This window comes from Phaseolus vulgaris, chromosome 2 (genome assembly GCF_000499845.2).
Source record: "Phaseolus vulgaris cultivar G19833 chromosome 2, P. vulgaris v2.0, whole genome shotgun sequence".
Taxonomy (NCBI): Eukaryota; Viridiplantae; Streptophyta; class Magnoliopsida; order Fabales; family Fabaceae; genus Phaseolus; species Phaseolus vulgaris.
The window spans coordinates 15233206-15305038 of NC_023758.2; the positions used below are offsets into that span (position 1 = coordinate 15233206).

A 71833-nucleotide genomic window follows, 5' to 3' on the forward strand; every position below is an offset into this window, starting at 1 on the left:
ATAATGATTACTGTGAAATACATTGTTGTTAATGCACCTTCTGCGTACAACCTGCTTTTAGGGTGACCTTCCTTGAATAGGTTAGGCGCGATGGCATCTACCATCCACATGAAGATGAAGCTGCCCACACCCAAAGAAAAGATGATCACGATGAAGGTTGACCAGAAGATGACATGAAAATGTTACGAGAGCAGCCTGAAAAATCGCGGGGGAACCTATGCAATCACTACCCAATCGGGAGAACCAGGATAGATGGAGAAAGTCGACCTCTGCAACGAAAGGCGACCTGAACCTGTTGTGGAAGTTCGGGAGTTGGAGATAAATGGGAAAATGTTCAAGCTTGGCGCTTCACTTTGCAAGGAGTTGGAGAATGAAATCATCGAGGTCATTTCAAAGAGTATGGGTGCTTTCGCCTGATCATCCGTCGACATGCCAAGGATCGATCCAGATTTTTTGTGCAATTGCCTCACCATGAACAAGAAGGTTAAACCTGTAGGTTAGAGACGAAGGAAGTTCAACGAGGAAAAACGCCTCGCCATGAGGGAGGAAACTCAAAAACTCCTCGTTGTGGGCCACATAAGGGAAATCCAATATCTTGAATGGTTAGGAAATCTCGCCATGGTGAAGAAGACAAATGGAAAGTGGAGGATGTTCGTCGACTTCACCGATCTAAACAAGGCATGCCCCAATGATTCTTACTCTCTGCCAAGCATCGACTCCCTGATAGATAGTGCCCTCAGGCTGTGGTCTATTAAGATTTTTGGATGTTTTTTCAGTACAACCAAATTCACATGCATCTAAGGGATGAGAGTAAGATGACCTTCAAGGTCGAAGCCACCAATTATTGTTATAAGGTCATGCCCTTTGGATTGAAGAATGCGAGAGCGACTTACCAGAGACTTATGGTTCGGATCCGGTCTCCAATGCTCGGTCGTAATGTTCAAGCGTATGTAGATGACATGATTGTCACCTCAATAAAGGCAAATCAACATGTGACCGACTTTGAGGAGTTGTTCGCCAATATAGCAAGGTACAATTTGAAACTCAATCCTAATAAATGTGTTTTCGGTGTACCGACAGGGAAGTTCTTTGGTTTCATGTGAACCGAAAGAGGAATAAAAGCAAACCCTAATAAGTGCGCAACAATCATGGAAATGAGAAGCTCGACCAACGTTAAAGAAGTGCAACGTCTAACTGGGCGCATGATTGCCCTATCAAGGTTCTTGTCAACCAGTGGCGATAAGGGGTATCTTTATTTTCAATGCCTCAAGAAGAACGACCATTTATCTGGACCGATGAGTGTTAAAAGGCTTTTGTCAAGTTAAAGAAGTATTTGGCTAATCCATCTGTTCTGGGTAGGCCTACTATGAGAATTTCTATTCGCTTGTATTTCTCAGTGACTGACTGGGCCATTAGCTTGGTCATCTTGCAGGAGATGGAAAAGGTACAGAAACCGATTTATTTCGTAAGCAAAGTGTTACAGGGGCAGAGGTTAGGCATCAAGCTATCAACAAGGTGGCTTTGGTAGTGGTATTTACAGCTCGACGACTCCGCCCATTCGGAAGGTCATTCATAAGCCTGATATTGTAGGAGGACCAATCAAGGGACAAGTCTACGCATACTTCATGACAGAGCTCTCCCCCAAAGGTTTCGAATCTGATCCAAAAAAATTTCAATGTGTCATTTTCGTTGATGGAGCCTCGAACTTACAAGGAAGTGGGGTTGGTGTTATTTTGGAGGGGCCAAATGGTGTCTTAATCGAGCAAGCTCTTAGGTTTTCATTTAAGGCAAGTAACAACCAGGTCGAATATGAAACCCTGATGCAGGTGGGCGTGGAGTGATCTAATGCTGTGGAGGGTGAAAGAAAGAAGTCGGTGTGAGGGAGATGCAGTAGAAGTTTCGCTCCACCGGGTTAGAAGATGTAGTACTCCCATTTTCATGTAGGAAACTCACAGAATGGTGCAGTATCCTTGGTGAACCCGAGGGAGTAGGGTGGATGAAGAACAAAGAAGATGGTTTGTGTAGATGAAGCAGAAATTGAATACGCTGTAGTTTATACATCTAATAGATGTTGCTGCACGGTGCATAGAAGCTCTTGATACCAAGGTTAGTAAAACAAAGATGGCTTGGATTCTGTCCAACTCTGACCCAGTATGTGAGAAGCAATCAAGATTTATGTCACTGCAGCAACTCGTAATCGGGTGATGTGGTCTATAAAAGGAGTGGGCCTTTGGACAGGTTGTGTATGGTGCAAGGTGATGAATTTGTGCTGAATTATGATCTGCAACTTTAACCCAAAGTTGTGTGACCCTTAAGTCAATTCTATTGGGAGGCTGATATTGCTCTGGTGGGAGGTACGCGCTAGTCTCGTAACAATAAGCGGAGTCTCTAGTAGACTTAGGCAGGTTATCATGGGGTTGCAACAGAGGTCATGCAATCAAGGAGCAGCACCTACAAGGTGTTGTACTGTGGCAATAAAAGAAGTGTTATAGGGGAGGATGGAGCGCGGAACAAGGCATCTAGCAAGGAACGAGTGTCAAACCTCTGTATTGAGCATGGTGGTTGGATGTTGAGGAGTTCGGTGTGTAGATGTTGTCATGTGCAACACTCTGCTGTTTGGTATGCTGGAATTGGATGTGGGGATGTGGGGATGTGCTTATTTCACTTCATTCAGTTTTGAAGCCACTGTTTTTGTGCTTTTCTGATCGCTAGTGGTTTTGATTGATCTAAGGCATGTGCTGGTTTCTAGTAGTCTGCAGGTTGTTTTACTGCATTCTGTGAGTCTAGCAGGTGCTCTATGGTGACCAAGAACCAAAAGCTTCTTTTGCATGGAGTTCTTGACTATTGTATACGGGTTGGGACACCCCTGAAGTGTCCCATTTTAATTTTATTTATTCTTTGCTGATAAAAAAAAACAAGAATGTTGTTGGTAAAGGAGTTGGAAGCTCACCACCTGTCAGCAAAGAGTGACTCACTGTTGGTAACAGGACAGGTCACCGATGAGTATCAGGCTAAAGATCCACAACTAGCCTCATATCTTAGGTATGTGAATATTCTAAAAGATGCTTTCTATACTTTTGACCTTGTTCATGTCCACAAAGAACAAAATTCTCGGGCGGACTTGCTGTCTAAATTGGCCAGTTCGGGAAAAAGGGGACGTCAACGGTCTATGATCCAAGAAACCTTGAAATCACCAAGGACGACCGCCTGGGGGCTCCATGAGGATGACCACTTTGAAAACTGTATGAGATATCCTGCTATACTTGCATTGTGTGGATTGCATGGTATATATCTTTCGACTTTGCAGGATCTCTTTAAATTCAAAATCTACAACACAAACAACCAAGGATTTGTCTTCATTAAATAAGGGGAGATTGTTGAACAAGATGTTTTGATGAATTCCAAATCCAGCTTGAAGACTTGAAGAATCTGTTATTGTGTGTGTAGTTAGGTAGATTTTGAGTTATTAATTTGCACTTAGTTATGATCCAAATTCATATGATTTGAAATCTCTTTTGAAAGTTTTTGTTTTTTCAAATCTGTGTTAATTTTAGTTAGTTGTTTTGTGTTTTAAACTAGTTGAAAAACCTTATGTTCAAGTCTGGTGACTACAACAAGTTGATTTATCGTGACAATCAGTTGAATTACACTTAAGGTTTTTCAAAGGATTTAAAAATGATTTGTTTCTTTTTTGTCTTTTATGTAAAACAAAAATAATCAATTATTTCGATAAATGAACTAGCTTTTTATGTTCAGTTTTTAATAGGAAATGAAAAAAAAAATCAATTTGTCTTAAAAATCAATTAAGTGTTTTTAACAAAATTTTGTTATGATTTTCAAACTATTTTTAAATGATTTTAACATATTTCATTTAATGATAAAACTGTTTTAACCTTTTTTTAAAGTCTATAAAGACCATTTTCTGATCATTTAAAAAAGAAGAGAGTTTATTAAAACATTTTCAAGAGAGAAGATCAAAGAGTTTAATCATTATGAAATTCTTGGATCATTGCTTTTGTGTGAAATAAGAATATGAGTTTTATGTTCTATTGTTCTTCAGCTTTTTAAAGTCAGGTGTATTCTAATTCTTTCTTTCAATTTTGTATTGTGTTTTAAAACAGTTTCAGATAGTGTTTCTGGGAACTATGTATTTTGGTTAAAAGTGTTGTGTGTTCTTGAGGGGTTCAAGATCAACACTCTTGTCTTTGGTGTAATCTGTTTTTCTTTACTTAGTGAATTCTCAATGGTGTGTTGAAGATTGAATGTAGCTCTTAATTAAGAGTGAACCAATATAAATTTTTCTGTGTGAATCTCTCTCTTCCCTGCTCTGATAAATTGTTTTAAATATTGTTCTATATGTTCTGCATTAAAGAATCAGTTGATTCGTAAAAACAACTGATTCATATTTTTCACAAAACTATTAATCTGTTAAATAACTAGTTGAACAAATAAATCAATTGATTGATTTAACTGAGCTTTTCAATCTACTTGCAGTCTTTGCGAAAATCTTGCGAAAATAATTCACCCTTCTTGTTTTAACCGTACATTCTAACATGGGGATGAAACTCCAAAATTAAAGAAGTTTGTTATTCGAGTTTTGAGTTTGACTTGTAGCTCATCAAGGTGTGAGCGTAATTGAAACTCATTTAAAATGGTAATTCAAGTTCATGAAGTTATTTAAGGTTTTTAATTTTCTTGATTTGATTTATATATCTACTAAAATTTCATATTTAATTATAGGTTCATAAAAAAAGAAGGTTTATGTCATGTATAACTTGAAGTTGAAAAATAATCAAATTAGAAAAATGTTGTTCTCCCATTTGATGACATTTGAATGGATAACTGAAAAAGGAGAAGGTGTTTGTTGAACATGAGAGCTTTGATGTGTCAAATCCACATGAAGTCTAAAGCTGTGCTGCTTTTTGGGTTTGGGTTTAGATTAGGTGTTTAGAATCTTTGTTAAGATCAGTCCTTAAGCCTATGCAAAGCTTGATCAAAACTGTTTTAAGAAACTAAATGTTTTTCCAAGTAAAGAGAAAACAACTGGTTGATTTGTCGAAATAATCGGTTGTTTGTCACTTAGCTAGTTGGATGTTTTGAAACTACTTTTTGAATCAGTTGTGCAATTGTTTGATTCATTCAACCGGTTAAATCGTGGTTTCAACTGGTTAAATGTGTGTTTTCATAACATATTTTTGAAAACTTGTTTTAACTGATTTGGCTGTTCAAAACTGCCTACAACGACTGCTTTTCAAAGGCTATAAATCTTTCATTCAAATCAATTTACATACAAAAAATACAACAAGTATTGATTCAGATTTGACAAAGAGATTTGGTTTTTGAAAGAGTTTTCAAAAAGAGGAAGATTGTTTTTCAAGCTTTGTTGTGGTGACAAGAGCTAATCATAGGATCTATGGTTCTATAATTCCAGGTGTTTTCTATCTTTGCTTAGTGTCTTGTAATTGTACTTTGTTTACATACTATTTGTTGTTGAAATCCTGTAAAGACAGAGGTTGTTCTTTCTTGAGGTGTTAAGTTGCAAAGGGGATGAGTAGGCTTTGTGGGATTCAAAGTCACCTCTTTGTGGTGTGTGTTGTAATTTGTGTTGATTGTTAGTGGAAACTCAGAGGATTGTCTGAGAACTGGATGTAGCTCAAGGATTGAGTGAACCAGTATAAAACCATTGTGTAAATCTCTCTTTCTCTCAAACTCTCAAACTGTTTGATAATTCAGCTGCTATAAACAACCGATTAAAACCCATTTTGAACCGGTTAAGATTCTAATATCTATTTCTTTTGGATTGTTTGATTGCCTTCCTTAAGTGACTATCCGAGTTGTTTGTTAAAGATTCATTCTAAACCAAGTATTTGCGAAAATCTTTTACAAAACAGTTCACCCCCCTCTTGTTTAAGCCATAATTCTTACCGTGTTGGGGTTAAGCAAACTGAAATTGAAGATGATGGTGTAAATGTTGACTTAGCTGGAACAAATTTAAATAATCTAATTCTAGATGATGTAGTTGATCTTGATAATATAGTTTCTTATGATAATGTTGATGAACAAATTTCATCTAAGAAGAATTTGAAGATGGTGATCAAGATCTTGGAGATGATTTTCTTAGAGGATTAAATGAATGAGAACTTGGTAACATTTGACAACTAATATTTTGTTGGTGTACGAACTTGTTTATTTCAATAATGTGAAATTGGTATCATGAATATTTTTTTTATTGAATTTTTATATGAAGTACGAGTCTATGAGTCAGGTTTACAACTCGAGTTTACAAACCTCTCACGAGTCTAATAACCTTGATAATCATTATTCATTTATCAATTTTAGGAAGAGATTTTTTCATAATTACTAAGAGAAAATATCTTTAAAATATTCTTATTCATCTTAGCATATTTTTAATTCCTTATTTTAAAGAAATGAGGGTTATAAAATGTGATAAAAATGTAAATGTTGTGATTGTTATGAATAAAATATATATTTTTCTTATATAGTTACGAGTGAAACTTTTGCTTAGGTTCCTACAAATAATTCCTTGTCCCCTTAAACATTTCGGTGAAGCTTTTGCTTAGATCATGGGTCAAACATAGTGTCTTAACAAAGTTATCCTACCACATAAAGTCATAGGCAGAACATAGAGATCATAGGTGGAACATCTATTCATATAAGTTTGAAGAAGCACATTACCAAGAGTTACAAAAGAGAATTGTTGTTTTAAGTAATTCTATGGTTATTCAATCAGATCCTTTGCAACCTTTCAACAGCAATAGAAACCCTAAGATAATTAATCAGCAGTCCAACTCTGCTCAACAATCTCTCGTATTCTTCTGTTGTATTCACGTTTGTTTTCACCAAACAACCGAGCAGCTTCTGAATTTGCTGGAGAATTTGGGTTTGGATCACAAAGCAATGACTGCAACAAAGAGAAAAAGCACACACAACACTTATATATTCTTCAAAATGCTTACTAATTAGTCAAACAAGTGTTTTTCTATCTTATCATAAAGAAAACAGTGATAGCACTAAATAAATGCAATAATTCTCTTGCATAAAGTAGAGAATGAAAATCTATAAAAAGGACAATCTTTGTTTTCTAGAAGCAAGCCAACTGCAAAAGTTTTCTAGTTAAGAAGAAAAAAAAATGAGATTACAATACAGCTAGATGCAATTGAATCTTTTCCACTTATATTCTTAACTACATGAAGAAAAAAAGATAAAATGGAAAGAATACATAACTGCAAGGCCTAATCTGACAGATGATTGCATTGTTCGCAGGCAAATTTGACACTTACACATGAATCTACAAAAGATTCACTCTTGAACAACTGTTACTATCCAACACTAATTGATGAAAGTATGTAATATAGAGAATCATTATGACCTGAATTGAGGTAAGTATTGCAGCTACATCATAAATTGGGCTCCATTGATTTTGTAAAATGTCCAAACATATGCTTCCATCTGCATAAACTAAAATTGACAAGGGGAAGGTTGATCAGAACTGGAAACTACTGAAGTTAACATAGCAATGCAAATACTATTTATTCCCTTACATATCCATTGATCCATCGAAAAGAAAAAAAAAGGGTAACCTCTTGATAAAATATTTATGAAGAACAAACAGAACCACTTGGAACAATTATGTAAGCTAATTTAAGACAATATCTTATCCATAATAACCATTTCAAGTGGTTATTCTTCATCCATTGGTAGATTTAAATTATGATTTTCAGTTTTGTTTGAAATTGGATAGTAGATGATGAATATACATATAGTTCAAGTGGTTGTCATTCCAATTCCATTGTTACTACAGGGTTTTTAATATTTCTTGGCTCAAAAAGAGAAACAAGAAGACAAGTTATAGTTTCCTACTTACTGTTTGGATGAAACATTTGAGAAACAAAGCGCACGATAGGTGGCTTATTAGGATATTCCTCGGAGAACTGAAGTGTTAACTTAAACGTTCCTGAAAGACACCGAAATCACAACAGGTAAAAGACTCAGTGAGCTGGTTTAACTAAAATACCCTCATGTGAAGAATCTATCAAACAGTAAAATCACATTAAAAAGTCTAAGAAAATCAATACCAACATTTAACATCAACCATTTGCATGAATGAAATAAAAGCACGCCACTTTTTCAGGTGCTTCCAAATTGGATGCCGGATAATGAAAGCCTAACATTCTAGAATGTTTCTAGCACTTGCATAATAAAACATTGTTTACAGCTGCATACTAATAATAGATAACTGAATGCACAGTTCAACTTTCAAATTCTCAATTATCTGTAAATGCAGATAAACACAAGTCTCTGACTATCCACTGTGGCTCAAGGTTGTGCTATCATATCAATGGGTAATAGAAAGATGCTATGTTCGAGGGATTGATTACAAACTAAATAATCACAACTGATCAAACTTTAGTGAGATATGCAGCAGGATTAATTATATTTTGGGAAGTTTTTAATCTTAACCAATCTTTCTCATCCAACATTAGTTATAGTATAAATTTGTCCAAACTTATGGTCTGACCAACAAATGGCAAATAAATGTCAGCATCATATACAGAATATTCAAATCTCATGCTTGGTGGGAGGGGGGACAATACAGTATCCTAGGACATGCAAAGAAATTTTCACAAGAACATCAAAAGCAATATGAAGTATTTTGTGAGTAATTAAGGTTGAAGATATTATTGTACCTCCATCCCAAGGGGTGTCGTCTGGTCTAGAGAAACAAGAAGGAAATCATAATTAAACCACAATCCAAAACCACAAAAAGGAACAAACCCTTAAGGAGTCTTAACATACCCAAATATAACTGCATTCCAAAGCATAATATTATTGTCATGGGGAGCCCCACTGATGCCAGCTGGAGGATCTTGTTGCACTCTTTTAAAATCCCTCATGAGCCTCTTCTTTGCAGGAGTCGACATGAGAAACAAGAGAGAGACAGAGCAGCAAGCAACTGATTGAAGAAAGTAGAAATCTACAAGTTATTACACCACACATGAAAGTTTAAAGGAATCAAAACCCACACACAACGAGAGATAAACTTTCTTTTACAAGGATTCACAACAATCAAGCCATACAGTAATGATAGACAATGATCAAGTTTCACAACTTTAAGAATTATGTATGACGAAAATCCAATTCCTATAGATGTGTAACTGGGAAACAAACTATCCTCGTATGCATCACCAAGTTAAAAAGCTGGAAACTTTACACTGACAAAGTCAAAGCCACAAAGTGGGGGAAGCAAATTCATGCCTACACGGCAAAAAAACAACACACTCAAGGTCTTCTAAGACCCATAAACTTGGTTTTTCACAGTCACAAGCCCAAATCCTCAGCAGATCAAAACTCTTCCACTTCTCTCATAATAAATTTCCAAGGCAGGATTAGTAAAAACTAAAATCACTTTCATAAACAAACCTTCCTACAAGATCAAAAACAACTTTTTAAGCAAATCTGGGGTAGAGAAAAGAGCAAGAAGAACCTAAAAGGGAGACCTGTGAGTTGTGAATGAAGGTGCAGTCCGAGGAGAAAGGGAAAGATGGAAATGGTTAAAAAAAGAGGTGAACGTGAACAGAGTATTTGGTTTAATCATTTGAAAGTGTTTCCATGCTTATCAGTGAGAGAAAGAGATTCTTCTTCTCGTTATTATCATCATCATCATTAATAATATTATTTATTAGTACATGATGTATGAAAATTAAATATTTGTTTGTGTATGTGTCGCTTTCTTTCTAGTATAAATTGTGGTACAAATGACAACTTTTTCAACTCACCAGTGAAGGCTTTCACATACGTATATGTACGCGCCATGTCTCATTGTTTGTATGAAAATAGAAATCTGCATGCGTGCGTAACTACTGACCACTAGACATCATGATGTGAAGGAGTTGGTCGAATCACACTTCTAATAAACATTCATGTTCGATATCTCTTAGTATCTTGAAAACAATTCTCTCCAGCATTACAATTAAGAGGTAAACATAACAGTAAAACAACTTCACTGTTTTTTTTATTATGTGACACTTTTCATTCATTGTGTGCATAAATAAGAATTACATAAAGTGTATCAAACAACTTAAGAGATTTCGAATTCAAGTAAAATGTTTCAAGGACCACATTAAACTTTTTTTTATATATCAATTGTTGAGTTGAAGAGATCAAAAAAAAGTTGCAGTTAGATTCCTTTGCAGAGTTGAAGATACAAATGCATCAAATCATAGAGTATGATTCGTATGTGGACGGCAATGAAAGATAGAAGCAGATCCAAGAATCCATATATTTGTCTTCTCTTCCTGTTTCACGCAATAGAGAATATAAGAATATATCTTTGATACTTATCTCTGTCGTAGGAATCTACTTTTTGGTGAATTACATTGGCGCAGAACAAAAATGCTTTCGGCACTGCATGGACTAATACATGACAACAATAGTATTATAAGCGACATATTTATAAAAAAGATGAACAAGTTGCTGTGCTATTGGTCCAATCTCATATGTAATGCTTTTATTATAATATTTAATGGATTAATAGTAATATTCCAAATCTTAAAAATGCCTCCATTTTGTTGTACTTAGTTACATGTTTCTTCAGCATAGTTATTTCTTCCTCCACCCAAAGATGTTTTCATGAGATATTGCAAAAATCTAAATTACTGTTAGTTAGATTTTGGAATTATACATTTTGAAGATTTTTTAATTATACCATTTGAATCGAAAGTATATTGAATTCATTTTTGTTAAGAAATATAGAATGTATTTTTAAATTGTATAATTTAAATTATATTAATATCAAATTTAATAAATTTTGAATTGTATATTAGAATGTTGTTAAGTTGACGGAAAATTTAAACTTTTTCCATATAAAGAAGAAGGAAAAAAGAGTGTTGGAAGAAAGTTCCACCACATCAGTTCAAATTTGCACCCAACACATTGACGTGAAATGTCCATTTTGTCTTTAATAATTTAAAAGATTTTGTCTTTCAGATATTCATATCCGTAAGTCAAATCACAAAGTTCTGGATATACAAGTCCATAACTAATATGTCACTTATGAATTTGGTCATCTAAAAGCTTACATGAACAACATAAATGACCTTTTGGATGTCAAGATCCGTAAACAATCATAAATAAGTTATGAATCCCGATATCTAACACCATTTACAGCACACCATTTTGGACATGAAAATTTGGAACTCATAACTCATTTCTGGATATGGCCATCCAAAAGCTTAAATATAGCACAAAAATGACCTTCCGAATATCTAAATCCGAAATATATAACAAACATTTCCAGATTTCTGCATCTGTAAGCAAACATGAAGGCAAGGACAATGTTGGGTTTTAAATTTTATGTTGGGTGCATGTCTTAGATGATATGGTGCAGGGAGAAATTGCCAAGTTCCTTCAACAAAATAGATCCTTCAGCCCAACATAACCTCAATGCAAATGAACACTAATTACTTACTACACTCTTCATTTTCCTCATGCATCCTCTTTTGAAAATGTCAATTTTGTCCTTTTTTTTATTGTTACTCATTTGTCTCTCTGGAACTATGTTTTGGTATAAAGGAATTCTAAGTAATATTTTTTAAAAATTTAAATATTTTATAAATTTAAGTACTTTTAATTGAGTATCTGTTAAATTTTTTTACTCCATTTGAGTGTTTAAATTTTTTTGTGTGAAAATTTTGTTTGTTTTTGTCTACTCCCTCGTTTGATCTGGCGGATGATGTAAATGGTACTTTTGTTTTTGTCTCCAACTCCATCAAATCGTATCTTATTTCTCCAATTGGAGAGAAAATAAGCTAATTGATATATAAGTTGAAGACTAGATGGCAGAAATAATAGTTACGACATCCCATTAATAACAAAAATCAGACAATATGATACTTAAACCAAAAATATTCTGAGCACTCAAAAGACCGAAAATATTTCGTACTATGTTCAATTAAAAATACCCAAATATAAGAGATAACTTAAAAAATTTAATTAAACGGTTTTTTGATAGGGTTTTTATTCTTAACTAAAATTTACTACAAATCTATCATTTTTACATTTTCTTGATGTGAGTGAATCACTTTTAAGCGGGGAAATTTATTTGGGGTATTTTCAAAATAAATTTACCAGAATAAATTTTAATTTTTTTATGTAAATGAATACACCACATTAAAAACGCAAAAAATTAAAAATCTATATATCACAAGTGCTCAATAATCATTTGACAAATTTGATTTTGTTACGTGTTTTTCGTAAAAAAGTTCTTCCAGTACACTTTTTCAACGATTTCATAATTATCAGAAGTTTTTTAAATGCAAGAAGACATTTCTTGTAATCTAAGAGACGAAACTAGGGCTAAATTTCTTCCATTTACACTTTTATTTCCCTAATTATACTTTTTTGTTTTTATTTTTCTATCTAGCACCATTTTGTTTTTATTTCCTTATCTAGCACCCTTTTATTAAAAATAAATATTTTTAATTTTTAAAATAGTTAGAAATATAATTAATGAATAAAGAAATGAATTTTACAAAATAAAAATAAAAAAATAAAAAATTTAAAATGTTTAGTTAAATTTTTTTTAAGAATGAAGAAAATAAAAAATTAAACTCTACAATAAGTAAAAGTTGAATTTATAAATATAAATTAATATTTATTTTTATTATTATTGATGATGTAATTATGTTAATTTCAAGTAAAAAATTACAGAACATAATTATAAAAAAACCAAAGTCAATTAATATTAATTAATAGTGGACACACAAATAATATTAAAGTGTCTACCCTAAATGCAAAATTCTAAAAAAAAATGAATGCAAATGTTATACTTAATGCTTAAAAATGAGAAGAAAAGAATGAAAAAATAAATAAGTTTAGAAAATAAAACAACAACAATAAAATAAAAACAAAAAACAAAAAACAAAAATAAATAAAGAATGACACAAAAAAAAAATAATAACTAAAAACATAAAAGATATAAAATAAAGGCAAAACAAAATAAGATAAAGATAAAAGATATAAAAAAAATCCAAATAAGATAAATATAAGATATATATGACGATAATAAATAAGTATATGTTGATCATAAAAATAAAAATAAATTAAAAATGATCATTCATTTAATACTTTCTTCAATGGTACATTAAATAAGTGTGTGTGAAATGAAACATAATTAATGACTAGAAGTGCACAATCCAGTAATGTTGGGACAAGGTCTATGTGTGTCCTGGTGTTTGACAATATGAACATTTTTTAGTTCGATCATGTTGTTCTCTTATATCCATATCAGTCCTTATTCAACTTGATTTTTTTATAATTATGTCATGTATTTTTTACTTGAAATTAACATGATTACATCATCAATAATAAAAATAAATATTAATTTATGTTTATAGATTCAACTTTTATGTTGTTATAAAGTTTAATTTTTTATTTTTTTCATTCTTAAAAAAAATAATTTTTAAACTAAACATTTTAAATTTATTACTTTTTTATTTTTATTTTGTAAAAACTCATTTCTTTATTCATTAATTATATTTCTAACTATTTTAAACATTAAAAATATTTATTTTTTAATGCATTCAAAATTAAAATTATCATTTTTTTTAATTTATTATTTATTTTTGAAATGGTGCTAGATAGGGAAATAAATAATAAAAGGGTGCTAGAAAGGAGAATAAAAACAAAAATATGCTAGATGAGGAAATAAAAGTGTAAATGATGTAGATAGAGAATTTATCCCATGAAACTATCTATAATAGCATAAAATAAAAGAAATTGAGGTGAGTTTCCCTCCATAAACTCTCACTTGTGTGCGTTGCAAAATGCTGAGTAGTCTGAGAGGGTCACATTAACAAACATGTAGAAGACGCAAAGCAAGAGATTAACATTCGATGAGGAGAGATCACATATCACTCACAAAACTCGTTGCTAATGGCTTCTACAAAGAAGCACTTTTCCTCTTCTCCCATCTCCATTCTTCTTCTTCCCCTACAATTCATTCCTTCACCTTCTCCACTCTCTTCAAAGCATGCGCCAAACTTCGTTTCCCTTCCCACACCCAAACCCTCCACGCCCATCTCCTCAAAACCGGTTTCCACTCCGACCCTTATGCTACCTCCGCCCTGACCTCTGCCTATGCTGCTATCCCTCTCCATTTCCTCGACGCACTCAAGGTGTTCGACGAAATGCCCCAACCAAACGTTGCCTCTCTCAACGCAGCGCTTTCGGGTTTCTCCCTAAATGGGCGTAGCGGAGAAGCTATCCGGGTGTTCCGGCGAATTGGGTTGGGCCCCTTGAGGCCCAACTCGGTCACCATTGCGTGCATGCTCGGTGTTCCTCACGTAGGTGTTAACCATGTTGCGCTTATGCATTGCTGCGCGTTGAAGTTAGGAGTTGAATTTGATGTTTATGTTGCCACCTCGCTTGTCACTGTGTATTCCAGGTGTGAAGAGTTAGTTTCTGCGACTAAGGTGTTCGAGGAATTGCCCGTGAAGAGTGTAGTGAGTTACAATGCTTTTATTTCGGGTTTGTTGAAGAATGGGGTTTTTCATTTGGTGTTGGATGTGTTTAGGGAGATGATGAGAGAAGTGTGTTTGGAGTGCAAACTCAATTCAGTGACGTTGGTGTCTGTTCTTTCTGCATGTGGTAGTCTACAAAGTGTTCGTTTAGGGAGGCAGGTTCATGGGCTTATTGTGAAACTTGAAGCGGATGATGGGGTTATGGTGGTGACTGCACTTGTCGATATGTATTTAAAGTGTGGTTTTTGGCATTCTGCTTTTGACGTTTTCACGGGGGCGGAAGGGAACAGTAGGAACTTGATCACATGGAACTCTATGATTGCTGGAATGATGTTAAATAAAGAGAGTGAGAGATCTGTTGATATGTTTCGACGGCTGGAATCTGAAGGGTTGAAGCCTGATTCAGCAACTTGGAATTCCATGATTAGTGGGTTTGCGCAACAAGGGGTGTGTGGGGAAGCTTTTAAGTACTTTAGGGAAATGCAGTCTGTTGGAGTGGCTCCGTGTTTGAAAATTGTTACTAGCCTTATGTCAATGTGTGCAGATTCATCTATGTTACGGCATGGAAAAGAGATACATGGTTTTGCTTTAAGAACAGATATCAATAGGGATGATTTTTTGGCTACTGCTCTGGTTGACATGTATATGAAATGTGGGCATGCTTCTTGGGCACGAGAAGTTTTTAATCAGTTTGATGCAAAACCAGATGATCCTGCATTTTGGAATGCGATGATAGGGGGTTATGGAAGAAATGGAGACCATGAATCTGCGTTTGAAATCTTTAATAAAATGCTGGAAGAAAGGGTTCGACCAAACAGTGCAACATTTCTTTGTGTTTTATCTGCTTGCAGCCACACAGGTCAGGTTGATAGAGGGTTACCAGTTTTTAGAATGATGATAAGAGAGTATGGCTTGCAGCCAAAGCCCGAGCATTTTGGTTGCATTGTTGATCTTTTAGGTCGGTTTGGTCAGTTGGGTGAAGCTAAAGGCCTGGTGCAGGAATTAGCAGAGCCTCCTGCATCTGTTTTAGCTTCTTTGCTTGGTGCTTGTAGGTCATACCTAGATTCAAATCTTGGGGAAGAAATGGCCATGAGGCTTCTAGATATAGAACCAGAAAATCCAACTCCTCTGGTGGTCTTGTCTAATATATATGCCGGGCTGGGAAGATGGAAGGAAGTAGAAAGGGTAAGAGGGATGATCACGGATAAGGGATTGGACAAACTCTGTGGCCTTAGCATGACAGAAGCTGCATCAAAATAAAACTTACATAGAAAAACTTTAAATAAAATGTTCTCTCAGATAATATAAGAGTTTGTTACATTTGGAGTATCTCCTCCATATTTAAACTTCCAGAAAAATCACTGACTCAACATCTCCTTTACTGCAAATCCATAGTAATCATCAAAATGGTAAGGAGGTTCGGTGACAAAACAAGAGATAACATCTCTCAGTGTAATGACTCCAACTACTTCATTCTGTCCATCTACCACATGAATCCTGTGAATAGACTGAGAAGTAAGAGTATGGATCACACTCTGCATTGTCGCGTCAGGCTTGCATGTTATAGGCTGGTGGCTACCGTTTCCAGTTTGCAGGGACGAAGAGACAATTTTGTTCATGAAATCCATCACAGTCAGCTTCCTGGGATTCAAAAGTAGCAGCGAGGAGAGCATTTCAGTTAAGTATAATTAGTTCTCTTACAAGCCTGTGTAATGATAGCCTAAGATGTCCGTGTTCTTTGTTTTCGTAAGTTTAAGAAATTAAAATATCACCTCACACTCACACTCACACTCACACTCACACTCACACTCACACTCACACTCACACTCACACTCACACTCACACTCACACTCACACTCACACTCACACTCACACTCACACTCACACTCGTGTATTAAATAGACAACACGGTGGATTAATTTTATTTTATTTTTGTAATTTGTTCTCATTTGTTTTATTATCTTTTCTTTTTACCGAAAATGCTAGAATATCTCTAGTTTCCCCACCACCAGTTTTATTTGCCTCAGTTTTCTTGTTAACTGTAAAATCCATTTTCATCTAATTTTTGAGTTCTTTACAGAATGACATATATGTCTCACTAACTATTGTCAAAGACGCTTAGAATTTTTACTTTATTGTACCTAAAATTTGTGAACATCTCAGGCCTTAGCAGCAAGTATCTGATGTCTCGTATGCTCACGTTTCCAACAATGCTCTTCCTTGGCCCCTCTACTACAGGAAGACCACCGATTTTATTATCCCTCATTTTCTTGAAAGCTTCAAGAATCAACTCATTGCTCTGGATGCTAATAACCTGGACAGGAAGAAAAATTAAGTTTTTAAACCTTCAAGGCAAGGGAAACTGAAAATTTAAGACACCAACTTGCCTCAGCTGTAGACATAAATGGAAGTCCCAGATCAGATATACACTTTTCTGCAATGCAGTCAAACCAATCTCTGCCTTTGCATCTCTCAAGACCTTTGACAACTGCAGACTGAGTAATGAAGTTTACCATGTCAGGTTTACCTGGTTCTATCACAGGTACATTCCTCAGCCTATACTTTGAGAGAAGCAACAAGACAGTCAACATAGCGCTCTCTTTTCCAACTGGAACAAAAGGTGCCCATCGATATGATGTAAGTATTGATTTTACCTGAAACCATAAATCAACATAAATGTTTTTTTCCTTTTCAATATGGAGTTAAGGGAAGAATTTAACTGACCGTATTTGGCTTAATTTACGAAAAAAAATATCCCAAATGAATTATGTAGGAACATAGCCATCTTATTTTCTATGATTGGCTACAGCCTACAAGTACAATAAAATCTAAACATATAAATAACTAGCTAAACCCAGCCTAGCTCTGATCGTACTGGCCTTTACTATTAATGAGATATCCTTAAAAAAGATTCCTTCTCAATGAAGGAAGAGAGGTGCTCATACCAAGACACAGAGCTAACATGAACATAAAAGCCACGAACCCAAAGTTAACTCCAGAACCCCTGCCATTCTCATGCTTACCGTTGTTGACTTGAAGGGTTCTTCTTCCAGTATTACTTTGTAAAAATCTTCTCCCAGGTCATCGGCAGCTTGAGGTGCATCGTTAGCCATCACATTATCTGCAGCAATGCCACCTACCAGTGCAGCACCTGCTGCAGCGGCGGTTAGTCCAGCGATTGCAGCAGGACCTGTCATTCCCAATGCTAGTGCTCCCAAAGCACCCACGGTTCCTGCACCAACTCCAGCAGCTGTTGCTGTACCTGTTGATATAGCAGCTGCTGCAAGTTCTGCGCTCTCCAGCACCCAGAGAATGATGGCTGAGTAATCTATGATGCCAAGGTACTTGCTTCTCCAATCTGAACTAGTAACAGCGTCTGGGTCTTTAACTGGTGCTGCTAAAATGTTGCTTTCAGATAGAATCTTAACTGCTTCTCCTACAGGCGTATCTGCTAGAATTTCAATCACTACCAAGGCATTTTTCATGTTAGTGTTTTTGTCCATGCAGATCCTTGACTCAAATTAAATGCATAAGATGACAATGACTGAATGAATTCTTTTATGTGGTTAATCGCTTACCTTTTCCGCTAGGAACTTCTGGAAAAGAAGAGACTGGAATCTTTGCAAAGGCATCTGTCAAGGTCTCCTGCAATGACTGTGGTAGCTTCTTTCTAGATTGTATGATTTCGAAATAGGTCTCACATTTTGAAAGTGAGTTGCTTGTTCTGAACTCCTGTTCTTGCGCCATATTTGGAACTAAAGGCATGAATTAGTATTAATTGATGCTTCAATAATTTTCACAAAACTACAGAATTGTAGTCGTGCAGATATGTAGAATAGACCCCGTCTACTTAGTTTACATTGAAAATAAAGCTATCCCTTTCTGCTGTCAAAAGTTAGCAAGATCATTGGGATTTTTATACATTTTTTCAACAGCATCTTCTGGACTATGAAGGTTACTCTATTGCCATTTTGGTTCATTAATCTCTCAGATCTTACCACCCCTAGGATTTTGTTTCTCTCGAATTTGAAATGAAATGACAAGTGACTAAAAATCCTAAATGGCTGATAGCATGGTTTTATGCGGCAATTGCATGTATTACATTTTCTTTGGTAGGGACTTGTACTGGGAAGTGAGTTGGGTTGGGATGATATCCCTGCAAGATTCCGCCATGCAACTCTTTGATCTATTCATCCTCTAGAGGACTTATGATAATAACTACTCATCTCCCATATAATATAGGACGATAGGCCATAGTTGGCATCTCCCCCAATCCGTCATAACGAGAGATTTATATTACAATATTTGGTTAGAAATTGTTGATCTTAGGATACATAAATCGGAAACTGAAAATATAAACCGCAAATTCAATTCAAATTGTTTCATGAAATGCCTTTAAATTGTAATGCATGAACAATAGACTTTGGTTAGAAATCATGAAACCACGGAGATATAAATGGAGACAGATTGGATTACCACTTATTGACAGTGTTTCTAGATTTGAATAGGTAAGTTATAGACTATGATATGAAACCATGAAAAGATAAATATATGGAGAAAGATCGAAGATGACATACCTGTAAATATGTGAATGCCAAAAGATTCAGAGCCTGGGAATTTTAATTCTGTGTTCTATTGCAAAAGCAGTTATATCTGGTTTTTGGAATTATTGGTAGGGGTTACTAGCAGTGCCAAGTGTTGCTTGCTATTGGACGTGTGTCAAAGGATGGTTAAACCATTTGTTAACCGCTAATTGTTTTTCATCCCTTCAAGCACTATACTGCTTTGATCGTTTCTTACCTCCAATCTTTACATCAACAACTTCTAATCCCGACCACCCATTATTTTATGGTGTAAAGGTCGCAACTTCTTCCACTCTGAAAAAACTAAGTAGCACTCACTAAGTGTAGTGTATTCTAAAACTAAGTCCCTATTTCAAGTTAGAGGAGAATAAATTATACAAATTTTAATAAATTTAATATCACCTTTTAAATTAATTAAAATGTTTTCTGAGATAAGTTTTATCATGTTTCATATAACCTACTTTATCATCCTCTCACTGTTCCCAAGCTTTCTAAAGGAAGGTAAAGTCTCACCATATTAATTGTGATTAAAAAAATTTTAAACATCTAATCCCAATTAATATTTTGTAGGCTTAATTATGATTTTAGTGCTTGTCAAATGTGTGAATTTTGATTTTGATTCTTATAAAAAAAATATCGGTTCCTTTAAAATTGAGAATTATCACTTTTGATATTAGTATTAAATAACACTAATTAACTTGAAAAAGGATTAAATGATAGAAATAAATACTGTTGTTATAATGTATTGTTGGTTAATGTCACTTAAAAAACTCTTAAGATTCATAAAATAAATATTATTTATTTGTCATGAAAAATAAATATTACGAATGAAAAACAGTAAGTTAAAATTTTAGAGAAAGGAAAATCGAAGAAAAATATTTTATATAGACTAAAACAAAAGTTCACACACATTATATAAGGACTAAGAAGTGATTTTAAATTTTTATGAAAAATATATTTAAGCCTATTTTATATTTGTATATATTTAGGAGCAAATAAATATTTCACATGTAATAAAATATATTATATAATGAAATTATATACTTATTTTATTATAAAATATATGTTCATATTTTAGAATGATTTGCGCATCGTGATGTTATATTTCTTGAAATTATTATTATTATTATAATAAGAGCAAACACAAATACTCTTGCATATGTGTAAACATATTTTTTATTTTTATATTTCACATATAATTATAATTATATTTAATATTAAAAATTAAATAAATAATATTATTAGATAACATATATTTACCATTCATTTTAATAAATACGAATTTACATTAAAAGATATAATATTTTTTAAATATACCTACTAACATATTGTGATCAAAATATAAATGATTTAAGTTATATATATATATATATTATATAAATAAAGGGATTCCCTCTTAACTGTTCTTATTTTTTTTCCCTATTTTATCTTTATATTAATATTTAATTTTATTATTGTATTATGGTCTTATTCTCCTCTTAACTGTTCTTAATTTTGTTTTCATTTTATAAATTTATTTTATCTGTTATTATTTAACTGGAGAGGGGAGAGATTGATTAGTTATTTTTTCTGTTTTAAAGATCTTCTTCTCTATTAAATAAAAAATTAAAGATATTTGTAATATTTTGTGGACCAGGAGAGTGGAGATTTGGTAAGTTACTTTTCTGATTTAAACTGATATTCTTTTTTTATTAAAATTGTAGAATTTTTTTCTGATATAAACTGATATTCTTTTTTTATTAAAATTGTAGAATTTTAAAATTGATTTAAGAAACATATTTTATGATTCTTTATTAAAATTGATTTAAGAAACAGATTTTATGATTCTCCACTACACATAATCCACGTATCCTACTTCCCACTTTCTCTCTCCTATATAGGTACCTACTTCCCACTTTCTCTCTCCTATATAGGTACCTACTTCCCACTTTCTCTCTCCACTACACATAACACATTCTTTTTTTTACCATACTTTTCATTTCTTTGATTAATCTTTTTGAAACCCTAATTTGACATTTGTTTCATGAAATTGTAATTGAAGTTTGTGACTAGAGGGAACGAAAAGACTCAAAAGTTGCGCACTTCATCACAACAATAGGCACTTCATCACAACAATAGGTACTTCATCACAACAATAGGTAATTCTCTTTATATGCGTTTCAATTTGTAAAACACTAATTTGTCTTCTGAAATTGTGATTGAAACATGTGACTAGAGGGATAACTAAACTAAACTATATTCTCATTTCCTCATATTTTACGGAAAAGTTACTTCCAATTTGATTTTTAAGTTTTTTGTCATCACCATATCTTTTATCTTTGCTCTTTCTCTATATTTTCTTCTTTTAGGTTTTGATTTTTGAAATCATCTTAACTTTTTTCATAAAGTTATGATTTTAGAGACCACCTTCAAAATAGGTTCTCTCACCAGAGAGCATTATGTAGAGAAGGTATGTCATCGTGTTCTTAAATCTATGTTTTACATGTTATACTAATATTTTGTTTATTTTTTATTTGTTAACTGTAGAGAGTTAATATTCATAGCAAAATAGAGGAATCGGAGAAGGATTGTCGCGCTCACTCTCCCAATCGTAAGGTCGTAAGGTTCTAACACGAAGGAACATTATATTTGGGTGCGAAAGATGAGAACAATTTAAACGAGTCTCTATACAGGTCCAAGGGTCCAAGGTGAAGAAAAGAGAAGCAGATTTCATTGCATTTTCTTCTTTTGTATATAATATTTTTCAAACAATTGAGGATGAATTTTTGGTGTATTGTTTAATGGCGTCATATGTATTGTAATGATTGTCATATATTATTGGTTGTTTATAGACCTAATGAAAAATATTGGTTTAATTCCTATAATTGATAAAATATTAAAAATTATTAAAAAAAATATGAAACTCAAATTCTATTTAATTATTTTTTCGGTTGAGTTTGTAGTTTTAAATAAATTTTAACTATTACCAAATACATATATTTTTACCCATAATTAATAAAATATTAAAAACTATAAAAAATATGAAACTCAAATTCTATTTAATTATTTTCTATCTTGAGAGACGGTTTTGAATTCAAATGGTAATTTTGAATTTTAAATTTTGAAAATTCATTCATTCTCTTTACCATATGTAACTTTTAATTACTGCTCTTAACTATTTTATTAACCTACTCTTTAACTATAAACTCTTTAACTTCTCATTTTAATGTTATTAAGAGAAATTGTTTTTGAAGAATAAAAAAATACTAAAGAAAGAGAAATAAAAAATGCGGATACACACTACTAACTGTATACTCTTTAACTTCTCATTTTAATGTTATTAAAAGAAATTGTTTTTGAAAAATAAAAAAAATACTAAAGAAATAGAAATAAAAAATGCGGATACACAGGCATGTCAGTACCTGTGTTCCCGCTAGTGTATATATATATATATATATATATATATATGATAAATTACAAATGTCACGTAAAATTATAATATATATTTCTATATACGGACAAAATTCCTTATACTCTAAGTATAAATAATAATTCTTATCTCATCAAGTTGCCAGAAAAGTCACTGCTCCTATTAATTCCAAACCACCATTACCATTGTCTCATACACTTTGGTTGTTTTAATTTTAGAGATAAAAAATAATTAATTGTTATAATAATTAAATTAGAGATAATTTTAGAGATTTAATTAATTTATTTATTTTTAAATTAGTTTCTATTATTGTTAAATAGTTTCTAAATTGATATCTAATTAACTATCAATGTTTTTGCTACTAAATTTATAATCTAAATAATTGGTAGTTAAAACCTTGGTAGCTAAGAAGATACAAATTTAAAAATTATTTAACAATTTTTTTTTATTAGCAATAGAAACTAATTTATAAACCAAATTTTTTTTTTCCTCTAAAATGGTCTCTAATTTAATTATTATAACAATTAATTATTTTTATCTCTAAAATTTGTTTCTATTGAATGATTGTCTTGAATGATTGTCTTGTAATATTTAATTAATCTGCTTTATCTGTTGTTATGTTGTGACCAAAATTATTGAATGAAGATTATTAAATTGTGAATATTATATAAAATTAATTATATTGTCTAAACATTAATTCTGAAATATATGTTGTCAATGCATTAATTTCAGTGTAAAGATTAATCTTTATTTTACTTTGCCTCACAAATTATCAGGGTGATTTATTTGAATTTATTTTGATAAAGATTCGACAACACATAAAATAAAATTAGATTAATCCAACTTTTTCTTTAGGTAGGAAAATGTAGAAAAATATTAATTATACGTATATAATAAAAATAAAAATAAAATATTTTTTCATTATGATAATTTATATACGTGATTGTTAATTAATCAATTCATAATTAAATATAAGTGGCTGTCATCAGGTTGACGCCATATATGCTTCTACCTAGCTGATAATTAGAATCAGGTCAAAAAGTCTCCATCTAATAACCATTTCGTCTAAAACATAAAATAATAAAATAAAATATTAATATAAAAATAAAATGGAAAGTAATTATCTACACGTTTATAAAGTGAATCCTCTTAATATACATTTGATTTTCTACTTTTTACTTAACATATATAGAAATAATTTTGGATGAGTCAAAAATGAAAAATGAAAAAAACATGTAAAAGAAAAGTGATGAATTAATTAAAGAATTTTTTTTCTTCAGTTTTGAGTTTCTCTTCTTCTTAAGTTTTTTCTCTTCTTCCATTGATAGTTTTGGAATCAGAGAGTGTGATGATATTCACGTTAAAGTTAAGATTGACTTGATAGTAGATACAAAAGAATAATGGTTTTGGAATAAAGAGAGTGATTGTAAATGAAGATTATTTTATTTGATATGTGAGATTTGATGTGAAAATGTGTGTAAGAGTATGCTCTTTCTTTCTTTCTTTCTGTTGTTTACTTAAAATGAGGAATTAAGGAAAGAGTGGGGGAATAGTATAAAAATTGTACACTAGTATTAAATTAAAAAATAGTTTTATTTTTTAAGTAATTCATATAAAATGACAAAATACTCCATTGTACTAATAAAATGAGATATATTAAATAAGGGTAGAATTGAAAGAAATTTATGTACACAAAAAAGTGGTTATAATGGAGAATCTCCTTTATATATAGGTATAGATAAGTATAAATTATTATTATTATGATAACTAAGATGGTAGTGTTAGTCATATAAAGAATTATTCAGTTAACACTTTTCATATTTTAAGAATACTTTTTAAATATTAAAATAGAAAATAAAAGTTGGAGTCTCAAATTTTCATGGCTTATAATCTTTTTCATCCTTAACATTTTATTAAAATTTGTAAAAATACATAGAAAATATTAAAAGATTTTGTTGAACAAACTATACTTTTATAAAAAAATTCTACTTACATGCAAGAGACTTCCTAGAGAAACTTTATGAAACCAAATTGACCAAATATTAAGTATTATATAGTTAAGGAATTGAACATAATCAAATGGGAGGCGCTACATGCTTCTTCTCAAACTTCTCTAACCGTTATGGGGAATATGACATGTAAATAATTTTTTAGAGATGAGAAGGGTAAAAGAAGTGTTCATATCAATGAAGCTAAATAGGTGGAGAAAAATGTTTGGATTTCTCAGGTTCTATGATGTTAAGAATACAAGAAGAACAAAGATGAAACTAGACAAGATAAGACTTGAGAGTTTTAAGGTACATGTCATATTCCAAAGTATAAATTGGAGGAGAAACAAAATATTAACAACCATACATGAGAGACGAGAAACAAAATTATCAAAAATCAAATAGAAGGGGAGAGAAGACAATAACAAGGAACATGTTAGCTCACTACAAGAAAATCTCGAATTATTTACAGATTATTACATACGGATCAAAATCCGTATGTAAAGTGAACATTACATACAAATTTTTACATACGGATTCTATTTCGTATGTAAATAGATATTACATATGGATTTTTCCGTATGTAAACCAAAGGTAATTACATACGGATTATATCCATATGTAACTTTGGCGCCATGAAGCGGGAATAAAATTTCGTATGTAACTTTGGAACAATGAAGCAGAAAGTAAAATAAAATCTGCAGTGAATGGAATTCGAAACCAGGTTCCTTCAGGTTCATTCGAAGATCATCATTCGGGTGAAGCCCCTTCAGTTAGACCATATGCTTGTCTTATTCTACGACATGGAGCAAGTTCTTATCTTCTATCACATATACATGGACTACATTTTGACTCTACTGCACATGTTGGTTCTTCACCACTGAGCCTGGGACTAAATGTTAGTACTCCACTTCGACCGCATGTTACTACTGCACCACTTGGACTATAAATCCTACTCCATAGATGGGGAAAAATGTTTGGATTTCTCAGGTTCTATGATGTTAGGAATCTGATACAAACCAAGTAGCTATGAAGATGACCAAGGAAGCAAAAGACAAAGCACATGATGAGCAATCATCTCAGCAAACAATTCAAGACCCCACCAAGGATCTCATGAACCCGACCAGAGGAGATGGACATAAACCAGAGCATCAACTGTTCTTCCTTTTGGTCATCTTAAAAGATAGAATATGTTGTAAATAATTTGGGCTCACTTTAGGGGTCCAAATAGCAAAGATAGGCTAGAATAAGGTACCTTTAACTTAATAGGGGGTGTAGTTAACATTTTATCTTGTTCCTAGCCCTTTAGGAAGGGATTTTGACCTAGTTTCTAGAAGGACAAGCCTAAGGTGCGGGTTTGACTTAGTCAAACCCTAAGGCTGCCCTTTTTTTTTGCGTTTCCCATCTTACCCTTCATGCTTGTTCTCCAAGGCTCCTTCACCTATAAATAGGAGGCTTACCTCATTGTATTTTACAAGTTGAATTTGATTGAAGTAAAGAAACTTTGCACAAATTGTGTGAGCTCTTAGTGAGGCTTATGTCCTCTTAGGTTTGAGGTCTTATCTTGAGTGATTTGGGAAGCTCTCAAGTGGCGGCCAACACACTCATCTTGGAGCACATCACCCTCCAAGTGGCGTGACATTCCTCACCCACCATCATAAGTTTTCTCATTCCATTTTGCCTTTCCATTTTGCTTTTCCATTTTTCCAATCCATTTTATGTGTTTGTCTCTTAGTTTCTCTTCTTTGTTACTCTTGGGTTTCACTCATAATCATGAGTATGGTGGATCATTTGGGAGGCCATGACCACCATTGATGTTACCTTGTGCCCATTTTCAATTCTGCAATTGCATCTCATTCTCACCATATCTTGTTTTTCGTGAACTGCACCTTCACACTTACTTAGCCACTTGGTTAAGTTCGTGTCCAGTGAAAATCTTCCTTAGGTCTCACCATTAATTGTTAAAAACCCCAATTTTAAGTAAAAGTGTCACCATAAATGAAAACATCTAAAAATCAACTCTTGCAAGTTCGAGAGAATTCGACCTCGAATTTAGAACTCCTGCAAATATTATAGTGAGTTTGTTCACATGATTTGTATATGGTAGGTGTGAAGCAAACTTATGTTCATTAAGCTTAGGGAGATTACATGGTTGAATTCTAGCTAGAGGCCATGTTTAGAAAGAATATTTGGGGATGAAATGATTTTGGGAGAATCCTTTTAGAAGGTGATAACCTTTAGGAGGGTTTTGAATATCATCCCTAAACTTCTTAATCAAATATGTCAAGTATTTAAAATGTTTAGGTAATGAAAAAGATAAGGAAGAAAAACACCTTTGAGGTGAAGTGATGATACCCGTGTTATCTTGTCCTTCGTTTTCTCTTTCATTTCACTTTTGGTTTTTGTTTTAAGTTGGGCCTGATGTTCCTCTTTTAGCTTTGAGGTTCTTTTATTTGGACAATTGGTAGCTATGTGCCCAAACCCTAAACATTTAAAACATTTTGTGCTTGAAAGGTTTGATGGGTGACTTAGGGGTAGACGTAGAAGGTTTGTTGTTATAAATATTATAGGAAGAAGTGGTTTCTTTTGAAAATTTGGAAGGAGAAGTTGTTTGTAGAAATGTTATTTTTATCCTTCCCTGAAGATTTGTAGAAGCCATATTGATGAGTAGTTTTGAAAGTTGTTTTCGTCAAAATATGTGATTCCACCTTGATGGCTAGGTGAACCAACTTCTTTAAAGAAGAGTACTCATATAATTCTACAACATCTTTAATTTCTCTCCTTAAACCACTCACAAACCTAGTGATCTTTAACTCTTCACTATCATGCATATTTATCTTAGTCAAAGTTGTTTCTAGATCTTTAAAATATTCGTCTACCGTCCTAGGTCCTTGATGAAGTCGTTGGAGCTTCAACAAGAGTTCCTTCCTATAAGGAGGAGGAACAAACCATGCACACATACATGATTTCAAATCATACCAAGAGACCACGGTTGGCCTCTTGTTTAGCCCAATGTCCATTACAGTTTGTTGCCACCATTGGATGGCATAGTCTAAAAGAATTCGGGAAGCTAACCTAACCTTTTGGTTCTCGGTGACTTTATACACATTAAAGAGATGTTCAACTTTAGCTTCCCATTCTAAATACAAAGTAGGGTCATTGGACCCACTAAAGCTAGGTAATTTTACAAAATCAAAAGAATGTTGTGGTTGTTGTTGGTGTTGATGGTGTCGTTTGTCAAAATTGTGCACTCGCTAATCATGTTCTTGACTCCCATAGTGCATGGAATGTCTAGTTGTTCTTGGCGGCTACCATCTCCTTTCTTGAGTTTGCCTTGATTGAGCTTCTTCTAGTCTTTGCAATATTTTTGCTAATTGGCTTATTTCCTCATCTTTGTGGACCATTCACTTCTTGACCTCCACAAGTTCTCCCAAAAGGTGGGCTTTGTGATGTGATTGCAGTTTTGAAGATTCAGCTAAAGACAAATGACCCATAATGTTTGCACAAAGGAATCAAACAATTAGTGAAAAAGAAGTTAGAATACACTCTTTCAAGTTTGCGTCAATTTTGGTGAAAAGAAATCAAAAGGAGAACACTCAAAGCACTCAAAAAGAATTTTATCCTCTCAAAAAGGTCTTTCTTGGTATTGAAAAATTTCTCAAGTGAAAGAGGACAAAGGCAAACACACTTGATCTCAAAGAACAACAACAAAACTTAAGGAATTTGAAAAGACAAACAAGATAAGTTCAAAACAAGAAAGCTAAACCAAATTTTGGGAAAAAAGATTATGACAAAACTTGAAAAGGAAGACAAGCAAGAAAAAGGCACACAAAAAGACTTTAAGATACTTACTAAACTTTTAACAATGAAACTCTCTTTAGAAATTTGTCAAAGAAAAAGGATAAAAATTCCACAAAGGTTGAAATCAATTTGGCAATCAAGATGAACCCAAAATTTTGAAAATCTTGCTCTTTGAAAAAAATTGGAACACAATTTATTTTTGCGCAATCTCCTTTTTTAGTTTTTTTGTACTTGTTTTTTGATTATGGAAATGAAATGTCATAGTTTTGATCATGCATATTTTCATATAACTCCAATTTTCACAAAAAGTTTGAGATTCAAAATAATTGATCTATGGAAATCTTTTATTTGGAACTTAAATCTACTTCTACTCAAACAAGTATCGAATTACTTATAAACTTTCACAATTAAAAGCAAGTATAGGCAAAAATATAAGGACTCCTAGAACACTAAAGAACATATGACTCAAGATTACCATTTAATGATGGTGTTCTTTGAGGACCACAAAGATCAATGTGAATGAGCTACAATTTCTTCAAAGCTCTCAAAGCTTATTTAGGGTTGCTTGTGTGCTTCCCAAATTTGCATGCTCAATAGTAGGTCAGGTCATCATCAAGATGAAAAAGTCCTTTTACCAGCTTCTTTGATTGCATTTGAAGCAACCCCCAAAGATGAAAATGCCTGAGTCTTTTGTGCCAAATTTCAGTGGCACTTTCTTTGGATTTAAAGGCCATGTGCCTCTCTTCCATTGGATTAAGAGAAAAACTCTTTCCCTTCATTTAAATTTTAAACAAATCTCTGCCATCAACATCTTTGATTAAACAATGTTTATTTTCAAACATCACTTTATAGCATTTTTCCAACAATTGACCAACACTCAAAAGATTTTTATTAATCTCTGGCGCAAAAAGATCCTTTGTAATGGTTTTTGTACCTTTACAGCTTGTGATAGCTATTGTGCCTTTTCCTTTTACTGTCAGGTGTTCACCATTTCCAATCCTCACCCTTTTAAAATCAGCAACTCTCAATTCCTTTAAGAGTTCTTTGTCATGTGTCATGTGGTTGGTGTAGTGACTGTCAACCAACCAACTTTCACTTGATTCTCTGATTGAGAAACAAGTGGCTATGAACAATTGATCTTCCTTTTCTTGATCAACAACTTGAGCATCTGCCTCTTTCACTTTATTTTTGGTTTTGCATATCACTGCTTCATGTCCAAGTTGGTTGCATTTGGAACATTTGGCGTTAGGTCTTCTCCAACATTTGAATGATGGATGGCCTTTCTTTCCACAGTGTTGGCAAGGTGGATATGTTTTCTTTAAGCCTCCTCCTTTGCCCTTTTGGTGATTGCTAAATGAATTCTCTTCATTTGATGGCTGGTTCTTCCAATTCTTCATCTTTTTTATACTTGTTGTAAGCTTGATGCTTGACTGGTAAGCCCAAGTATATATATATATATATATATATATATATATATATGTTCTCTTTATTTGTCTTTGAACATGTTTTCTTGTTGGTGTTTTACAGAGAATTCACATTAAAGTTTGTTGCTTTTTAGAAGGTATTGAAGAGAAAGAAAGTTTAACGAGTGAAGACTTGAAATCTGGAAGAATCAATTTATTTTAAAATACTTCAAAACTTAAATACTAATATCCATGATCCTTAATCATAACTGAAACAAGGATTGAATCCTAAAAATAAGCAAAAAAAAATAAATCAGATACATGATTAAAGAAAGAAAATAATTAAGTCCTGAAATCAAAGAGCACTACTTTTAATCAGTCAAACATTAACAAAACAGAAAAAGAATAAGTGACTACATTCTTAAACACGTGACTTAACATTTCTGTTGGAGGATGTAAGTTTCTAATTGTAGTTTGTAGTTAACTCTGAATAGGTTGTACCTGTTTGATAAAGGTTTTTTTGTAAAGCTTGAGACACCCCTAAAATGTTTCTTTTTATTTAATTTATTCATTCTTGATTAAAAAAAAAGTAAAAATAACCTAAAAAGCATTATATAAAAGAGAAGATCCACAGAACTCAGTATGCATGAGTATCATTAGCCTACAACGGAGGTTTTTGTGGGGGTGGGGGAAGGAGAAGAAGCCGATCTCATGGGTAAGCTGGGAGAACTTGTGTAAACCAAAGGAGGAGGGAGGACTGAGGCTTACAAATATCCAAAAGTTTAATTATGCCCTATTGGCTAAGTGGAGATGGAAGGAGCTCTTGGAGTCAAAATATGGAGTAGAAGATGAGCCAATGCAAACACCTTTAAAAAGGCAATCATGGTGGTGGAGGGACCTCAATAGAGTGTGCAGGGAGGAAGGAGGAGATGGATGGTTCCAAGCAGAATTGGGATGGAAGCTAGGTCGAGGTAATAAAACGAGATTTTGGGAGGATGTGTGGGTTGGGAGCACTAACCTCAAAACGTTGTTCCCCAGACTTTACTCCTTATCGCAGAATCAGGGGCAAAGGGTGGAAGAGGTAAGTGCGTGGGAAGGGTTAGTATGGCGATGGACCTTAAGTTGGAGGCGAGACAGAATTGAATGGGAATCGGAGTTGGAAACAGAGCTTGCAACTCACATATCTAGCGTCAGTATTAACAAGGAGCAGTCAGATGTACGGGTATGGGGAAAAGAAGAAAATGGGTGTTTCACAGTGAAATCAACATATCTGTGCTTAGCTAGTAGTGATGGAGGGCGTCAGAGTGAAGTGTTCAAGTATCTTTGGAAGGCAAGGGCCTTCCCCAATGTCTTAACCACAACATGGAGAGCTCTACTGGATAGACTGCCAACTAGAGAGTGCTTGAGTAGGAGAGGGGTGATGCTAGAGTCTACAATGTGTGTACTGTGCCATGACAAGATCGAATCGAGTCAACATCTATTTATGGAGTGCGATTTGGCTATGCGGGTATGGAGCCTGTGTCATAGATGGATCGACACTTTGTCTGTAGAAAGTAATGTACTTATGTGCCACTTTGAGAGCTTCCTGCTCACCTAGGCCAGCAACAAACAAAACTCGGTGTGGAAAGGTATATGGGCAGCTATAGTAAGGAGCATTTGGGAGCACAGAAACTCGGTGGTGTTTAAGCAAAGAATTGTAGACGCAGAAGAGGTGTTTCAAAAAGCCCAACTTAAATCCTGGCTATGGATGAAGCATAAGGTACAAAGGTTTGATTATTCTTTCGTTGACTGGATCTTGAATCCAATGCCTTGTATCGAGAGTTATAAATGAAGGGGGCCAAGAACGGCTCTGTTCCTAAGCTGGCCTGTACTGCAATATATCAAAAGTAATTTTGGTGGCCTGTGAGGTGTCCAGGGAGGAATGGTGACTTTTGTGCCTTCTGTTCTTGGCAGCCTTGGCCGAATGCCTTTGGCAGTGTATGGCGGACATAGATGCCACGCTACTAACGATGCCTAAGCATAACTGGATGCTGTGAGGGATGAAGCTGGATTACTAGTATGGAAGAGGAATGGACTGGGTTGCAGGTGATCGTGGTTGCCGCTGGGTTGGTTATATACAGTGAGGATTGGGTAGGACAATCTGGTGTAGATTTTGTTGCAGGTACCTAAAGGGGAGCAGTTGAACAAAGGCACGTCTGGAACGTTTTGGAAGCTGGGTTGCTGTAAAATGCTGGACCATCACCACCTAGCATTCGTCTAGCTGGCTTGGGGCCAAACATTACGAAGCTACTCACCTCTGATGCTGGAAAGTAAAAGAGCCCATGCTCGGTTTTGTGCCCTTCAAGAAGATGCCATAGCAGACCTGACTTTAGGCCGATGGCAGTTGGTTCGGTGGTAATGTTGTGGCAGGTGAATTTTGGATGCAGAATTTAGCTGAAGGATGGTGTGGCTACTGCCATTCCTTTAGTTCCTCGTCATGATGGTGCACCTGTTAATTTTTAACCTCTGTGGTTTAGATATGCTCGTCATTCACCCCATATGCTTGAGGCTTGGGGTGGGTGCATTTATGATTCTGTTAGTCCTGGATTTCCTTTTGGTTTTTTTGTAGTGTCACTCTCCATATGGTTGATGTATACGGGTTGAGGTACCCCTGAAGTATCCCTCTTAATTTAATTAATTCATTGCTGATAAAAAAAAAAAAAACTCCTTCTTAATAAAAAAAAAAGTAAAAATGAAATTAAAAAGCATTATATAAAAGAGAAGAACCACACACGGGTTCATATTAGTGTTTAATCACCCTAATATATTCCTAGAGAAATTACAACATATATAGTCTATGAAAGTAATTCACAAAATACTTAACAACATCATGCTATAATCTCTAATGGAATTCCGGGAATTGAGAATCAAACAACCTTGAAAACTGCTCATCAACACTCTTCCTTCCTATTAGGCAAAACAAAACCTCGAAATCCGTAGATGTAACTTTCATGCATGTCCTTTTGTAGGCTATGTCAAGACTCCTTCGGTACTAAAATCAATATCACATACCGAGATACACATTTTAATATTATTGAACATGTTACTGAACATGATTTGAGCATACATCTTAATTTTATTCAACAACGATACAAAAATTAAAGTCAATATACTTTATGCTGTTTCACTTCCATTGCTCAGGTAATTGTAGTGGAAATATACTTGAGTTTCCTTGTTGAGTGTTAAGAGCAGAAGAAGACACACTCAAGTACCTTGATGATGCACATCCTATGCTATTTTTCACTACACAGCTTTAAGCTCAGTTCTGCATTCTCAAGAACATGGTTTTCTCTTAACGTATCACCACTGGCTCCATTGCCAACATATGTTGTGAGGGCAGTTGCTAACACTGAGTGAAATTTTGGATTGCTTGTGATTGCCTTGGTTGCAGCAATAATGGAATCCGGCAAAAACCGTTGAGGAAAGTTATTGTTGGTCATGCAAATAGGTTGATGGAGATGCTCAAGAGGCTGATTTTGACTTCCAGGGTTTAAGAAGTAACCACCATGGTTTATATTATGAGTTAGTGCTCTTGAGTTGAAGTAACCACTGTAACTGCTCCAAGGTGATGGAGGCATGATAGATTGTGGAGGAGAGAAATCTGAGGAAAAATTAAGGTTTGTTGATGAGTATTTTGGCATGTGAGGGAAGCTTGAGTTTGAGGCTGTTGGGGGTGCTGTAAGGTCCAAAGTGATTGTGGGGTGATAATTCAAGCTTGAAATAGATGAGTTTGGAAAGTAGAATTGATGTGGTCTTGAAATTTGGTATGTGGAGAAGTTTAGAGCATTATGAGGGTTGTAATTAGGAGCACTAAATTTGGTAATGGAGGATATAGCTGAATTGACTAGTCCATGTCCATGCTCTGAACTCAGTGAGGGACATTGGAGCATGGAAGCTGCAGCAGAAGTTGTGCAGGCCATTGCAGTGGCTGACATAGGCAGTGGATGATTGTGGGTTCCTTCATAGGTTGTGATCAATATGGACATGTCTTCAGCACATCTTTGCACCTGAATTATTTACAAGAAAAGAAGGTTAATTAAAATCTTTTGGGATTCTAATCTAAGCTCAATTTGATGTCCTAAAATCAATTAAAAGTTAGTAAAACCAGCACAATGAAATAGTGAAAATCAAGATGCAAAGAGAAAAAAATTGAAGGAGTAAAGAAAATAAAAGAAATTAATTTAATTAGTGGTGCTGAACTACATGCACAATTTTATACCTACACTAATTGTTAATTTTCATTCTTTTTTTCTCTTCGCCTATAAAAGATATTTCTTTTTATTCTACTCTGTTTTAATCATCTAAAACAAGCCATAAGAGAAGCCTTTACCTGTTTTCTTACAGGACACAATGGAGAAACAGTGCATCGATAGTAAGCTCGGGGACATGGATTTCCTTTTGCCATTTTCTGTCCATATTTTCTCCATTGGCACCCATCATTCATCTGTATTAAAGTTCAAGAAAATAAATTTCAGCATTTTAGATATAGAAATATAAAAACAAATTGCAATATACAGATGATAATAATAATAATCTGATAGCAAGTTTTTAGACTAACTTGATCCTTCACACCTTCATAACTTAGGCTTTTATTTTCTCTTCCAATTAATATGTGTTTTCATTAGGGCTTGTTTTCTTTTAATTTAATTAAGACTATATATTATATTTGAAGTGTTCTAGACTTTGCAATAAAATCAATCTTAGCTATATATTTTCAAGAACAAGCACATATGACTATCTTCTGAACATAATTAACATGTTACTAACCGTTTGTGTATCACATCTGGCTCTAATGGAAACCCTAGTCTTCTTGGGCTGATCATTTTGAAAAGCTTCACTTTTATCCACATTTTTCATTGTCTTTAAAACTTTACTGGGTGGCCACATCTCACTTGGTTCCTCTTCCTTCCCTCCACCTAAGCTACTTGCAGAGCTGGAAATATTTGCAGCTTCAGCATGATCTACAGGATCCAAATTGATATCTAACCCAAGTGTGAGTCCTCTATCCATACCCTCATCTTGCTTCCTCTTACCCTTAATCTTTCCTTTGAATGATATCCCAAGAGAGAGTGACAAAGGTTCACTCTCTTCACTTTGGCTACTTACACCTTTAGCATTTGTAGCATCTTCAGGTTTATCTTGTTCAAGGATGTCCAAGAACTTCAACATCTTGTTTTCTTCTCTAGCCTGTTCCATTTTCTTCTTATAGCAGATTCGAGCTTTTGATCCTGCATGCAATAATGATGACACATACAAGAGACAATCATATAAAAAACAATATATAATAATAAGAAAGTGACTGCCACATTGGTATTTGATAAGAGAGAGGAAAAGAGATGAAGGAAATAGAAGGTAATTCAAGTATATATGTATTTTCTGGGGATGAGTGCAAGGTGAATGAGATTTCTTCTGAGATTTAAACACCTCTGGTCAAAAAATGATTAATTTATAGTGTGTTCATTGAATAAAAAGGGCCATCATAATTGTGCAAACGTGTGTATATGCATGTGTCTTTTCTTGATTTGGGTTGACTCTTGTTACAGTGCGTTGAAGGACTTTTTCTTCATCTAACTATACATATCATATTAATGTTTACTTAATAAATTTAATGAGTTAAGTAGACTCTGTTTTAAATTAATGTTTAACTTTGGTCACTTTTAGGAATTTGAAGGTAACCATTTAAACTAGATCAAGTGCTTTTTAAAGGGAAAACATTTTGTTAACACTGCACACAGTAAATAACAACATTCAACAAACTTTTATAATAATATTTTAAATTAAAATTTTTAAAAAAATAGTTAAAATATTAATTTTTTTGTTTATTAAGAATAAGTACTGTATGTAGTGTCAAGGTATCATGTATGCAGTGTCAAGGTATCATGGTACTTTTTAAAGAGTTCATAAGGTTTTTGTGTGTTTTTGTGTGTGTTTATATATATATATATATGATTACTTTTAGGAATCACAAATATTTAAAAATACGACTAAATTGAACATTATTTTACAGAAAATTAAAATTATACTTGGGTGGAAATATTTGCATTTTTTAGTTATACCTAAAAAAACTAAATGATAAATGAAAGAAACGAGAATAAACAGTAGAAATTAACAATGATTATAGGATAAATTATATTTATATGTCATGGAAAAAACCATGTGAACCTTGATTGTTCGTGGAATAAAAAATCGCGTAAAACGTAGAAATTTTATTTTTCAATAAACGGAATGCCATATTCACATTTATATAATTCTTAAAATAATCTAACAAATAATAAAACAAATGCATTGGATGATAAGAAAATATTGTTAAATGCACTTTTTTTCATATTTATTTTTTATGAAAATATATATAAAAGTTTTCTTTTTATTTCATTGATAAAAGCTATCCTTCTAATCAGTCCTCTTAACTTATATTAATCTCCTGAATTTGAAATTTGATAGGAAAATAACATAAAAAAAAGGTGAATACAGTAATGTGAACAAACATAAGAGAACTGTACAAATATCAAGCTCTTCATGCACTGTAGTAGATGTGATTTAAACATCCCACAACGACTTTGACCTAATTATTCACGTGTACTGATTTTTTCAACATTCCTCCAGAAAATCGGGAAGAAAGGGAGAATCATATATATTCTAACATTTTATATCTTACAAACCTACAACTTTTTATTTAATAAATATAAGATATTAGACAAATTATCTAAATTAGTCATAAAATTGTTCCGAAGAAGGAATTTTTGTTCTTAAAATATTTTTCACTAATATAGAATATATATTTTACATATTAGTATAAAAGAAAGGGTGATAACTTTATAATAAATTAGTAATTTTTTATATTGATTTTCATTTAAGTAAGACAATAAATAAACTTATATTGATTATTTTGTTTTCTAGTACAGGAGTTAAAAAAACACATAACATTTCTATCGGTCCATTAATCAATCTAAAATGTCTAAAATAACTTATATAATATTGTGAATTTATTCCAAACTATTTAAATGAGAGATAAACCCTAAAGGGGAGACTAGGAAAAGAGAAACCTCACTCTCTTACCTTATTGATAGCTCTTTAATTAATAATAAATAACATATATCTAAACAAATTTGTTATTAATTTTTGTTATGTGATAATGATGAATCTAGCCACATTATTCTTAACTAAACCAGGACTGGCATGATGGCTGTCAAAAAATGCATGTATACAACCATTTTTTTTTTCTCCACAATCGTATGCTCATTTAATTGACTTTCATTCACACAGTCATTACAAAGAGAGACAATGGTGCTTTGTGTGCTGTTCTCCATTATAAGACCCAAAATCAGATTAGTTAGCAATATTTTATAAATAAAAAATTATATAGATGGATAGAAATTATATATATGTTTGTTAGAATTTACCCTTTTATAAATTATATATTAAAGCATATATAACTTCCATTCGTTTAATTGTTCACTTGGAGGTTAGTAAAGAACAAAGTATTAACGAAAGATAATTTGAGTAGAAACTGATGCTTGGAGGTGTTTGTGGATTGCAATTATATGAGACAGAGAAATAGTATTATTTTTAACAATGGAAGGTTGATGAATCCTATAAGAATATTTTCTATGGCTTAAATGAAAGCGTAGTCATAGATAATTGGGAATGAAAATGTGTGTCCTTTTTCATATCAGCTGGTGTATGGATCCTATTAGCTGTTTGCAAATTTTAAATAAAAAATAGTAGTAAGTGTTGTTTTTCCTTTTGTTATTTTTTGAGGTGGAACAGTGCAAATCACACTGCATAATAAAACGTAGCCAGTGGAGAGAGGAAGATATCTTTATGCAGCAACACAACAACTGGGTTCTTAAAAACATGCGGATTGGCAAATGGGCAAAAGGAGGTTGGTAAACAGAGCAAAAAGAGTGATAGTGCAGTCTATGGGCACAATTCTGGTTTATGTGTTTTACCCATACAACCAATACATGTTCTAATAGGAATAATAGATATTTATAGCTTTACGTATCATTATACTATATGGATGATTATAGATTGTTTGTTGGGTTAAAGATTTTTTTTTTTTTTGTCTTTTTTATAGGGTTGGAGTATTATTTAAATATTTTAATTAATAAATAAGTTATTTTAGAAGATTGTGAAATTCTTTTATATTAAAAATAAATTAAATATTTTTTAGTTTTTGTAAAACAAGTTCATTTTTATTTCGGTCAAATAAACTCCATGTTACTTTTTATCTTTCATTTAGGGTTTATCTAGTTTTATAATCAAACCAAAAACTCAAAGCAAGGGAAATCCATGGAAACCACTTGATGGGAAACCTAATAACATTAACAACCTCCAAACATCTCTTCCTTTGTAGTTTTAATCGCAACTGCCAGTAAGGAGATAAACGCCTGGGATGAGAGGGAGGAAGCTGGAGGAACCGTGGAGAAGATCGGTGGTGCGTAATCATCAACTCTCGGCAAACTCTTTTACCACGTTCTTCTTCTCAAAATTTTTCAGATAGTCATGGAGAATATGGAATGCTTAAGTTGTTTTAAAAGTGGGCTAGGATTAAAGAGGTTTTCATATCTAAGCGTTTAAATAGATGGGGTAGAAGATTTGGGTTTGTGAGATTCTTTGATATAGGAAATGTTGTGAGCATGGAGAGGGAGCTATATCGTTGTTATATTGGAAACATGAAGCTTCATGTTAATATACCAAGGTACAAGAGAAAAGGGATGGAGCGTAAAGGTGGTGTTCTTAATACGGCTGAGAAGACTAGAAGTGGTGGTGGCGTTCCTTCTCATGTCCAAAGGAAGAGCAAGGAGGTGTGGAGGGAAAAAAGAGGGAAGGATGTCATCAGAAAGGGAAATGTTAAGCAGTCTTATGCTGATGCAGTAAGAAGAACAACTCATGACCTATGGAGAGGTCCTAGTTTAACGACTAAGGCACATATCTTGCCATGAATGACTAATAGTATGGTTGGTCATATGTCGTCTGAGCTTAACTTTGAGTTGCTGCAATAGGAATGTCTTAAGGGAGGGATGAACATGTTCAAGGTGAAATATATGGGTGATAACCTCGTCCTCTTGACTCCTAAGGCTGAGGAAAGAATGGAAGACATCGTTAAACTACATAACGATTGCTTTGACTATATCTTCAAAGACATTAAACCTTGGTCAGAGTCTCTTGTGGTAAGCTATAAACGAGTTTGGGTTAGATGTTACGGGCTACCCTTTCAACTATGGAGTAAGGAGTGTTTTTCGAAAGTTGCGGAGGAAGTAGCAACACTGGTGGAGGTTGACGAAGCTACTCTGTCTTGGAACCACCTGGAGTATGCCCATTTTCAGATGCGTGTGTTAAAGTCTCGTAAGGCAGAGTTGTCTAAGGATTTTCAGATTAATGGGATTATGTACAATGTTACCATTGCTGAGGAGGTGAATAATTATGACGGAGAAGTTTACAAATATCAGTGTGCTTATAATCATGAAGGATCATCTGATAGTGTATCGTCATTTGAATCCTTTGTTGAAGACTCACTCTTCTCTGCAAAATTAAGTAACAAAGAGGGGGGAACGAAGGAGGGAGTTGTTGGTGGCTAGGGAAACCCAAAGGGGAAGGGAGGGGTTGGTCAACGAAACAAACAAAAAAAGGTTTAGAAAGGGAATGTGTAGAATGCTTTGAGACCTGTCAGCAAAAAAGAGTATCTCCTTTCACCAGAAAGGAATTGAGTCTGCAGGGAGTATCAACGGAGGGGATAGTTGTGTTTGTCACTCAACAGGTCAACGATGCGTGTGCGGGTATCCAAAATTCCTTGGATAACTTAGTAGAAGTGGTGGAGTCTTTTAGTTCTCTTAGTGCTAGACCCAAATTAAATGAGGCCCAACTCAGGGAAAGTGGTTCACACGCCCAATTGTGCACTAGTGTCGTCCGTGTATCAGGGTCAGGAGCACCTATGGGAGGAGTCTGTTTTACGGTAGACAACGTTAGACAATCGTCAACGTCGGAAAGTGCGAGGGTGGCGCAACCGTTGTCTGATGGTAGTAAAGGGGTTACTAGCCCGCCACTTTGTTTAGAGGATTTCCAAACAGAACTAACCAATCATCGGAACCTGCTTGTGGTGGAAGGTTATGGGGGAAATACAGGGAAGAAGAATATCGACATCGTTAGTGGAGAGGAGGAAACTGTAGCGGTGGACGGTTGTCAAACTTCAGCAAGAGTTCGTCACCTTTGTTCGCTTTGGGAGCAGGGGGCCCGGCGGTGGCGCTCTAAGGAGGGCCTAGACATTATGGGAATAGATATTCGACCAGGTCAAGCTCAAACTCTTATGCCATGTCTGATTCTGAGATTGTTGAGTGCAATAATTAGGAAAGAAGTTGTTGAATATGAATCAACCTTGATTTGGGACCTAGGCAAAAGGTTGGGAACGACATGCTCACGGGATGAAGGTATGCTGATCAAAGAATAGAGAGTTTGGAGGATAGGGACAAACAAGTGTTGAGCAAGTAGAAGAAGGGAAATAAGAGTGGTGTGTTATGATTATTATCAATCTAAACATCATAGGGTTAAGAGGAGGAACACAAGCTAAATACCTTAAGCATATTATTACTAAGGAGGGTGCAGAGTTTGTCTGTCTGCAAGAGACCAAAGTTACGGAGTTCTTTGATAGTAGGTGCTTTGCTCTGTCGGTTGGGTACATAATGAAGGTGTAAACGGGGCTGGGAGTATTCTATCTATGTGGCACAATGAAGCGTTTATATACTGTTTTCACTTTACAGGAAGAGGATTCATAGCTATTGTTGGGCACCACACTAAATCGAATTGCTTATGTGTCGTCATTAATGTGTATGTTGCTTCCTCTTTAAGTGATAAGGTCGCTATGTGGGATGCTTTGTCAATCATTAGAAGTTCTCATCAAAATGAGGTGTGGTGTTGCTGTAGAGATTTTAATGCTGTCAGGTGTGTAGAAGAAAGGAAAGGTGTTAGAGGATATTCTAGGTAGAAGAAAGAGATTAGAGATTTCAACGAGTTCAGTGATAAGAATTTGATGATGGATCTACCTATCGTAGGTAAAAATTTCACATGGTACAAATCAGATGAGTTTGCTAAAAGTAGATTAGATAGAATCCTGGTATCCGAGGAGTGGCTCCAAGTGTAGCCTATGAGCAAGCAATATGTACAGTCGAGGGAGGTCTCAGACCACTGTGCTATAGTAGCCAAATCATGGGTCAAAGATTGGGCTCCTAAACCTTTTAAAACAATAGATGCTTGGCACTTGGAACCTGGTTTCAAGGAATTGGTGAAGGGTAAGTGGAACACATATGAGGTGCAGAGCAATAGCATTTCCAAATTCAAAGATAAATTGAAGCTACTGAAGGGTGACCTTAAAGAGTGTAATAAAAGTGTTTTTGGGAATCTTGAGGAGAACAAGAGAATGATTATGAAGGAGATTGAGAAGCTAGACGTCAAGGATGCTAACTGTGATCTTCTGGAGGGTGAAAACTTAAGGAGATTGGAGTTACTCAGTTAACAAAAGCTGTTAGATAAAAAGTTGGAATCTTTATATAGGCAGAAAGCTAGATCAATCTGGTTTAAGCATGGAGATTCTAACTCCAAATTTTATCACTCTCTAATTAGGTGGAGAAGACCCAGGAATGAAGTTAAAGGTGTCGAATTAGACAACCAGTGGTGTGATGAACCAGAAACTGTGCACATGGAAGCAAAGTGAGTGTTTGAGCAAAGGTTCATGGCCACTCCTGACCTTAGTGTTAGGCTTGGTTCCGTGGACTTCATGTCTCTCCCTGAGGCGGTTAGCTTGAGAATGGTAGATGGTTTTTCTGAGAAGGAAGTAAAGGTTGTGGTGTGGCTGTGTGAGGGATCTAAGAGCCCGGGTCCAGATGACTTTAACTTCAATTTAATTAAGAGCAATTGAGAGACCTTAAAGAAGGATATTATGGAAGCTGTGTACGTGTTTCAAGAATCTGGGATCTTTCCAAAGGGATGCAATGCGTTGTTCATTTCTCTTGTTCCTAAAGTGAAAGACCCTTTTATGATTGATCAGTTCAGACCAATTTCTCTAGTGGGAGCCCTATATAAGATCATAACTAAGGTGATGTCGTGTCGTATCAAGGATGTCATGCCTTTGGTTATTGATGAGGTTCAGTCAGCTTTCTTGAAAGATAGGGGAATGTTAGAAAGTGTTATGATGGCCAATGAGGTGATCGAGGAGGTACAGAGAAGTCAGAGGAGTGGTGTGTGTTTAAAGGTAGAATTTGAAAAGGCATACAACTCGGTTAGGTGGAGCTTTATGTTTGATATGTTACATAGGATGGGGTTCCACAGTAAATGGGTAAAGTGAGTGAAAGGTTGTTTGGAGTCGGCAACTATGTCTGTCTTGGTTAATGGTAGTCCGATGGAGGAGTTCAGGCCTTCAAGGGGGTTGAGGCAAGACGATCCTTTGGCTCCATTTCTCTTCCTTATTCTAGCAGAAGGTCTGGTTGGTCTTGTACGCAAAGCTTTAAAGGAGAACCTGTTACGAGGTGTCAAGGTGGGGAGAGCTGAGATAGAATGTTGTATGTTGCAATATGCTGATGACACCCTGTTCATGTGTGAAGATTCAAACTCCAATATTTTTACAATTAAGGCGATTCTCGGGGTTTTTGAGTTGGCTTCTGGTCTTAAAGTTAAATTTTAAAAATAAAAGCTGGCAGGTATAAAGGTTGACATGAATTCTCTTGAGACCTATGCAAGAACTCTTAACTGCGGCGTCATGCAGATCCCCTTTAAATATTTGGGGTTACAAGTAGGTGGTAATCCAAGAAGGGTGCAGTTTTAGGAACCAATCGTGAAGAAAGTTAAAGCTAGACTCAGTGCTTGCAAGGGGAAATGCTTGTCGCTAGTAGGTAGAGTATGTTTGATTAAATCGGTTTTAACCTCCATACCCCTGTTCTATCTATCTTTCTATAAAGCTCTGACATCAGTTTGTAACAAAATCTCTAGCATCCAGAGGAGTTTCCTTTGGGCTTGGGGCAATGATCACAAACATATATCTTGGGTCCGTTGGGAAAATGTATGTAAAACAAAGGAGGAAGGGGGTTTGGGGGTCAAGGATATTAGAATGTTTAATCATGCCTTGCTAGCAAAATGGAAGTGGAGGCCGATGAGTGAGGAAAAAGGGAAGTGGAAAGAGATTTTGGTATCCAAGTACTATACTGGTGCAGTAAGAAATCAAAACTCTGGTAACCGTCATTCCTGGTGGTGGAGAGATCTATCTAAGGCATGTGATGAGGGAGAAGGTGAGGGATGGTTCCATAAATTTGTTGCTTGGAAAGTTGATCCGGGGATAAAGTCAGGTTTTGAGACAATGCCTGGATGGACAATAATAAGCTTAAATCCTTGTTTCCCAAGTTGTATACCATTTCCATGGATCAAGGAAAGATGGTGGGTGAGGTAGGTTCCTTGGAGGCTCTAGGGTGGACATGGAGGTTAAGGTGGAGAACGCCTAGATTCGATTGGGAAGCTCTATGGAGGCATAACTAATTAATCTCATTACAAGGAAGATCCTGAGTAAGGAAACTGAGGATACTATTGTATGGAGTGCGAATCCCAACGGTGTTTTCTCTGTGAAATCTGCATATATGACCTTGTGTATCCAATCTAATGGTATATTGCACGATATTTTTTTCTCTCTTATGGCAAGCTAAAGCGATGCCCAAAGCTTTATTTACCGCATGGAGGATTTTACTTGGGAGGCTTCCAACTTATGATGACCTCATTTGGAGAGGTATGGTCGCCAACTCCTCTCTTTATGCGCTCTGTAAAGTAGCAGAAGAATCATCTCAATATCTTTTTCTGTCTTGTCTCTATGCACAACGTGTATGGTCTCTCTGTCTCAAATATATATGTATATTGTCTGTAAAGCACAAGGACCTTATAAAACAGTTCAAGAGCTTTCACTTAGCTCATTTTACAATAAAAAAAAATCAGTTTTGGAAGGGTTTTTGGGTTGTTGTTTTCTGGAGTATATGGGATCAGAGAAACTTGGCTGTTTTTAAACAAGGGATAGCTGATGCTGAAGAAATCTTTCATTCAGCCCAACTATCAGCGTGGTTAAGTTTGAAGCATGGGGCTTCTTCTTTTAGTTGTTCTTTCTATCACATATGGGATTCTCAATCCCGGCCTTTGCCTGCAAAGTTGCTGATACGGAGGATGTTGTAGAGCATCTTTATCTTCATGTTATGTAGAAGGTAGTTGTGTTAGATAGGAGCTGGATGCTGGGTGGTTGCTTTAGTGTCTATAAGCTAAATTCAAAGACGGTTTTTGCCTTTCCTTGACAACCACACTTCAATTATAATACTGAATATTTTAAAATGTATTAATTACTAATTATATATATATATATATATATATTTTATTTTATTATGTAGTTTAACGAACACTCACATATTCCCCGTATTAATGACTACTTTTATAGGGAGAATTTGTACAATAAAGGATAATCATTTGGTATATTAATTAGGTTTAATTTCAAGTTAACCAATTGTTAAAGGTAATAATTATATGCACGTCTTAAATAGAGTAAAATGTTCAACTTAGTGGATTGATTTTATTTTGAAAAATAATATTTGATAAAAAAAGTCATATTTTGTGAGATATTAGTGTTTAATTATCATTTTGAAATATGTTATGATCTTGTAAAAATATTGTAAAAACTTTAAAATACTAAGAACTCAAATTATTGTACCAACTTTTTTGGTTTTGTTAATTCTTGATTTTACTTGTAATGGGAGATGATTTTTGAATTTTTGGTTAGATAAAAAAAAAGGAATAAAATAAAAGCAAGTTTTTGAGATGCAATTAATTAAGTGAAAAACAAAGCAAACCAGTTTTTTTAAAGTTCTCTTTCTTCTTTTATATATTTATGTTTTCTTGAACTAAACAATAGAAATTAAAAAATTATTCTTATTTCCATTATTTCGATAAGGGTAAATAGTGTGACTGGCTTTATGAGGTTTAGGGTTTGAAGTGAAGACATTTCATTCTCATTGATGAGCATTAGTACATCAATCCAACTAAACTTGATGATAAGAATTATTTGTCCCTAATTTTGAAAGCCATTTCCAACCTTTGAAGAGCCATTAACTCCTGCTGCCGACTGCAGCTTCATAAAAGAAAACATTTCACCATTAAAGGACCTTTGCATTACCTTAATTTTCTATGGGTAACTTTAATGGCCGGCAATGTGAGGTTGTAAATATTATAATTTATGGCATATGAAGTTGTTCATTCTAATGTATGTTATGCGACTTGATTAATATGCATATTATTATTGTGATAAAACTATAACTTTTATTGAAATATGAAACAAATAATACTTACAATAATGTAGATAAATTTTATCCATTACAATTAGCAGTATTAAATGTGTCTTGAACTTTTTTTTCCAAAATCATATACCCCTAATATTAATAAAAAAAATAGTTTTAATTCTCTTAATCTCTTTATCAATATATTTTAATGTTTTCTTTTTTGTTCACTACTTATGTGAATAGTTAAAGTAACTTTTCACAGAATATATGGCAAAGTTAAATAGTCTAAAAATATTAATGCATTTTACTTCAAACACTACACGAAAACAACCATTTTGCGTGGGTCAAAAACGAACGCAAAAGTTAAAAAGTGGACGCTTATGCGTCGGATTATCGTCCGTTCCAGATCCGACAAAAAAGCTTGGAAGCAAAAGGAAAGTAGCGTGGGTTAGAAAGGTGGACGCATCTTGCGTGGGCCAAGCCCACGCAAAACGGACGCAAAATCTAGATGGACACATATGCGACGACTTATGCGTGGGCCAAACCGACGCATAATTTAAATTTCGCTTATGTGTCGGCTAGGCCCACGCAAAAGCCGACGCATATTTAAAAAAAAAGCTAGCGTGGGCCATGACCGACGCATAAAGGGAAGAAAAAAAAATAATTTAATTTTTTTTCTAGCCAATTTACCTATAAATAGCCAGGATACCCCTGTAAAGAATAAATACCAACCAAATCACATTCAGACAAATTATTATCATTCACAATACATCCACAAACACATCCAAATCCACAAACACATCCAAAGTACAAAAGTAATACAAATAGTTAAACAAAATCTTTGATCAATTCAAATATTCAAAATGATATGAATACTTAAAAAAAATATTACAATTAAAATTGTAGTTTACAAATTTAACTAAAAGTACCAAAATGAATCCCACAATGATGTGGTAAACCTGTAAAAAAATATAAATAATATAAATAAATAAATGAAATAATTAAAATACTTAATATATAATAAAAATGTCAAATAGTTAAACTTACAATATAGGATACACTTTAAGGAACAAGTTGATTATCCTGCTCTAGATCATACTCATGATCGAATTGTGTTGTCCTATTGGATGCAGTTTTGTCACGTTCCATTGACATAAATTAATCTTTTATAACCTTCAGCTTATCCTCCAAGTGTGCATACTTCTGACTCCACATACTAAGTTCAGCACGAAGCATTTCATTTTCAACCACATGCCCAGATTGTGAAGTGCTGGAAGCAGAGGCTTGAGTGAGAGAAGAAACTCTTTTGCGTAAGTTAGCAGCCAAGTCTGCCGTACCATACACCTGACCTCTACTCTTTCCTCCGGCAGCTTCCTTCCATGTTTAAAGCTTAGTTGCAGGATCAAGTTGGTGGACATCAGTGTTAGAGTCCTGAGAACTATTTGCTTGAAGGGCCTTCAAGTGCTCATGATAGTTTTCCTACGCAGATCATTACGAAATGAAAATGTTAGAAAATTAAAATTTAAATATAAAAAAAGTTAAAAGAATAACTTACATAAGTTTCTCGAGCACGATTATCAACCCATTCACCCTTCTTATTTGTGTGGGTGGCCATAAAATTAATTTAAATTGTAAAAAAAACTTTATTTAATTTATACAAAAATATTTAATTTAATTTATACAATAAAAATTTACTTTAATTTATATAAAATAATTTAATTTAATTTCTACAACATAAAATTGATTTAAATTGTAAAAAAAAAACTTTGTTTAATTTATACAACAATAAACAAATTTAATTTATACAAAAACTAAATTAAGTATAATTTCTATGTGACATAACATCTACTACCACAAATATCAATGAACCCTATTATTAAAATTGCTCATGATACCCTCATCATCCCTTCTAACTTATAATCCAAAATCTAATAATCAACTATATTCCATGATTCTAAGTTAATTCTATAACTATCACGAAATGACTCATATTTCTCAAATTGCTTATGATACTCTCTTTCAGCCTTTACAATGCACTTCTTAGTTCAACTCTTACCTTGACAATGGACTAGGGTTGTTAACTTCTTCCTGCTAGGGAGATGGGACCTAGAGAACTATTGAAGTCTTCGTCTTCTTCCCTCGGTCGGGCAGGTTGTTGGGTGCTTGACTGGGGTCCTTCTCGTCTTCGTGCTTCTCCCTCGGCTCTCGGTCTCGGGTGAACACCGGATGGGGGGTACATGCGAAGGCACTCCGACGCTCAAGTCAGTGAAACGGGTGATCAGTATTTTGGTAGGTGAACATTAATAAATGACGTACCTTTCTCCTTGGGATGTGTGCTATTTATATTATTTTAATGGGCTTACTTTATTGGGCCTGATTAGTGGAGTGGATCTCGCTTAGGGTTGTATTACCTTATCCTTAATGACGGATTAGCTTCACTGACCTTAGTTTGAGCGTTAACGGTAGTATGGGTCGGCCGGCCAGGCTGGCTGTGATGATTCCACTCGTCTCGGCCAAGCTTCCATGGTCTCGGCCAAGTCTCTCAGGTCTCGGTCGCCTCGGTCAAGTCTCTCAGGTCTCGGTCAGGTTCCCCCTGGTCTCGGTCAGGTACACCAGGTCTCGGACTGCTAGGTGGGTCTCGGTTAAGGATACCAAGTGTCGGTCTCGCCCATACCGGTACATAACTTATAATCCAAAATGTAATCATGAACTTTATTCCATGATTTTAAGTTCATTCTATATCACACCCAATCGAAACTTACTTATTTATGTTACATTTATTAAGAACTAAGTCTACTAAAATTACTATGTCAAATACCTATTATTTAGTATATTGAGAAACTATATTAAAACACTTATAAGGAATATTGCATATGTGTCATCTCGTTACTTACAACTTACTACATTATTATGTGCTTTAGTTGGAAAACATTAATTTCTTTTCGAGATCATACTCAATAACTATAACAATGACATTTATAGAGCATGTAGTCAACTTTGGAACACTTTGGATATTGTATCAATCTAACAATTAAGAATAAGTTACTTACTCACATACTTAATCTTAATATGTTTGTATCATATACATTTTCGCTAATTCTTTAAGATGATTTCATGATTCATTTATGAGAAATAACATCTTCAAAATTATAATGGATATCAAAACAAAAAATTCTAGTTCATTCATCCATTGCACACATATAACATTTAAATTTATTTAAGTTACTAATCAAAAGTTTTATCTAACTTTTTTTTTTAAAAACCAAATAAAACATTTTTAGATAAAATTTATTCTCTATTTTTAAATACGTCCATTTGCATTAATTAATTACTTTATCTTCAATTTATATTCTTAAATTTATGTATATTTATATAATATTTACAAAATTTAAATACGTATTTTCTTTTACTATTTTTTAATTAATTATTATTTTTCTACGTGTTTTCAAATCTTTATAAACTCTTTAAGATAACTTCTTTTAAATAATTTCAAAATTAAACACTTCATCAATTTAATAAATTTAATTTAACTAATTTATATCATAATTTCAAAAATAAAATATTTATGACAATATTTAAATAAAATAAATTTAAAATAAATAATCTTTAAAATAATAAAATATTTTATATAATATTTAATTAATTTAAATACATCTTTTCTTTTACTCAATTAATTTTAAATCAAACACTTAATTAATTTAATAAATTTAATTTAACTAATTTATATTAAAAATCGGTAAATTAAATAATTTATTATAATATTAAAGAAATAACTTTAAAATAAATACAATAAAGAATTAAATATTAAAATATTTGTTATACATTAAATAAATTTAAATAAATAATTTAAAATTTTAAAATATAAACATGCGTGGGTCGTGGCCGACGCAAACTAGATTTTTTTTTCAAAAAAAAATTTAAATCCATAAGTGCGTCCGTTTTGTGTCGAATGTCGTTGTTGCATGGGTTTTTCGCCATTTTGGCCAACGATAATAGCGTCCGTAAATGGCCCACTCAAGAATTTGGAAGCTAATTGCTTGTTTTCTTGTGGTGAAAAGTTAAAAAGACTATTCACAATTTAGGGTAAAATGACATAAACGGTACATTAAAAGAAAAATTTATTTTAACTGCCAACAAAAAACGGGGACTATTATAAAGAAGTCACTAACATTGATGAAGTCTACTCAAGTTGGGCACAAAAATAAATGTCAAATATTATGTCCACAATGGAGATCTTTAACTCACTAATTATTATTAAAATAATAATAATAATAAGTAAGCATTTAGAATGAGGACACAAAGTATGTGCAATAAAAAAATAAGTTGCATAATGATACTGCGTCAAGAATGGGGACACAAAGTGGATGCAAGTTAATATTTTATTACATTTAGCATAGGTATAGGCGACATTAAGGTGACGTGAACGTTTATTCTTACCTTAACTCACGCTAAGTTATTTAATGAGAAAAAAATAAACATTAAAACATTTTTTTCTCACATTTACATTTTCTCACACTTCCAAACTCATAATCTCGAAATTCCTCCAAAAAACCTTACATTTTCTTTGTGGCCATTGTTAGAATGTATGGTTTTAAACTAGAGGGGGGGGGGGGGGGGTGAATGGTTTAAAGAGGGTTTTCGCAAACTTTTAAGTCTATAATGAAATTACTTCGAGAAAACTTGAATCAGAATTTAGTTTGCCAAAAACACAAAGCAAATAAGCACAGTACTAGAAAAACAATTGGTTGTTTTGCATAAACAATCGGTTGTTTATACCAGTTCACAAATATAAAACTGAAATTAAAGAGTTTAAGAATAGAGAGAATGCACACAGAGGTTTATACTGGTTCACTCTTAACCAAGAGCTACATCCAGTCTTCCCAGAAACCACTGGGAATCCACTAAGCAATCAACCCTAGATTACTTACAACACCACCAAAGAAGTGACTTTGATCCCCTCAAGACACACACTTCCTTTGGCTCAGCACAACACCACTAAGAATGCTGATCTTGATAACCTCAAGAACACACATCACTTTTCAGCTATACACACATAATTTCTTTCAAAGTACAGAGGATTACAGTTGTTACAAAAAAGATCTGAAATCAATACAAGATGAAAATCCTATATCACACTCTCTTTGATCCAGTAATCTCAAAGCAATCTCTAACTCTTTCAAAAGCAAAATCAGTGAAAAAAACTCAAATATGTTTTTCTTTGATTAAAACAAAGTTTTTTAATGCTCAGTACACAATCTTAATAAACTATTTATTGCTTTCAAAGACTGGTCAAAGCATTTAAAACTGGAGCGTATTCAGTTATAAAATCATTTAATTCTCGGTCAAAGCACAAAATAGTTTTCTGTTATGGTCCCAAAACAAACAATCGGTTGTTTTCACGAATCAATCGGTTGTTTTGGTTTGATAGCAAGTCAACCATCAAAAACAGTTTTCAACCTTTCTAAAAACACCTAAGTATAAAATAATCGGTTGTTTCGACAAAACAACATGTTGTTTTTCACTTAGTTTGAAAAACACTTTTCAATTAAAAGGTTTGAGAATACAACAAGCACATCCAGCTTTTCATCAACCTTCAAAGGGTTTGGATTCTTCAAAGCTTGAACACACTTGATTTAACAACCATTTCGCTCTCCTTAATTTCGTTTTCCGTTTTTGTCTCCGTGGCCATTTTGCTCTCCTTAAGTGCATTTTACTCATATTTATTTCTCAGGTAGTGTCCCTAATGGCGACAATTTACTCACATTTGCTTTCTCAAATGGTGTTCCCAACAGTGACACTAAGTTTAATTATTGTTGGAGATCCCACATCGACTAGAGATTAGGACATTTCATAGTATATAAGTGGGTGCAAACCTCACCTTATAAACTGGTTTTATGAGGTTGAGTTAAGCTTAAAGTTCACTTCTTAAAATGGTATCAGAGTCATTTCGAGCCTATCCTAGCGATTGTTTGTTGGGCTTATCAGGCCACCACCTATCGGGTCGTTATCGGATCACCCATAATATATAGTCTCACAGATGAGTTGGTCGCCTCAACGTGAGGGGTTGTGTTAGAAGACATTTCATAGTATATAAGTGGATGCAAACCTCACCATATAAGTTGATTTTATGAGGTTGAATTTCTTAATAATTATTTAACTTTATATCCATTTAGTGTCCCCCAAACCTACATTGTAGTTAAATAATATATTTTTCTTTATGTAGGCTTACCCAACACTACCTTGTAAATTTGTGTCCCATTGCATGTTGTCTCTAATTTATACAAACCAATTAGCCAAACAGATGACCAAGGACACAAGAGACAATTCACAATGTGATCAGTCATCTCAGCATACAAGACAAGGTCCCACCAAATATTAGAAAGACATCAGCGGGCATATACCAGAACAACAAATGTTCTTTCTTTTGGTCTTCTTACAAGACAAAAATATTTGTAAATAAATTGGACTCACTTTGGGGGTCCAAATAGAAGAATAAGAATATGAGTGTACTTAGCAACTTGGGCTTGTGCCAAACCCATTTTCTCTTCATGAACACCAAGGTTGAGGAAGGGAAATCCTAGCTTATAAAAACTAGGCCTAAAGGGCGGCATTGACCTTGGTAAAATCCTAGGGCTCCCCCTATTCATTCCTTTTCTACCCTCCCCTCTTCTTGCTCTCCAATACACTCCTCCCTATATAAAGGGTGCCTCTCCCCATGTAAGGAGACATTGGAATTGAATTAAGTAAATAAACTCTGTGTGAGTGTTTTTCGAGTCTGAGTACTCAATTTATTCGGGTCTTATCTTGAAGTGAACCTTCACACTTACTTAACTACTTGGTTAAGTTCGTGTCCAGTGGGGATCTTCTTTGGGTTCTCACCTTAAATTGCTAATCTCAAAAAGTATAAACAAAAGAGTAACCTATAACAATGTGCAATCTTAAAATTAACTCACATCACTAATGCATAGCAACCACAAGATTAGATTTCATTTCTATTGGGACATTAAGCTTACACTAGCCCTATATAGAGTCTGTCTTTTGCTTTTTGCATCGCTCTTTTGGGGACCATACCATCATTATTTCTTGTAGTGGTACTTGCCAAAGAATTTGACACTCAACCTCAAACAAAAAGCTTACTTCTTCTCAAATTTACCAATAAACTATGGGGAAGTGGAGATGAAGAGAATTTTACAAGATTGGGTGATGAAAACCCATCCAGCCTCGAAATATTTGGCTAAGAAGATTGGAAGCAGGAAAGGATCTCAGAAGACTCTAATCTCAGGAAGAATTAATTGTTGTTTGCTCTTCCATTTTTTAGCTAGTTTTATAAACATTATACAGAGTAGTATATGCTTTATTTTGGGCTTGTGTTTGGGCCATTTTCTTCGGCCATGTTTTGGGCCAATTTTCATGGGTCATGTATTGGGCCAATTAGAGTGGGGTGTAAATAGAAAAAGAAAGAGTCTAGCTAGAGTTACAATTGGACCTCCTTGGACCCAATGCAACTCTAGACCATTTAGGATGCACAAATAAATTACTAGAGTGCAAATAGAAATCATGGAGTGGCAAGGAAGGAATGAAAGTCCACATGTCATCTCCTTAATAGAGAGGATTCCCACTAATGCCAAAAGGACATTTTTCTTGATGGGAATGGAAAAGGATTCTCTCCAATTAGAGAGAGACATTGGTCCTTCTATGAGTGGAGAGTTTTTAGGGTTAAAACTTGCACCTTGGCTGCCCATATCACTATAAATACAAGTGCTAGCCTCCTTGAAAATGAGTTTTGAATAGACTATTGAATTGCTGTAAAAAAATTCATCCTCAACTAGTCTCTTAGCTAACTCTTTCTAGCCTTATTTCTAAGTATTTTAGCAAGGAACCTCTTAGGATTTGGCCTAACCTCTCTTAAGCTTCATTATCATTCTCCATACACCAATACTTCAAAATTTCTTTCACTCATTTTAGCCACCTAATCCCACCAAATTTCGCACCCTAATATATGAAACAAAAGACTCAGAGCAATGCAAGCCAGGATTGCATCATTGGGGAGTAGTTAATGATTTTTTTATCAAAGGTAGGCTAAATAAGAGAGATAGGTTTTTAAATCTTAGCAAGTGTGACAAATGCAAGGCAATTAGAGTAATAATTGGATCAAATCAACACTAGTGCAAAAAGAGCGTTTAACAACGTTTGTATATGTCGATTCAAGCGAGAGCGTCGTCTAATAAAACATAGTGATAATTTTGAAATTATCATGATAATATAGACTACGGTTCAAGGTGAAACTGTAGTTTATTGTTCAAATTTTGGGTATAAACTAAGATTTTGGGCCAAATGTAGTCTATTGTTCAAATTTTGGTCACAAACTACGATTATCGTTGTCGTGATTTCCTCCATCTTCTCAATCTCCATTGGTCTTCCATTTAGAGCCACCAAGATGAGTGATGCAAGAGCCACCACTTGAGATATTACCCACCCAAGATAAGACCCAGATAAATTGAGCCGCCACTTGAGATATTACCCACCCAAGATAAGACCGAACATGAGAGCTCACAAGTCTCACAAAATCACTCTTGTAGAGTTTCTTTACTATTCAAAATCAAGTTGTAAATACATGAGGCAAGACACCCTATTTATAGGAAGGGGTGCCTTGGTGGGCAAGATGGGTGAATGGTAGAAATGGCAAGGGAGAGGGGCTGCCTAGGGTGTTGACCATGGCCAAAACTGCACCTTTAGGCATAGTTTCTAGAAGGTAGGTTAAAAACCCTAATTCTAGGTGCATTGTCTTGAAAAAGTGGGCTTGGTACAAACTCATTTCGCTAAGTACACTCCCTTTTATGCTATGTGAACCTACTCTAGCCTATTTGCTATTTGGACCCCGAAAGTGAGCCCAAATTATTTACAACCATATTTTTGTCTTTTAAGAAGACTAGAAGAAAGAACAGTAGAGGTTCTAGTCTATGCCAAGTTCTTCTTCTAGTGAGGTCCTTCTGATATTTGGTGGGGTCTTGACTTGATTGTTGAGATGACTACTCACAATGTGAATTGTCTCTTGAGTCCTTGGTCATCTTCTTGTCTACTTGGATTGTATCATGCCCCCCAAGTTGGAAAGAATTCGACCTCGAATTTAGAACTCTTACAAATAACATAGTCAGTTTGTTCACATATAACATATTGCGAGGTGGATATGTGAAGTAAACTTATGTTTGTGAAACATTAGGAGTTCGTATGGGTAAGTTCTAGATACAAGCCATTTTTTGAAAGAATTTTTAGGGATGAAATGACTTTTTGAAGATAATCCTCTTAGAAGGTGAGAACCTTTAAGAGGTATTGGAATTGCATCCCCCAACTTCTTTGTCCAAGACGTCGAGTATTTAGATTTATTAGGTAATAAAAAAGACAAGGAAGAACACCTTGGAGGTGCAGTTTGTGTTCTGGCACAGGTCAACATGATTTTTTTTTGCAGTGTAAGATATTATGACCCGGTTTATCTTTTCTTTCTTTATCTTTTTCATTTTCTCTTTTTTTTCATTTTTATTTGGTCCTCATGAACTTCTTTGGGAGAGAGGGGTTTTAAGATAACCTTATGCCCTTGGAAGTTGAAAGACATTTTATTGGTATGTCCATCATGTAAAACTTGTCTATCATATTGCCAAGGCCTTCCCAATAGAATGTGTTGCTTCCATTGGCATAACATCACATAAAACCTCATCTTTATACTTTTCTAAAGCAAAAGTTATGAGGACTTATTTAGTAACCATGATTTCACCTTCAGCACTAAGCCATTGTAGTTTATAGGGCTTTGTATGAGAGATAGTGGATAATCCAAGCTTCTCCATTACTTTTGTACTTGCCACATTAGTACAACTACCCTCATATATTATCATGAAACATAACTTGTTGTTGATAAGGCAGCGGGTGTGGAAAATATTTTCTCTTTGGGTATCATCCAAAGGTTTTGGAAATGTCCCCAACATTCGCCTTATCACCCATAAGTCACCTTCACAAGGTATCTCACATTCATTTTCACTAGGGGGTTTTGAAGAGGAAGGAGAGTTAGACCTAGAAGATTGATCACTATGGTCACTTACTACTTGCCCCCAACTCCCTTAACCATCATGGTTCTTTTCTTTGGACAATTGGCAGTTATGTGCCCAAAACCTAACCATTTAAAACATTTAGTACTTTAGGTTTTGGTTGGCGATATAGTCCTAGAAGGAGAAAGATTTTTAGAAGTTTATGGGGTGGATTCTTTGGAAGGATTATCTTGTTTTGAAAAATTATTTTTACCCTTCCCAAGATGAGTCATAGAAGCCATCATTATGAGTATGTTTGAAAGATGTTTTGAATTTCCAAAGATGTATACTCATAAAGTTCTACAACATTTTGAAGTTCTCTTCTTAATCCACTCACAAATCTAGCAATCTTTGACTCTTCAAGTTCATGCATATTAATCTTTGTCAAAGTTACTTCTAAATCTTTGAAGTATTCATCTACACTCCTAGGTCCTTGTTGAATCCGTTGGAGCTTCAAAAAAAGTTCCTTCTTATAGTGAGGAGGAACAAACAACGCACATGCTTTCTTTTAAATCATACCAAGAGACCACGATTGGCCTCTTGTTCAAAAACTTTTTGGTCCTCTTCGACCTCATACACGTTAAATATTTGTTCTACTTTAGCTTCTCATCTTAAATATACATTTGGGAGCTGAGCATCAACTAGTATCTTTATTTTTAATCTCAGTAGAATAGGTTTCCTTTAGCATAATAGGGGGTGTGCTTTCACTTTAGCTTGAGCGTAGCCTTTTAGGGTAGGATTTTGACATATCTTCTAGAAGATCAGGCCTTAGGGTGCGACATTGACCTAGTCAATGCTAGAGTCGCCCCACCTTTTCCTTTTTATCCTACCCTTGTTTCATCTTATTTTCCAAGGCACAATCTCTTATAAATAAGGTGCCTTACTCCATGTATTTTCAAGTTGAATTATAAGAAAGAAGGAAAACTCTGCACAAATTTGTGTGAGACTTGGTTCTCTAGCTTTAGGTCTTATCTTGAGTGAGTTGAAAGCTCTCAAGTGGTGGCCCTCATACACTCATCTTGGAGAAAGCCACATCCCAAGTGGTGTGTCCACTCTTAATTCCCATCATAAGCATTCTTTCTTTCATCCTTTCTTCCATTTCCATACGCCATTTTCTTTGTGTTTTCCTATATTTGTGTTGTTTCATTTGTTCAATTCGGTTTCCATCATGTTATTGTGTTTCCTTTCATGTCTTTTAATTTCCACATTGTGCATCATTGTCACCTTATCATGTGATTTTCCTTTTTGCCTTTGGAATTGAACCTTCACACTTACTTAACCACTTGGTTAAGTTCGTGTCCAGTGGGGATCTTCCCTAGGTCTCACCATATACTTGTTAAAATCTCAATCATAAGTAAAGTGTCATCTCTAAAATAGAACCCTCTAAAATCAACTCACATCACTTTATGTATAATTTATACTTCTATTGAAGTAAAGAAACTCTTACCAATTTAAGTTCAAACTCCCTCAAGTTCTCTCTCTTACTCTTGCTAGGGTTTAATCCTAAGCTAAGGGACTCTTAGAAGAAGAAAATCTTATTCACAAGCTTCTACTTGAAGCATTAGCCTTGTTGCATCAAATCAATCACTCCAATTCATCCTTTAAATACTTTTTTTGCCTCTCCACACTCATTCCTTCAGTGCAAATCAATATCGCATGGAGCAAGCTCCATCAGTTCCATTCCCCTCGATGTTTCTAAAATCAATTTTCTCCGTAGGGGTTTTGTTAGAGTATCTGCCAACTTTTGTTCCGACTTGACATAATCAATGGAAATCGTTCCACTCTTTAGCAATTGCTTCACCAAATAATGTCTCAATTGTATATGTTTATTCTTTCTATTGTAAGTGTATCAGTCAGACATGCTTGGAGTCCGACTGATGGAAACTAAGTAGAGGATGCTCAAGCCCATGAAGCCCAAGCCCAACAAGGGGTCCAAGCCCAACAAGGGGACGAATCACTAGGACCATGGCAAGAGCTTTGGGACAAGAGTATAATAAGATGGCTCTTCTTATTTCTTTTATAGAATATGAGTGCAGATGTAATAAATAGGTGTAAGTAGTAAGGGAGGCTAGGGGGGAGTGTAGATAGGAGTTAGGAGGTGCCAAACTAGGAAGGAAAGTCACACTTCCTTCATGCACCAGTTGGCGCCGAATTTAACTCTCATTTGAGGCACATTTGGCTTTGCATTTCAGCACCTTATAGGCTATAAATAAAGGTGTTGTCCTTGTACAATTCAGATTTGGATTTTGAAGTAGAGAGACTATACTCAAATTTAGAGAGAAATTGTGAGTTTTGAGTCTTCTTCTTCCTTTGCCTTATCTTGTGAGCAATGGTGAGCTTCAAGTGGCGGCACTCCATCACTTATCTTGGAACAAGGCTCCAAGTGGCGTGAATAGCTTCTCCAAGTCTCAAAATCCAGCAACCTCCATTTCTATAAGTGTTCTTCTTTCATTTCTTCAATTTTCATTCGGTAGCCTTTTAGTTTCTAGTGTTTCCTTTCATTTGTACCGTTTGAATTTGTGTTTTCAGCTTTGTTTCCTTTGTTCGGTTCATTTCAATAGCTTATCCTTACATTTCTGTTCGGTTTTCCTTTCTTGTTCTTCATCATTGTTGTTTGATTCCATTTGACAATATATGGACTTCCATATGAGCTTTGGTTTGGTGCAAGTCTTTGTGAGTTCTTGAATTAGAACATTGATCCAATTCTAAAGTAAAGTGCCATTTCATGACCAACTCAAGTTGCTCCTAAGAATGTCAAAGAATCATGTATTCTTGTTATTGCATTCACATCATGTGGTATCTAGAGTCTAGGCTTGTTTCTTGCTTAAATTTTGAGTTGTATTGCACTTTACTTTCAAGAGCTCTTTAATTCAAGTTGTTTACCATTCTGTTTTAGGATTTATTTTGAGTTTTCTTGCTGTTTTTTCTTTTGTTACACCAAGTGTTTGTGAAAAGGATTATGGCACTCATTGTTCATATGAGTATGGCTGCTCTTTTGGAATGGCACTCTCCTTCCTAGAGCTGACCTTAAGCTTCCTTTCACTTGTTGTTATATCTTGTGATATGTCTTTTAATTTTGTAATCATGTCAAGTTTTGTCTTAGTCATGTTATTCCATAATTGTCATTACTTCTTGTAGTACTTTTATTGCTTTGATTGTTTCTTGCTTTGGTTTACTTTCTGTTTTTGAATTTATTGCTTGATCCTTTGTGCCTTTTCATTTTTAGATTTGAGTCCATGCTTGTATCTTCATTCTATACAAGTTCCTTTACATACTTTCCATTATGTCTTTGTTAGTTCATCATACTGTTTTTCATTCCTAAATAGGATACTCTGTTTTCTTACAAACGTGCTACTGTTTTCAATTTACTGCAATTAATTGGTTCATGGGAAATTTGTGAAAATTTGGATTTACATTCTTCAAAGTGTTACAAAAGCATAGAAAAAAGAATTACTCAAAAATTCCAAGTACACAAAAAATGATAAATAAAATACGGAAAGTATACAATACTGCCGAAAAGAATACGGTAATTGGGCAGCAATTTTGAAAAATTTATTTCTCTCAATTGGCTTACTGTTTTTACCTAATTCCAGTGCCATTTTTGAGTTAAGACATTGAAGTTTCTGTGGTTAATTTTTCACATTCCAGTTCACTTTCAATCATTCCAGTTAAATCTGTAAACATAGCACAGTTTGCATTTTAAAAAAAAAAAATTCCAGTAGCTGTTTTCTGTTTTTTTCAATCTACTCTAGCACTTTTCGTTAGGACTCTTTTTGTGTGCCTTCTTTATTCATTGAGTTCCTTATTTTCTTGCTTGTCTTTCATTCATATTCTTTCTAGTTTGTCATACATTGCTCTCTGTTTTTTTGGTTTAGCTTTTCTTGTTTGTCTTTTTGTTCTTCTTAAAGTTGTGTGGAGACTTGTTCTTTAGTAAGTTGGTTTGCTGTGACATTATTTCATTTGAAGCTCCTCCATTCTACAAGAAAGGCTTGGTTGAGGACAGCATACTTTCTTGGAGTGGCTTGAGTACTTTCTTGGGCATTTTCCAGCAACCTATATCTCACTTTTATTTGTCTAACAAGTTTCTTTCACTGTTTGTTTTCTGTTTTTTGTATTTTCTGCTCATGGCTCATTTTTCTAGTGGAGAGTCTTCCAAACCGTGCTCACCCCAAAAGGCAGCCCTTTATGAAGACTTAAAGAATGCCAAGCAATCCAATGCTCACTATCTTGAGGTGATACGGCAAATGGAGGCAAGGCTCCAAAGTTTGGAGTTAAACCGTGAGACAAGACCTCCTCCTCTTCGGCATTCTTCAAGGCACTCTCATTCTTCTCATGGTTATTATGAAGACAATGCAAGGCCAAGACATCATCACCATGAAGAGAGGCGCCAACATGTGGCTGGCCCTTGTTCTCCTAATGTAAAACTTCATAGTTTTAGTGGTGAAAGTGATCCCAATGTATACTTAGGATGGGAGGCTAAGGTTGACCAAATTTTTGATGTAAATGGGGTTAGGGATGAGCATAGGGTTAGATTAGCTTCTTTAGAATTTTTGGACTATGCCATGCAATGGTGGCATCAATACCTCATGGACATTGACCTACACAAGAAGCCGCCCGTGGTCTCTTGGAACGATTTGAAAGCATGTTTACGTGCTAGATTCGTACCCCCACACTTTAGGAAATACCTTATGTTGAAACTCCAACGGTTTCATCAAGGCACGCTAAGTGTGGATGATTACTTTAAACAACTAGACACGCTTTTAATTCGAGTTAATATGGATGAGAGTGAGGAAGCTAAGATAGCTAGGTTTGTGAGTGGCCTTCGAAGGGACATTCAAGACGTGGTAGAGTTACAAGAATATTCTTCTTTGGAAAATGTGGTGCACCTTGCTAGTAAAATTGAAAATCAACTTGCAAGGAAAAATGCTTTCAAAAATTCTTCTAAGGATAACTACTACCACTCTTCTTGGAAAAATAAAAATAACTCTTTTTCAAATATTCCTTCTAAGGATTCTACTTTCAAACCTAGAGAGTCTAAGCCTTCCACTTCCAATGTTAGGCCTAAGTCACCACAAAAATCGTCTAGTAAGAAATGTTTTAAATGCTTAAGCTATGAACATATTGCTTCTAATTGCCCTTCTAAACGAGTTATGTATATGCATGAGGGGTAGATAGTAGTGAGCATGGGTCCGAATCTTCTAGACATTCCTCACCTTCTAGATCCCCAAGTGAGAGTGAGAGTGAAAGCCCACATGAGGGTGACTTATTAGTAATAAGACGCATGCTTGGACAAGTTTTAAAACCTTTTGATGAAACTCAAAGAGAAAATATTTTTCATTCAAGGTGTCTTATTAATGATAGGGTATGCTCTTTGATTGTGGATGGGAGGAGTTGTGCTAATGTGGCAAGCACAAGAGTGGTAGACAAACTTGGATTGCCTACCATCTCTCATGCCAAGCCCTACAAGTTACAATGGTTGAGTGAGGTTGGTGAGTTAGTGGTGAACAAGCAAGTCCTCATTACTTTTTCCATTGGTAAATATAAAGATGAGGTCTTGTGTGATGTTGTTCCAATGGAAGCTACTCATATACTTTTAGGTAGGCCATGGCAATTTGATCGAAAAGTTTTTCATGATGGCTTTACCAACAAAATTTCTTTTAACTTCCATGGGCACAAAGTCATTCTTAAGTCTCTCTCTCCAAAGGAAGTCCATGAGGACCAAGTCAAAATGAGAGAAAAGAGAGAGAAAGAAAAAGATATAAAAAATTCCAAGAGAAGCCTTCTCATATCTTCCCAACAAGTTAAAAAGGTAATAGTTACTCACAAGCCTATTTTTTTAGCTATTCCTAGACCTATTGAATATGAGTCGGCTAAGGATAGTCCCACATGTTTGGACCATTTGGTAAAGGAATATGAAGATGTGTTTCAAGATCCTCCTAAAGGCTTACCACCTCTAAGAGGGATTGAACACCAAATAGACTTCATGCCCGGGGTTTCTTTACCAAATCGCCCTGCATATAGGACCAATCCCCAAGAGACCAAAGAAATTCAAAGACAAGTTGAGGATTTATTAGCTAAAGGGTGGGTACAAGATAGCATGAGCCCATGTGCTATGCCTGTCATACTTGTCCCAAAAAAGGATGGGACATGGAGGATGTGTACGGATTGTCGCGCTATCAATAACATTACCATCAAATATAGGCATCCCATTCCTAGGTTAGATGACTTGTTGGATGAATTACATGGGTCTAAAATATTTTCCAAAATTGATCTTAAGAGTGGTTACAATCAAATTCGAATTAAACATGGTGATGAATGGAAAACCGCTTTTAAGACCAAATTTGGTTTATATGAGTGGTTGGTCATGCCTTTTGGCTTGACTAATGCTCCTAGAACCTTCATGCGACTCATGCATCATGTTTTAAGAGCATTCATTGGCAAGTTTGTTGTGGTTTACTTTGATGGTATTCTTATATATAGCTTGTCTTTAGAAGATCATGAGTCACATGTTAGACAAGTGTTAGAAACTCTTAGGAAGGCAAAATTGTATGCTAATCATGCTAAATGTTTTTTTGCATTGGATCATATAGACTTCCTAGGGTTTGTAGTTAGTCATAGAGGGGTGCATGTAGATAAAACAAAAGTTGCAGCAATTCAACATTGGCCTACACCCACCAATGTCAATGAAGTACGAAGTTTTCATGGCCTTGCTAGTTTTTATAGGCGATTTGTGAAAGACTTTAGTACAATTGCCGCACCTTTAAATGCCATAGTAAAGAAGGATGTGGTTTTTAAGTGGGGACAAGAGCAAGAAAATGCTTTTCAAGCTTTGAAAGATAAATTAACTAAAGCCCCCATTTTAGCTCTTCCTAACTTTGCTAAGACATTTGAAATAGAGTGTGATGCCTCTAATATAGGCATTGGGGCCGTCCTCCTTCAAGAAGGACACCCCATAGCTTATTTTAGTGAAAAACTCAAAGGAAGTCATCTCAATTACTCCACTTATGATAAAGAACTTTATGCTCTTGTTAGAGCTTTGCAAAATTGGCAACACTATCTTTTTCCAAAGGAATTTGTGATCCATAGTGATCATGAGTCCCTTAAATATTTGAAAAGCCAAAGCAAGCTTAATAAGAGACATGCTAAGTGGGTGGAGTTTATTGAGCAATTTCCTTACATAAGCAAGGTAAAATTAATGTGGTTGTCGATGCTCTTTCAAGAAGATATACCTTGTTAAATGTTTTGAATGTTCAATATTTAGGGTTTGATCACATAAAGGAACTTTATCATGATGACTTAGATTTCTCTCTAATCTATCAAGAGTGTTCCAAGGGCGGTCACAAAGACTTTTTCTTACATAATGGTTTTCTTTTCAAAGGCAAAAGACTTTGTGTTCCCCAAGGATCCATAAGATAATCTCTTGTTAGAGAGGCTCATGAGGGTGGGCTTATGGGACATTTTGGGGTAGTTAAGACCTTAGAAACATTGCATGAACATTTCTTTTGGCCTCACATGCGCAAATCCGTACATACCTTCTGTGATAGATGTCTAGCATGTAGGAAGGCTAAATCTAAGGTCCAACCCCATGGTTTATATACTCCTCTTCCTATCCCTACAATGCCTTGGGTTGATATTTCTATGGATTTTATCTTAGGACTGCCCAAGACATCGAAGGGTAAGGATTCCATCTTTGTGGTAGTGGATCGTTTTTCTAAAATGACCCATTTTATTCCATGCCACAAAGTGGATGATGTGTGTCATATTGCAAATCTCTTCTTCAAGGAAGTTGTTCGTTTACATGGACTTCCTAGAAGTATAGTATCCGATAGGGATTCTAAGTTCTTAAGTCACTTTTGGAGGACCTTATGGGGGAAACTTGGCACAAAACTTCTGTTTTCTACTACTTGCCACCCCCAAACTGATGGTCAAACCGAAGTGGTTAATAGAACTTTAGGTCAATTATTGAGATGCTTTATTTCCGGGAATCCAAGGGCTTGGGAGGATTTACTACCTCATGTTGAATTTTCTTATAATAGGGTAGTAAATTCCACCACTAACCATTCTCCTTTTGAGGTTGTTTATGGGTTTAATCCCCTCACACCTCTAGATCTTCTTCCCATTCCTGTACTTGATGAGGTTCTATGCAAGACGGTTTTGAAAAGGCTTCTTTTGTTAAGGATTTGCATAGCCGCATCAAGTTACAAATTGAGAAGAAAGTTGGTCAGTATGCTGACACTGCCAACCAAAGGAGAAAGGCATTAATCTTTGAGCCCGATGATTGGGTTTGCCTTCATTTGAGAAAGGATAGATTTCCTTCTCTAAGGAAGTCCAAACTTATGCCTCGTGGTGATGGGCCTTTCCAAGTCATCAAGAGGATTAATGATAATGCCTATGAGTTAGATATGCCCACTACTCATCTTGGTAGTAATTCTTTCAATATTACTGATCTCACTCCTTTTGCTGCAGGTTTCCCAAATTCGTGGACGAATTCTCTCCAACCCGGGGAGTATGATGGAAACCAAGTAGAGGATGCTCAAGCCCATGAAGCCCAAGCCCAACAAGGGGCCCAAGCCCAACGAATCACTAGGAGCATGGCAAGAGCTTTGGGACAACAGTATAATAAAATGGCTCTTCTTATTTCTTTTATAGAATAGGGGTTCGGATGTAATAAATAGGTGTAAGTAGTAAGGGAGGCTAGGGGGAGTGTAGATAGGAGTTAAGAGGTGCCAAACTAGGAAGGAAAGTCACACTTCCTTCATGCACTAGTTGGCGCCGAATTTAACTCTCATTTGAGGCACATTTGACTTTGCATTTCAGCACCTTATAGGCTATAAATAAAGGTGTTGCCCTTGTACAATTCAGATTTGGATTTTGAAGTAGAGAGACTATACTCAAATTTAGAGAGAAATTGTGAGTTTTGAGTCTTCTTCTTCCTTTGCCTTATCTTGTGAGCAATGGTGAGCTTCAAGTGGCGGCACTCCATCACTTATCTTGGAACAAGGCTCCAAGTGGCGTGAATAGCTTCTCCAAGTCTCAAAATCCAGCAACCTCCATTTCTATAAGTGTTCTTCTTTCATTTCTTCAATTTTCATTCGGTAGCCTTTTAGTTTCTAGTGTTTCCTTTCATTTGTACCGTTTGAATTTGTGTTTTCAGCTTTGTTTCCTTTGTTCGGTTCATTTCAGTAGCTTATCCTTACATTTCTGTTCGGTTTTCCTTTCTTGTTCTTCATCATTGTTGTTTGATTCCATTTGACAATATATGGACTTCCATATGAGCTTTGGTTTGGTGCAAGTCTTTGTGAGTTCTTGAATTAGAACATTGATCCAATTCTAAAGTAAAGTGCCATTTCATGACCAACTCAAGTTGCTCCTAAGAATGACAAAGAATCATGTATTCTTGTTATTGCATTCACATCACCGACCCGACCACTTAGGCACGCTATTCTGGCTTGATTAGTTTAAGAAGGTAAATACTTAACTCGGTGAAAAAAGATAATAGGCCCAATGATGTGTTAAGAAGTCGACCTAATGATGTGTTAAGGAGTCGGCCCATACAACTGGAAAAATATATTAAAAGGGCAGCAATGAATATAAAAATGTTCTTGTTGGTTGACCTGGGATCTCAAGTCCCTTTTATAGACTACTTTTAGGTTACCTCTTGTAACAACCTTCTCTCACGAGAACCTTATCTCGAGTGAAAGCATGTTTAATGAGAGGAGAATCTGTTACAATGCGCACAATCTTAGCACGACAACTGCACAGAATCTTATCTCCTTGGAGTGCATAAATCTTAACAGAATAACCACCAGGGTACCAACTCATGTACCAACATCAGGGGTTCAATCTATTTCTTGTAGGCATACAAGCCTCTATGTACCATGCATGCAACCTATTCTCCTCAACCCTAGCGCTCTTAGGCTTAGGCTTTATAGAGAATGTTTTACTTTTGTTAGACACCACATGTACTAAACGTACCCATTTGTTCACAAATACCCTTCATTAGTAGCCTTATGCTCACATATAAAAGATTACTTCAACTATGTCATACTGACCAAACGTGGCACATTTTACTGGCCCAACAGCCGAGCTGACCTGCTTATACCATGCACCGAGATCCGACCCTCGAGCTTGCCCCGAGCACTCTGTCCAGTACAAAAAACAACTGAAAATATAACATAATCAGTTAGACATATGTATTTATTCTAAATAAAAATAAATAGTTTGAGATAATACTTTGCCCACACCCTTAAAATAAAGGGGATATATCAACAGAATATCTTTATAGTTGTTAACTCCTAAAGGGAGGATCTACGGGTACTATAAAATAGCCACAAGACCCTAATCAAAGGGAAATGTTATTTCATACACTGTACACCATACTCATAGTTATATGCTCTCACTGACTTGATCGTCGGAGTCTTGTCAACAGGTAGAGCTCCCCTCACTGTGGATTTCAAGCATCTCAAAGCAGCAACGACAGAAAAGAAAAATTGCCCCATAATCCACCTTCAAGACCTGATCCAAGTCAGTCGACGAGAACATTAAGTTTTACTTTTAGCTATAGCTATTGTCGATTAGCAATCAGAATGCATTTATACAGACAGGGTTTGTTTTATTCCTAACAAAATGTTTGCTAAGAAGTTTTTCAACTACTCAGCTTCACTACTAGCCCTTTTGAGAGCAACAAATTTTGATTCCATTGTTGATCTTGCAATAATTGTTTGATTGACCGATCTTCATGTAACTGCACCACCCCTAAGTGTAAACAAAAACTAGTGGATTTTTTCTCACCTAAATCAAAGATTCAATCAACATCATTGTACCTTTTAGCACAGCGGAAAATCCACTATATTTAGTGGCATAATCTATTGTACCTCTTAAGTAATTCATGAGTCTTACAAATGCATCCTGATGATCCTGACTAGGACATTGAGTGTAAGTACTCAGTGTACTTACTGTATAAACAATATTTGATATAAAAAAACTCATTAAATGCAATAAGCTCTCAATTATTTATACATTGAGTTTGAGAAATAAATTTTCTTCTTTTCTTCTTTAATTTAAAGTTAGCATCATAAGGGGTGTTCACTGAGTTAAAGTCATAATAATCAAACTTCCTAAGAATTTTCTCAGTGTATTGTTCTTGGAATAAAAATATAACATCTCCCTTCCGTATGACTTTAACTCTTAGAATCACACTTGCTTCACTCATGTCTTTCATCTCAAACTTCAATAAATAAATAAAAAAGTTTTGTCTTAAGAACAAGATCATTGCGTGTATCAAAAATCAACATGTCATTCACATATAAACATATAATGGCACATTGACCATTTTTAGATTTAGTGTATACACATTTATCAACATCATTAGTTGAAAACCCATCACAAAGCAAAACAGTGTCAACTTTTTCATGCAATTGTTTTGGTGCCTATTTTAATCCATACAGAGATTTTAAAAGTTTGCAAACTTTTTTCCTTTTGACTTGGAACTACACATCCTTAAGTTTGAATCGTATAAATTCCCTCCTCTAGTTCACCATTTTGAAATCCTCTAGTTCACCATTCAGAAAAGTTGTTTTAACATCCATTTGGTAAATGACTAAGTTATGGATAAATACTAGAGCTAGTAAAACATTTTGCTACTAATCTTTCCTCATACTTCTCTATGGATCCATCAAGATGGTACTTTTTCTTAAATATCCACATAAATCAATGGATTTTTCTCCTTTAGGAAGACCTACTAAGGTCCAAGTATTAGTTTACTTAATTGAATCAATTTCAGTCCTAATGGCCTTATCACATGTTTAGCATCATGAGCACTAGTAGCTTATAAAAAACTTGTTGGGTCATTTTCAACTACATACTGTAAAACTCATTTCCAAAAAAGGTTTCCTTTCTCTGTCTTTTTATGGAAATATATGTTCAAAGAACTTAAAAAATTTCGTCTCTACTATAGTGTTACATTCAATTATATCACTATTAAGAATAAGAAACCTATATGCAACATTATGTTCTGCATAGCCTCAGAACATACAATCAGAACTTTTAGAACCTATTTTCCTTTTCTTACACTACTAGAAAATCATTGAATATAAACCAATTTAGAGACCAAAAAGAATCAGTTGCTATATTGGCTAAATTATATACTATTTTAGAGACTAAAAAATTTATTGGTATTTAAGGTATTTCTATTATTGATAAATTATTTCTAAATTTGTACCTAATTACCTACCAAGGTTTTAATTATCAATTATTTAGATTCCAAAGTTGGTAGCTAATTAGATACCAATTTAGAAACTATTTCCCAATAATAGAAACTAAGTTAGATACTCATTATTTTTTAGTGATACAACCCAAATAGCCAAGCAGATGACCAAGGACACAAGAGACACTTCACACTTTGATCAGTCATCTCAGCATCCAAGACAAGGCCCCACCAAAAGTCGGAAGGACCTCAACAAAAGAAGGATAGGGCATAGACCAAAGCATCATATGTTATTTCTTTTGGTCTTCTTAAGAGACAAAAATGTTTGTAAATAAATTGGGCTCACTTTGGGGGTCCAAATAGAAAATAAGTTAGAGTAGGTTTACATAGCATAAATAGAAGTGTACTTAGCAAATTGGGTTTGTGCCAAGCAAACTTTTCATGACACATGCACCTAGGATTAGGGTTTTTTTAACGTAGCTTCTATAAACTATGCTTAAGGGGTGGTTTTCACCTTAGTCAAACCCTAGGTCGCCATCTCCCCTTTCATTCTACCCTTCACTCATCTTGCCCTCCAAGTCACTCCTTCCTATATAAAGGGTGTCTTCCTCCATGTATGGGGACATTGAATTTTGAATAGAAAAGAAACTTTGTCAAAGTATTGAGTGAGTCTTGAGTGTTCTCTTTTTGTGGGTCTTATATTGGGTGTTTGTGCACTTCAAGTGACAGCTCTTCACGACTCATCTTAGAGTCTCCCACCACTTCAAGTGGCGTGCTTCATTACCCATTTTTCATAAGCTTTCTTCATTCTTTCATCTTTTCTTCAAGTGCTAGAGTCGGGTTTAGAATTCATAAGTTAATAAGCGACTCCATACATGTCCAGCAGAGTAGATACGCATTCTTGCCAGTGTCGAAAATTCTAACCAATGAAGATTTCAATTTTTGAAGCATCCGAAAACATTTTCACAAAGATGGTTTGTGTTGCGAAAACAACGTTTGACGTCTCCGGTGTAGAGTTGTTGTTGTTATTCGTATTGTCAGCCATAAGTCCTTATAGTTGTAGTAAAAGGCTGAAAAAACATGAACAAGGTTGATTTCCTGAGGTGTGGGTGATCACTGTTCGTAAGGACTTATATGTGGTGTATTGTGCAAGTCCTCTTGGATACAATAGAAACTTCTCGTGTAATACCGAGAATCGTAACTAGCAAGTAAACTCCTATAGAGTAAGAATCCAGAACACCGGAAATATTAAAAAATAAAAGAAAAGAATTTAAGAAGAGAGGAAGTCGTGAGAGAGATATTCTTGAAGAGGCGTGGTAAACCCTTTTTTATATGGTGGGAAAAGACAATGTATGTGGCTGCATATCCGATTTTAGCGTTATTGCTTCTCATTCCAACAGCTCAACCTCCCAAAAAGAGAGCGGAGAAGATTCACTGCAAACCCATCCCGCAGCAGTGAAGAGCTCCAACAAACTTGAATCTGGAGATGAGATACCTAGGAAGATAGCACGGAATTTTTGCAACGTTCGTGAGATTTCTACAGCATTCGAAATTCTCTGCGACGTTTCTTTTGAGATCTTTGGCAACATCTTCAGCTTTTGCAATATTTATGTTTCTCGCGTTTGATTTACCTCACAAAATTGGTGTGTTTTATAGTTGAGATACTATGACTAAATATAAACAACTGACCATTATCCAAAAGGGCAATTTGATTTTTGAAGGAAAGAAATTTTATGGAACCTAAAATGGTTGAAGAATATGGTGGAAGAGGAATTTATTTTTCTAATATATATCGGTTCAATAACAGATAGGAATGTGAACCATTTTGTATTACTGGATTTAGACTAGGCTCACTCATTACGAGTATCTAACTATCCATATGATATACTCTATGCTTTTTTGTGTCTGATATTCTTTACGAAAGTTTGGTTTGGCATGACTTTAGAACAAATTTGAAGCCCAACGTTTAGCTCTTACTTGAAAAATATATTAAAAAAAAAAAATTTGAGGAACAGGGTAAATTGAATCTATTCATCCATGATTTGATGAAATATTTACATTGTCAATACATTCTAATTGAACTCAAAAAACAAAAGAAGAAAGCAAGTGCCAGAGCACAAAAAACAAAGGAAAGATATACAAAAAAAATTATAAGTAAATAATTAAATTAAAAATGAGTATTGTAACAGTGATACTCAATTTCTCAAACAATTTTATGATATCTGAATGAAAAGATTCAACAAATGTCAAAGTTGAGAAGTTAGCACAGGGTTGTGTAACTGCCTACAGTAAATGCAGAAGTAATGATCACTATCTTTTCCGTTCATTGTTTGCACTGTATCTGGGGTTGGCACTGTTTACTTGACTATATACCTCTGGCTTTACGGTGCTTGCAAAGGCATTCCAACCTAGAAGGTACGGCATGATATACTGCAAACAAAAGCAGCAAAAGTACTATCAAAATATGAATCAGCTTGCATAAAGGAAAATTGGATTCACTAAAAAAAAAAAAAATGTTGTGCAACCACCTGTTTCTAAATGCTATATCGCTTTGTTCAATAAACATAACCAAGAATTTTTCATTCCAAATTATAATAGGATCATGGCAATGAATATTCAACTACTAGAGGAAAGAGAGAGAATAAGAAATCATACATTGAAAATTGACCTTAAAACTGCTAGATGTGCCCTTGTAACAGGGAGATAGATGTTTTCCTCAATTTCCTCCATGGTCGCAGGTTTTTTATAAACACCTAAGGAAATTGGCATAACAGAGTCAGAACTGAAGTAAATATTTGCAGCATTTAATATTTTTCCTTTATATATCAGGTATTGGCTTAAAAATGGTTAAGCTAAATTATTACTTAAAGTGAGTACATAATGACTAATTACAGTTAAAATATTGCATCACTAAGATATCGATTAGCAGATACACAAAACAGTAAACTGAATCAATCTAAGTTGCAGAGTATTCCAACAACTTCAAGATGGCAGGAAAGTAAAATCAAATTGACACAATAACAGCAACAGAAGTTTATGAATAAAGAGAATTACTTAAGCTAAATGAGTGACCAGTAGCATCCACAAGTGGCTCCACCTTCAAAACTTTTCTGACTTCAATTCCATTGCTGCATAACAATACAACTTTCAAAATTCTCTAAACGATGAAATCTTAGCAGCCATTACTTACGGCATAAATCGAAAAAGAACAAAAACTCAACAGGTGCAGAGGTCACTGATTTACTTATTAGTTAATACAGATGAATTCACAGAGAAAGAAAATACCTATTTGGCTTAGCACTCTTACGAGAAAATTCCCAAGAATCCTTTTCACCAAGGCTAATTACAGTTCCCATTTCACTAACGGAAAGTGAGAATACCTGCACTCAAGCAAAGTGAACAATTACCTCATGTTCTATGTTCAACAGAATCGTAAATTCCAATGAAATCACATGTGCTTTTCTTTATGGTTCAATGGCCATGGGCCTTGGGGGAAGCCCACGAGTGGTCCTATTAAGAGAAGCCCAGAGAGAAACGGAGGCATAGTGCATTGCAAGGTTTGACATTGAATCTGTGAACACTCCTTGCCTATGTCATTATGGGTAGTTTTAACAACTAAACTGTCTTAAAGGAACAATGAAATAATATCTTTATTTTGTACTCAAAGAAGAGATAAAACACCAATCGGTTGAACTGGCAATGGCAAACATACAAAAGCATCAATGCAATGAACGATGAAATATTATGATGAGTTGCTACTTGTTAGTGATAGGATCATAGGATGGCATGAGAAAAGAGACCATAAATAAAATTTATGTACTTGATAATGTCTAATTTAAGTCTCATTCAAAAACAAAATTTAAACTTCCTTAATTTCCTTCCTTTCAGTTGGTCTTGTCCTGAACTTCTTCAACTTCAAGTTGATTATATTCAGAAATAAGTCCAACCACTGCACAGATTTCTGCCAAAACATTCTTTTTGTTTAACACCACCTCTAATTTCTTACATACAACAAATGAACTGCCAGTATTATCCATTAAATTAGCATAATTTCCAACTAATCAAAACTCAAGTTTCCCCAAAATGACACACACAAAGATTACATACCCGTGTAACCTCTAAACAATCACTCAAACCGATATCAACAACACATTTGTACATTTGAAGAGCAAAAACATACGAATCTTGAACCACCCAGGCATAACCCCTAAAGTATACCCAATGGGATTGTGTTTTCCGAGAAATCCTAAGTTCCTGAGCAACACTCCCCACTGTCTTTATCTAAATTGTGTGAGTTACATTTTAAACAAGATCTAATGAGAAATTATTACTTGTCCAGGATCACCCTGGTCACACATAATTGAGTGTGGTTAACTCTCTTTTGTAAATTGAAAATTTTGAACTTATGTCACATGAATATTCTTGGGGATCATGCACACACGGTGGTCTGGGACAATATGCTAATTTCTCCAGTCTAACAGGTTGTATTTACCCACACAATT

At 34.6% G+C, this 71833-nt stretch overlaps 5 protein-coding genes and 1 pseudogene across 15 annotated transcripts in view; 2 read left to right on the forward strand and 4 right to left on the reverse strand.

Annotated features, from left to right (window-relative positions):
* Positions 1 to 6653: 6653 nt before the first annotated feature.
* On the reverse strand, positions 6654 to 9695 carry LOC137810787 (ubiquitin-conjugating enzyme E2 2-like). Of its 4 annotated transcripts, none has more exons than XM_068612217.1 (6): positions 9519 to 9695; positions 8818 to 8974; positions 8709 to 8734; positions 7886 to 7975; positions 7391 to 7479; positions 6654 to 6922 (listed from the first exon to the last, which is right to left on the reverse strand). In XM_068612217.1, the coding sequence occupies exons 2-6, from the start codon at positions 8940 to 8942 to the stop codon at positions 6794 to 6796; spliced, it is 459 nt and encodes a 152-aa protein (XP_068468318.1). In that variant the 5' UTR covers positions 8943 to 8974; positions 9519 to 9695; the 3' UTR covers positions 6654 to 6793. The 4 variants fall into 4 exon arrangements, with proteins under 4 accessions (XP_068468318.1, XP_068468321.1, XP_068468320.1 ...); XM_068612220.1 differs by having other exon boundaries at positions 8818 to 8995; positions 9519 to 9668; XM_068612219.1 differs by having other exon boundaries at positions 9442 to 9668.
* Positions 9696 to 13779: 4084 nt separating this feature from the next.
* Positions 13780 to 18344, forward strand: LOC137810788 (pentatricopeptide repeat-containing protein At2g02750). Of its 7 annotated transcripts, none has more exons than XM_068612226.1 (5): positions 13780 to 16217; positions 16704 to 17177; positions 17621 to 17881; positions 17983 to 18025; positions 18131 to 18344. In XM_068612226.1, exon 1 carries the CDS (start codon positions 13914 to 13916, stop codon positions 15798 to 15800), a length of 1887 nt encoding a protein of 628 aa, XP_068468327.1. In that variant the 5' UTR covers positions 13780 to 13913; the 3' UTR covers positions 15801 to 16217; positions 16704 to 17177; positions 17621 to 17881; positions 17983 to 18025; positions 18131 to 18344. The 7 variants fall into 7 exon arrangements, with proteins under 7 accessions (XP_068468327.1, XP_068468328.1, XP_068468325.1 ...); XM_068612227.1 differs by having other exon boundaries at positions 13801 to 16217; positions 17956 to 18025; XM_068612224.1 differs by having other exon boundaries at positions 13801 to 16217; positions 16704 to 17881.
* Positions 15818 to 18287, reverse strand: LOC137810790 (SNF1-related protein kinase regulatory subunit gamma-1-like). The gene is made up of 5 exons (XM_068612228.1): positions 18119 to 18287; positions 17564 to 18006; positions 16928 to 17194; positions 16682 to 16854; positions 15818 to 16181 (listed from the first exon to the last, which is right to left on the reverse strand). The coding sequence occupies exons 1-5, from the start codon at positions 18285 to 18287 to the stop codon at positions 15899 to 15901; spliced, it is 1335 nt and encodes a 444-aa protein (XP_068468329.1). The 3' UTR covers positions 15818 to 15898.
* A 14404-nt stretch (positions 18345 to 32748) lies between the features above and the next one.
* LOC137809631 (WRKY transcription factor 72A-like) lies at positions 32749 to 35057 on the reverse strand (annotated as a pseudogene).
* Positions 35058 to 42127: 7070 nt separating this feature from the next.
* On the forward strand, positions 42128 to 43195 carry LOC137809082 (uncharacterized). Its single transcript, XM_068610225.1, has 2 exons — positions 42128 to 42348; positions 42742 to 43195. The coding sequence occupies exons 1-2, from the start codon at positions 42128 to 42130 to the stop codon at positions 43193 to 43195; spliced, it is 675 nt and encodes a 224-aa protein (XP_068466326.1).
* A 26139-nt stretch (positions 43196 to 69334) lies between these two features.
* The window catches only part of LOC137810791 (single-stranded DNA-binding protein WHY1, chloroplastic-like), a 5125-nt gene continuing 2626 nt past the window's right edge, over positions 69335 to 71833 (reverse strand). Inside the window, exons 4-7 of one of the 2 annotated variants that reach the window (XM_068612231.1) lie at positions 70617 to 70711; positions 70386 to 70459; positions 70000 to 70084; positions 69335 to 69761 (exon numbers count right to left, since the gene is read on the reverse strand). In XM_068612231.1, coding sequence (XP_068468332.1) covers positions 69740 to 69761; positions 70000 to 70084; positions 70386 to 70459; positions 70617 to 70711 — 276 coding nt within the window. In that variant the 3' untranslated portion in view covers positions 69335 to 69739. Of the gene's footprint in view, positions 69762 to 69986; positions 70085 to 70385; positions 70460 to 70616; positions 70712 to 71833 lie in introns of both variants that reach the window. The other variant, XM_068612230.1, reaches the window with a different exon arrangement.

Bases quoted from the DNA above. Each gene is read 5' to 3' on its own strand.
- LOC137810788 (XM_068612226.1), top strand. From the start codon at position 13,914: ATGAGGAGAGATCACATATCACTCACAAAACTCGTTGCTAATGGCTTC.
- LOC137810787 (XM_068612217.1), bottom strand. From the start codon at position 8,942: ATGTCGACTCCTGCAAAGAAGAGGCTCATGAGGGATTTTAAAAGAGTG. The intron at 7,976-8,708 runs GTACAATAATAT...GGTGTCTTTCAG, and splicing joins CGACACCCCTTGGGATGGAG to GAACGTTTAAGTTAACACTT. The intron at 6,923-7,390 runs GTCATAATGATT...TCTTTGTTGCAG, and splicing joins CAATACTTACCTCAATTCAG to TCATTGCTTTGTGATCCAAA.
- LOC137809082 (XM_068610225.1), top strand. From the start codon at position 42,128: ATGTCTGTCTTGGTTAATGGTAGTCCGATGGAGGAGTTCAGGCCTTCA. The intron at 42,349-42,741 runs GTGTGAAGATTC...CAAAATCTCTAG, and splicing joins GCTGATGACACCCTGTTCAT to CATCCAGAGGAGTTTCCTTT.
- LOC137810790 (XM_068612228.1), bottom strand. From the start codon at position 18,287: ATGGCGCAAGAACAGGAGTTCAGAACAAGCAACTCACTTTCAAAATGT. The intron at 18,007-18,118 runs GTAAGCGATTAA...ATGCCTTGGTAG, and splicing joins AGAAGTTCCTAGCGGAAAAG to TGATTGAAATTCTAGCAGAT. The intron at 16,182-16,681 runs GTACAATAAAGT...TTTGAATCCCAG, and splicing joins GAGATGTTCACAAATTTTAG to GAAGCTGACTGTGATGGATT.